At 47.4% G+C, this 72,089-nt stretch overlaps 1 protein-coding gene across 1 annotated transcript; it reads left to right on the top strand.

Moving 5' to 3' along the window:
* The first annotated feature begins 42,206 nt into the window (after positions 1-42,206).
* On the top strand, positions 42,207-46,119 carry LOC141042815 (uncharacterized). The gene is made up of 2 exons (XM_073511711.1): positions 42,207-43,781; positions 44,701-46,119. Exons 1-2 carry the CDS (start codon positions 42,207-42,209, stop codon positions 46,117-46,119), a joined length of 2,994 nt encoding a protein of 997 aa, XP_073367812.1.
* The last annotated feature ends 25,970 nt before the right edge of the window (positions 46,120-72,089 follow it).

Here is a 72,089-nt window from a genome sequence, read left to right as displayed (position 1 = left end):
AAAGATGGCATGACAAAATAATACAAAAGCGTGTGTTTAATGTAGGTGATTATGTATTGCTATACAACTCTCGTTCAAGATTTTTTGCAAAAAACTTCTCTCTAAATGGGAAGGCCCTTACGTTATCGAGGAGGTCTATCGTTCGGGTGCCATAAAAATCATCAACTTCGAAGGCACAAATCCGAAGGTGGTGAACGGTCAAAGAATCAAACATTATATCTCAGGTAATCCTATAAATGTCAAAACCAATGTTATTGAAACCGTAACCCCGGAGGAATACATAAGGGACACTTTCCAGAACGTTTCAGACTCCGAAAAGGAATAGGTATGTGGTACGGTAAGTAAACCGACTCCAAAACTGTTCTAATGGCAGTTTTTCTCTATTTTGGAATATTTAAGAAAATAGGGAAATAAGAAGTAGTCTGGGAAGGACATGAGGCGTCCACGAGGGTGGAGGGGGCGCCCTACCCCCCTGGGCGCCCCCTGCCTCGTGGGCACCTCGTGTGCTCTCCGGACTCCGTTTTCTTGCACGATACGTATTTTGGTCGGTAAAAATTCATTATATATTCTCCCGAAGGTTTTGACCACCGTATCACGCAATTGTCCTCTGTTCTTGTTTCGAGCTGTTTTCTGTCAGGGTTGTCAAGGCCAGGCATCATGTCGTCCCCCTCCTCCAACAATGGTGATAACGATGCTTGGCTAATGAAGATAGAGCTGAAGAGGGAAGAACCCATGGAGATCAACAAGGATGAAAGGATCAAGGAGGCCACGGAGGATCAAGCTCCGGCAGTAGAAGACATCCTTCAACTTGATCGCAATCTTCTTACCCCAACTGAGATCGAAGCTTTCAAGATGATTGAGTTAGCTCGTATACAAAACAAGTATCTCACACGTGAAAATATTTTGTTGAAGGAGCATATCACCGCACTCAAAGGCATTATCCGCAAGTTGGAGGACCTCTTACGCTCGATGTGCGACTATCCATCATCACCTCCATCTTCTACACCGACAAAGGAGATATAATCACATGGGTATGGGCCCTCCCCTTGGCAACTGCCAAGCTTGGGGGAGGTGCCCCGGTATTGTATCACCATCACACTCCTATCTTTACCGTTTTTCTTAGTTCGATCCTTTTTAGTATTATCTTGATCTAGTAGAATAAATTTTATGGCATGATCTAGTTTTGAGTTTTGCTTTATGATCTTTCTATGTAATCGAGTCCGTGAGCTATATATAATAAAGATTAGTGTTGAGTCAAGGGCTTGATTATCCTGCTATGATCTTGAGTGAATAAAAGAAAAGAGAAAAGAATAAAAAGAAACAAAGAGATCATATTGATCTTATGGAGAGTAATGACTTCACATAGAAAGAGTATGATGATTAAAAATTGTTGTGAGTTGACAAACATAGCTTTGGTCATCGTTGCAATTAATAGGAAGTAATAAAGAAAGAGAGGTTTCACATATAAATATACTATCTTGGACATCTTTTATGATTGGGAGCACTCATTAAGATATGACATGCTAAAGAGTTGATGTTGGACAAGGAAGACAACGTAATGGGTTATGTTTTCTTATATCTGAGATAAAGTATATTGTCATGGATCATCCAACATGTTGAGCTTGCCTTTCCCCCTCATGCTAGCCAAATTCTTTGCACCAAGTAGAGATACTACTTGTGCTTCCAAAAACCCTTAACCCAGTTTTGCCATGAGAGTCCACCATATCTACCTATGGATTGAGTAAGATCCTTCAAATAAGTTGTCATCGGTGCAAGCAATAAAAATTGCTCTCTAAATATGTTTGATTTATTGGTGTGGAGGAAATAAGCTTTATACGATCTTGTGATGTGGAAGAAATAAAAGCGACGGACTGCATAATAAAGGTCTATATCACAAGTGGCAATATAAAGTGACGTTCTTTCGCATTAGGATTTTGTGCATCCAACCCTGAAAGCGCATGGCAACCTCTGCTTCCCTCTGCGAAGGGCCTATCTTTTATGTTTATCTCTTACCTTATGCAAGAGTCATGGTGATCTTCACCTTTCCTTTTTACATTTTATCCTTTGGCAAGCACAGTATGTTGGAAAGATCCTGATATATATATCTAATTGGATGTAAGTTAGCATGAGTTATTATTGTTGACATTACCCTTGAGGTAAAAGGTAGGGAGGCGAAACTATAAGCCCCTATCTTTCTCTGTGTCCGATTAAAACTCCGTAACCACAAGTATTGCGTGAGTGTTAGCAATTATGAAAGACTAAATGATAGTTGAGTATGTGAACTTGCTGAAAAGCTCTGACATAGACTCTTTCTGATGTTATGATAAATTGCAATTGCTTCAATGACTGAGATTATAGTTTCTTGGTTCTCAATAAAGTTTCTGATCCATACTTTGCATTGTGAATAGATTATTACTTGAGAATAAGAAATCATATGACAATATCCATATATGTTGCTGTTATGAGAATAATCATGATGCCCTCATGTCCGTATTTTATTTTATCGACACCTCTACGTCTAAACATGTGGACATATTTATCGTTATCGGCTTCCGCTTGAGGACAAGCGAGGTCTAAGCTTGGGGGAGTTGATACGTCCATTTTGCATCATGTTTTTATATCGATATTTATTGCATTATGGGTTGTTATTACACATTATGTCACAATACTTATGCCTATTCTCTCTTATTTTACAAGGTTTACATAAGGAGGGAGAATGCCGGCAGCTGGAATTCTGGGCTGGAAAAGGAGCAAATATTAGAGACCTATTCTGCACAACTCCAAAAGTCCTGAAACTCCACGAAAGTTATTTTTGGAAATAATAAAAAATACTGAGAGGAAGAAATACCAAAGGGGGCCCACACCCTGGCCACGTGGGTGGGGGGCGCGCCCAGGAAAATACTGAGAGGAAGAAATACCAAAGGGGGCCCACACCCTGGCCACGTGGGTGGGGGGCGCGCCCTACCCCCTGGGCGCGCCCCCCTGCCTGGTGGGCCCCCTGTTGGCCCTCCGGTGCCCATCTTCTGCTATATGAAGTCTTTCGTCCGAAGAAAAATCATAAGCAAGCTTTCGGGATGAGACTCCGCCGCCATGAGGCGGAACCTTGGCAGAAACACTCTAGGGCTCCGGCAGAGCTGTTCTGCTAGGGACACTTCCCTCCGGGAGGGGGAAATCATCTCCATCGTCATCACCAACGCTCCTCTCATCGGGAGAGGGCAATCTCCATCAACATCTTCACTAGCACCATCTCCTCTCAAACCCTAGTTCATCTCTTGTATCCAATTCTTGTCTCTAAGTCTGGGATTGGTACCTGTAGGTTGCTAGTAGTGTTGATTACTCCTCGTAGTTGATGCTAGTTGGTTTATTTGGTGGAAGATCATATGTTCAGATCCTATATGCATATCAATACTCCTCCGATTATGAACATGAATATGCTTTGTGAGTAGTTACGTTTGTTCCTGAGGACATGGGAGAAGTCTTGCTATTAGTAGTCATGTGAATTTGGTATTCGTTCGATATTTTGATGAGATGTATGTTGTCTCTCCTCTAGTGGTGTTATGTGAACGTCGACTACATGACACTTCACCATTATATGGGCCTAGAGGAAGGCATTGGGAAGTAATAAGTAGATGATGGGTTGCTAGAGTGACAGAAGCTTAAACCCTAGTTTATGCGTTGCTTCGTAAGGGGCAGATTTGGATCCATATGTTTCATGCTATGGTTAGGTTTACCTTAATACTTCTTTTGTAGTGGTGGATGCTTGCAATAGGGGTCAATCATAAGTGGGATGTTTGTCCAAGTAAGGACAACACCCAAGCACCGGTCCACCCACATATCAAATTATCAAAGTACCGAACGCGGATCATATGAACATGATGAAAACTAGCTTGGCGATAATTCCCATGTGTCCTCGGGAGTGCTTTTCTCTATATAAGAGTTTGTCCAGGCTTGTCCTTTGCTACAAAAAGGATTGGGCCACCTTGCTGCACTTCATTTACTTTTGTTACTTGTTGCTCGTCAGAAATTATCCTATCACAAAACTATCTGTTACCTATAATTTCAGTGCTTACAAAGAATACCTTGCTGAAAACCGCTTATCATTTCCTTCTGCTCCTCGTTGGGTTCGACACTCTTACTTATCGAAAGGACTACGATAGATCCCCTATACTTGTGGGTCATCACCCTCTAATTATGAACATGAATATGATTTGTGAGTGTTACGTTTGTTCTGAGCACATGGGAGAAGTCTTGCTATAAGTAATCAAGTGAATTTGGTATTCGTTCGATATTTTGATGAGATGTATGTCTCTAGTGGTGTTATGTGAACGTCGACTACATGAAACTTCACCATTGTTTGTGCCTAGAGGAAGGCATTGGGAAGTAATAATTAGATGATGGGTTGCTAGGGGGACAGAAGCTTAAACCCTAGTTCATGTGTTGCTTCGTAAGGGGCTGATTTGGATCCATATGTTTCATGCTATGGTTAGGTTTACCTTAATACTAGTTTTGTAGTTGCGGATGCTTGCAATAGAGGTTAATCATAAATGAGATGCTTGTCCAAGGAATGGCAGTACCCATGCACCGGTCCACCCACATATCAAATTATCAAAGTAACGAACGCGAATCATATGAGCGTGATGAAAACTAGCTTGACGATAATTCCCAAGTGTCGTCGGGAGCACTTTCCTTCATATAAGAGTTTGTCCAGGCTTGTCCTTTGCTACAAAAAGGATTGGGACATCTTGCTGTACCTTATTTACTTTTATTACTTGTTACCCGTTACAAATTACCTTGTCACAAAACTATCTGTTACCGATAATTTCAGTGCTTGCAGATAATACCTTACTGAAAACCGCTTGTCATTTCCTTCTGCTCCTCGTTGGGTTTGACACTCTTACTTATCGAAAGGACTACGATAGATCCCCTATACTTGTGGGTCATCAAGACTCTTCTCTGGCGTCGTTGCCGGGGAGTGAAGCGCCTTTGGTAAGGAAAAATTTATATAGTGTGCTGAAATTTACTGTCACTTGTTACTATGGAAAGTAATCCTTTGAGGGGCTTGTTCGGGGTATGTTCACCCCAACCAGTGGAGCAAAGAGTTGCTCCTCAACCTACTGAACCTACTGAAAATGTTTACTTTGAAATTCCTTCGGGTAAGATAGAGAAACTGCTAGCTAATCCTTTTAGAGGAGATGGAACATTGCATCTCGATTTGCACCTAATATATGTGGATGAAGTTTGTGGATTATTTAACCTTGCAGGTATGCCCGAGGATGTTATCAAGAAGAAGGTCTTCCCTTTATATTTGAAGGGAAAGGCATTGACTTGGTTTAGGATATGTGATGATATGGGATCATGGAACTACAACCGATTGAAATTGGAATTTCATTAAAAGTTTTATCCTATGCATCTTGTTCATCGTGATCGTAATTATATATATAATTTTTGGCCTCGCGAAGGAGAAAGCATCGCTCAAGCTTGGGGGAGGCTTAAGTCAATGTTATATTCATGCCCCAATCATGAGCTCTCAAGAGAAATTATTATTCAAAATTTTTATGCTCGGCTTTCTCTCAATAATCGCTCCATGCTCGATACTTCTTGTACTGGCTCTTTTATGATGAAGACTATTGAATTCAAATGGGATTTATTGGAAAGAATTAAATGCAACTCTGAAGATTGGGATCTCGACGAAGGTAAGGAGTCAGGTATAACAACTAAGTTTGATTGTGTTAAATCTTTTATGGATACCGATGTTTTCCGAGAATTTAGCACTAAATATGGACTTGACTCTGAGATAGTAGCTTCTTTCTGTGAATCCTTTGCTACTCATGTTGATCTCCCTAAGGAGAAGTGGTTTAAATATCATCCTCCCATTTAAGCAAAAGTAGTTGAACCTATTAAAGTTGAAGAAAAAACTATCACTTGTAATGTTGATCCTATTGTTCCTACCGCTTATATTGAGAAACCACCTTTCCCTGTTAGAATAAAGGATCATGCTAAAGCTTCAACTGTGGTTCGTAAGAGTAAAACTAGAACACCTACACCCCCTGAGCAAATTAAAGTTGAACCTAGTATTGCTATGGTTAAAGATCTTTTGGCCGATAATATTGATGGGCATGTTATTTATTTATGTAATGAACCTCCTAGAATTGCTAGACCCGATACTAAGGGTAAACATAGACCTGTTGTTGGCATGCCTGTTATTTCTGTTAAAATAGGAGATCATTGTTATCATGGCTTATGTGACATGGGTGCTAGTTCAAGTGTAATACCTCATTCCTTATACAAAGAAATTATGCATGATTTTGCACCTGCTGAGATAGAGGAAATTGATGTTACAATTAAGCTTGCAAATAGGGACACTATTTCACCATTTGGGATTGTTAGAGATGTTGAAGTCTTGTGTGGGAAAGTTAAATATCCTGCTCATTTTCTTGTTCTTGGTTCCCCACAAGATGACTTTTGTCCCATTATATTTGGTAGACCCTTCTTGAATACTGTTACTGCTAGGATAGACTGCAAAAATGATTTTGTTACTATTGTTTTAGGGGATATGTCTCATGAGTTTAATTTTGCTAAATTTCTAGACAACCCCATGATAAAGAATTGCCTAGTAAAGATGAAATTATTGGTCTTGCTTCTATTGCCGTGCCTCCTAAAGATCCTTTAGAACAATATTTGCTCGACCATGAAAATGATATGTTTATGAATGAAAGAAGGGAAATAGATGAAGTATACTTTAAACAGGGACCTATTTTGAAACACAACTTGCCTGTTAAAATCCTAGGGGATCCTCCTCCACCCAACGGTGATCCCGTGTTTGAGCTTAAACCATTACCTGATACTCTTGAATATGCTTATCTTGATGAGAAAAAGATATATCCTGTTATTATTCGTGCTAACCTTTCAGAGCAAGAAGAAGAGAAATTATTGAAAACTCTGAAGAAGCACTGTGCTGCTATTGGATATACTCTGGATGATCTTAAGGGCATTAGTCCCCCTCTATGCCAACACAAAATAAAATTGGAGAAAGACGCTAAACCAGTTGTTGATCACCAACGACGGTTAAATCCTAAGATGAAAGAAGTGGTAAGAAAAGAAATACTAAAGCTTCTGGAGGCAGGTATAATTTATCCCGTTGTTGATAGTCAGTGGGTAAGTCATGTCCATTGTGTCCCTAAGAAGGGAGGTATTACTGTTGTTCCTAACAATAAAGATGAATTGATCCCACAAAGAATTGTTATAGGTTATAGAATGGTAATTGATTTCCGCAAACTAAATAAAGCTACTACAAAGGATCATTACCCTTTACCTTTTATTGATCAAATGCTAGAAAGATTATCCAAACATACACATTTTTGCTTTCTAGATGGTTATTCTGGTTTCTCTCAAATACCTGTGTCGAAAGAGGATCAGGAAAAGACCACTTTTACTTGCCCTTTCGGTACCTTTGCTTATAGACGTATGCCTTTTGGTTTATGCAATGCACCTTCTACCTTTCAAAGATGCATGATGGCTATATTCTCTGATTTTTGTGAAAAGATTGTTGAGGTTTTCATGGATGATTTCTCCGTATATGGAACTTCTTTTGATGATTGCTTGAGCAACCATGATCGACTTTTGCAGAGATGTGAAGAAACTAATCTTGTCTTGAATTGGGAGAAGTGCCACTTTATGGTTAATGAAGGTATTGTCTTGGGGCATAAAATTTCTGAAAGAGGTATTGAAGTTGATAAAGCTATAGTTGATGCTATTGAAAAGATGCCGTGTCCCAAGGACATTAAAGGTATAAGAAGTTTCCTTGGTCATGCCAGTTTTTATAGGAGGTTCATTAAGGACTTCCCTAAAATTTCTAGGCCTCTGACTAATCTCTTACAAAAAGATGTTCCTTTTGTCTTTGATGATGATTGTGTAGAAGCATTTAAAATACTTAAGAAAGCCTTGATTTCTACACCTATTGTTCAGCCACCTGATTGGAATTTACCCTTTGAAATTATGTGTGATGCTAGTGATTATGCTGTAGGTGTTGTTCTAGGACAAAGAGTTGATAAGAAATTAAATGTTATCCAATATGCTAGTAAAACTCTAGACAGTGCCCAGAGAAATTATGCTACTACTGAAAAAGAATTTTTAGCACTTGTATTTGCTTGTGATAAGTTCAAACCTTATATTGTTGATTCTAAAGTAACTATTCACACTAATCATGCTGCTATTAAATACCTTATGGAAAAGAAAGATGATAAACCTAGACTTATTAGATGGGTTCTCTTGCTTCAAGAATTTGATTTTCATACTATTGATAGAAAGGGAGCTGAGAACCCCGTTGCAGACAGCTTTCCTGATGAACAATTAGCTATCATAAATACTTCTCATACTGCTCCATTGTATGCTGATTACGCTAATTACATTGTTGCTAAATTATACCACCTGGTTTCACATACCAGCAAAAGAAAAAGTTTTTCTATGATTTAAGACATTAGTTCTGGGATGGCCCACACCTTTATAAAGAAGGAGTAGATGGTGTTACTAGATATTGTGTACCTGAGCATGAACAGGAACAGATCCTACGCAACTGTCGCTCTGAGGCTTATGGAGGACACCACGCTGGAGATAGAACTGCACATAAGGTATTGCAATCCGGTTTTTATTGGCCTACTCTCTTCAAAGATGCTCGTAAGTTTGTCTTGTCCTGTGATGAATGTCAAAGAATTGGTAATATTAGTAGACGTCAAGAAATGCCTATGAACTATTCACTTGTTATTGAACCATTTGATGTTTGGGGCTTTGATTATATGGGACCGTTTCCTCCCGCTAATGGGTATACACATATTTTAGTTGCTGTTGATTATGTTACTAAGTGGGTAGAGGCTATTCCAACTAGTAGTGTTGATCATAACACCTCTATTAAGATGCTTAAGGAAGTTATTTTTCCAAGGTTTGGAGTCCCTAGATACTTAATGACTGATGGTGGTTCACATTTTATTCATGGTGCTTTTCGTAAAATGCTTGCTAAGTGTGATGTTAATCATAGAATTGCATCTCCATATCACCCGCAGTCTAGTGGTCAAGTAGAACTGAGTAATAGAGAGCTCAAATTAATTTTGCAAAAGACTGTTAATAGATCTAGGAACAATTGGTCCAAGAAACTTGATGATACATTATGGGCCTATAGAACTGCATATAAAAATCCTATGGATATGTCTCCGTATAAAATGGTTTATGGAAAAGCATTTCACTTACCTCTCGAACTAGAACATAAGGCATATTGGGCCATTAAAGAGCTCAATTATGATTTCAAACTTGCCAGTGGGAAGAGGTTATTTGACATTAGCTCGCTTGATGAGTGGAGAACTCAGGCCTATGAGAATGCCAAACTGTTTAAAGAAAAACTTAAAAGATGACATGACAAAAGGATACAAAAGCGTGAGTTTAATGTAGGTGATTATGTGTTGCTATTCAACTCTCGTTTAAGATTTTTTGCAGGAAAACTTCTCTCTAAATGGGAAGGTCCTTACGTTATCGAGGAGGTCTATCGTTCCGGTGCCATAAAAATCAACAACTTCGAAGGCACAAATACGAAGGTGGTGAACGGTGAAAGAATCAAACATTACATCTCAGGTAATCCCATAAATGTTGAAACTAATGTTATTGAAACCGTAACCCCGGAGGAATACATAAGGGACACTTTCCAGAATGTTTTCAGACTCCGAAAAGGGATAGGAATGTGGTACGGTAAGTAAACCGACTCCAAAACTGTTCTAATGGCAGTTTTTCTCCATTTTGGAATATTTAAGAAAATAGGAAAATAAGAAGTAGTCCGGGAAGGACACGAGGCGTCCACGAGGGTGGAGGGCGTGCCCTACCCCCTGGGCGCGCCCCCTGCCTCGTGGGCACCTCGTGTGCTCTCCAGACTCTGTTTTCTTGCACGATACTTCTTTTGGTCGGTAAAAAATCATTATATAATCTCCCGAAGGTTTTGATCACCGTACCATGCAAATATCCTCTGTTTTTGTTTCGAGCTGTTTTTCTAACAGATCTAGATCATCATGACGTCTCCAAGCACTCCCAAGGACAAGTTCTTCCACAAGGTCATCAACCCCTACCTTGAGGGGGTGCTGCACATCCGTGATATTGAGGGACCAAGAAGGACCGGAAGCGTGGAGACAAGACTCGAAGCAATGGAGCAGTAAGTTTTCAAGTGCCAAGGGATGGTGGAATGTGGACTCGACGCCAACCACATGATGATCATGGAGTTCGCCGACAACCACAACCTGGATGCCAAGAACATTGGGGAGGCCATCTTCAAGCTTCACGAGAAAATCGAGCACCTCCAAGCCCAGATCTATGACCTGCAAAACCAAAACTGTGAGTATGAATATAGATTCAAGAGGATGAGATTGGCTGCAGATGCGAGGATCCCGGAGACTCGGTCATCTTCCTATGATGGTGAGCCTATGCCTTGGAATTTGGACGACAAGCCTACATCGTCAACAACTCCATCATCACCACCCCCGAGGAAAGAGACATAAACACATGGGTATGGGCACTCCCCTTGGCAACTGCCAAGCTTGGGGGAGGTGCCCCGGTATCGTATCACCATGACTCCTATCTATACCAATTTTCTTAGTTTGATCCTTTTAGTAATATCTTGATCTAGTAGAATAAAGTTTTAGTATGATTTAGTTTTGAGTTTTGTTTTATGATCCCTCTATGTAATCGAGTCCATGAGCTATATATCATAAAGATTAGTTTTGAGTCAAGGGCTTGATTATCTTGCTATGATCGTGAGGGAATAAAAGAAAAAGAACGGATAAAAAGAAATAAAGAGATCATATTGATCTTATGGAGAGTAATGACTTCACATATAAAGAGTATGATGAATAAAAGTTGTTGAGAGTTGACAAACATATTTTTGGTCATAGTGGAAATTAATAGGAAGTAATAAAGAAAGAGAAGTTATCACATATAAATATACTATCTTGGACACCTTTTATGATCGTGAGAACTCATTAAAATATGACATGCTAAAAAGTTGATGTTGGACAAGGAAGACAATGTAATGGATTATGTTTTCTTATATCCGAAATAAAGTATATTGTCATGGATCATCCAACATGTTGAGCTTGCCTTTCCCCCTCGTGCTAGCCAAATTCTTTGCACCAAGGAGAGATACTACTTGTGCTTCCGAATAACCTTAAACCCAGCTTTGCCATGAGAGTCCACCATACCTACGTATGGATTGAGTAAGATCCTTCAAGTAAATTGTCATTGTTGCATGAAATAAAAATTGCTCTCTAAATATGTGTGATCTATTAGTGTGGAGAAAATAAGCTTTATACGATCTTGTGATATGGAAGCAATAAAAGCGACGGACTGCATAATAAAGGTCCATATCACAAGTGGCAATATAAAGTGAAGTTCTTTCTCATTAAGATTTTATGCATACAACCATAAAAGCACATGACAACCTCTGCTTCCCTCTGCGAAGGGCCTATCTTTTATTCTTGTCTTATACCTTATATAAGAGTCATGGTGATCTTCACCTTTCCTTTTTACATTTTATCCTTTGGCAAGCACATTGTGTTGGAAAGATCCTGATATATATATCCAATTGGATGTAAGTTAGCATGAACTATTATTGTTGACATTACCCTTGAGGTAAAAGGTTGGGAGGCAACACTATAAGCCCCTATCTTTCTCTGTGTCCGATTAAAACTCCATAACCATAAGTATTGCATGAGTGTTAGCAATTGTGAAAGACTAAATGATAGTTGAGTATGTGGACTTGCTGAAAAGCTCTTATATTGACTCTTTCCTATGTTATGATAAATTGCAATTGCCTCAATGACCGAGATCATAGTTTGTTAGTTCTCAATGAAGTTTCTTATTCATACTTGACATTGTGAATAGATTATTACTTTAGCATAAGAAATCATATGACAATAATATATGTTGCTGCTATAAGGATGATCATGATGCCCTCATGACCGTATTTTATTTTATTGACACCTCCATCTCTAAACATGTGGACATATTTTTCGTTATCGGCTTCCGCTTGAGGACAAGCGAGGTCTAAGCTTGGGGGAGTTGATACGTCCATTTTGCATCATGCTTTTATATCGATATTTATTGCATTATGGGCTGTTATTACACATTATGTCACAATACTTATGCCTATTCTCTCTTATTTTACAAGGTTTACATGAAGAGGGAGAATGCCGGTAGCTGGATTTCTGGGCTGGAAAAGGAGCAAATATTAGAGACCTATTCTGCACAACTCCAAAAGTCCTGAAACTTCACGGAGGCACGTTTTGGAATATATAAAAAATACTGGCGAAAGAATTAACCAGAGGGGGCCCACACCCTAGGGCGTGCCCCCCTGTCTCGTGAGCCCCCTAGCAGGCCTCCGATGCCCATCTTCTGCTATATGAAGTCTTTCACCCTGAAAAAAATCAGAAGGAAGCTTTCGGGATGAAACACCGCCGCCACGAGGCGGAACCTTGGCGGAACCAATCTAGGGATTCGGCGGAGATGTTCTGCCGGGGAAACATCCCTCCGGGAGGGGGAAATCACCACCATCGTCATCACAATCGATCCTCTCAGCGGGAGGGGGTCAATCTCCATCAACATCTTCACCAGCACCATCCCCTCTCAAACCCTAGTTCATCTCTTGTATCCAATCTTTGTCTCAAAACCTCAGATTGGTACATGTAGGTTGCTAGTAGTGTTGATTGCTCTTTGTAGTTGATGCTAGTTGGCTTATTTGGTGGAAGATCATATGTTCAGATCCTTTATGCATATTAATACCCCTCTGATTATGAACATGAATATGATTTGTGAGTAGTTACGTTTGTTCCTGAGGACATGGGAGAAGTCTTGCTATAAGTAGTCATGTGAATTTGGTATTCGTTCGATATTTTGCTGAGATGTATGTTGTCTCTCCTCTAGTGGTGTTATGTGAACGTCGACTACATGACACTTCACCATTGTTTGGGCCTAGAGGAAGGCATTGGGAAGTAATAAGTAGATGATGGGTTGCTAGAGTGATAGAAGCTTAAACCCTAGTTTGTTTGTTGCTTCGTAGGGGCTGATTTGGATCCATATGTTTCATGCTATGGTTAGGTTTACCTTAATACTTCTTTTGTAGTTGCGGATGCTTGCAATAGGGGTTAATCATAGGTGGGATGCTTGTCCAAGGAAGGGCAGTACCCAAGCACCGGTCCACCCACATATCAAATTATCAAAGTAACGAACGCGAATCATATGAGCGTGATGAAAACTAGCTTGACGATAATTCCCATGTGTCCTCGGGAGCGCTTTCCTTCATATAAGAGTTTGTCCAGGCTTGTCCTTTGCTACAAAAAGGATTGGGCCATCTTGTTGTACCTTATTTACTTTTATTACTTGTTACCCGTTACAAATTACCTTATCACAAAACTATCTGTTATCAACAATTTCAGTGCTTCCAGAGAATACCTTACTGAAAACCGCTTGTCATTTCCTTCTGCTCCTCGTTGGGTTCGACAATCTTACTTACCGAAAGGACTACGATAGATCCCCTATACTTGTGGGTCATCAGCATATCACCCTCAGACTGATGGGAAAACAGAACGGGTCAATCAGTGTCTAGAAATGTATCTGAGGTGTGTTGTACATGATTTCCCCATCAAATAGGTAGCCTGGCTGCCTCAAGCTGAATTTTGGTATAATTCCACCTATTACTCCTCGCTAGGATGTACTCCATACAAAGCTCTCTATGGTTATACACCCAATATGGGCCAGCTCTTGGGACACACACCCTCTCTTAACCCTGATGTCAATGAGTGGTTGTCAGCACATACTCAACACACAGCAACTCTTAAGGATCACTTAGCACGTGCCCAGTGCAAATATAAGCACGTTGCTGACAAGAAGCGCTCTGACAGAGTATTTGCACAAGGGGAAATGGTATATTTGAGACTTCAGCCTTATGCTCAATCAACAGTGGTGAATCGCCCTTGTAGGAAGTTGGCGCTGAAGTACTTTGGGCCCTACAAGATACTGGACAAGATTGGCAACGCTGCATACAAACTGGAGTTGCCCAGAGGAAGTCAGGTACATCCGGTTTTCCATGTGCCGCGGCTCAAAAATCATGTGCTAGATCATACACTAGTGTTCACCACTCTGCCAGTACCAATCGATCTCTCTGTTCCTGGAGTTTTTCCTGAAGAAATACTGAACCGACGTCTGGTCAAGAAAGGAAACGCATCTCATCTTCAGATATTGGTCAAGTGGTCTAAAATTCCGGCTGCTTTAGCCACCTGGGAGGACTACGAGGTGATCAAGGAATGCTTTCCGACAGAACCAGCATGGGGACACGCTGGATCTTCAGGGGCGGGTACAGTAAGTGCCGATGAGACGACTACACAGGCGATCACATTGGTAAAGGCGCGAAGAGTTTGAAGAGGCCAAGTGGGCCATTGGGCCTGGTGTTGGGTTGTAGCTCACGGTATATAAGCGAGGGAGTAGAGCGTTGTACGGTATGAAATTTGAAATTGAGATCATTCTAGCCTCTCATTCTATCTTATCCCCTCCCCACACTATCTCTCTCGCTCTCTCCCTCAGCTCTGATTCCCCTTTGTCTCCTACCTCTACTCCGGCTCGCCGCCGACCAAACCCTGGACCCCCGTGGGGTGTGACACTCCTCGCCTCCATTTGACCCAGACGGCGGAGGAGGGGCCGGCGGGCCAGAGGGAGGTGGGAGCGGTGGCCCAGATGGACCTGGTGGACGAGGGGGCGTGATAGGTCCATTTTGCATCATGCTTTTATATCGATATTTATTGCATTATGGGCTGTTATTACACATTATGTCACAATACTTATGCCTATTCTCTCTTATTTTACAAGGTTTACATGAAGAGGGAAAATGCCGGCAGCTGGATTTCTGGGCTGGAAAAGGAGCAAATATTAGAGACCTATTCTGCATAGCTCCAAAAGTCCTGAAACTTCACGGAGGTAGTTTTTGGAATTAATAAAAAATATTGGCGAAAGAATCAACCAGAGGGGGGCCATCCACCATCCACGAGGGTGGGGGCGCGCCCCCCTACCTCGTGGGCCCCCTGGCAGGCCTCCGGTGCCCATCTTCTGCTATATGAAGTCTTTTACCCTGGAAAAAATCAGAAGGAAGCTTTCGGGACGAAGCGCCACCATCTCGAGGCGGAACCTGGCGAAACCAATCTAGGGCTCCGGCGGAGCTGTTCTGTAGGGGAAACATCCCTCCGGGAGGGGGAAATCATCACCATTGTCATCACCATTGATCCTCTCAGCGGGAGGGGGTCAATCTCCATCAACATCTTCACCAGCACCATCTCACCTCAAACCCTAGTTCATCTCTTGTATCCAATCTTTGTCTCAAAACCTAAGATTGGTACCTGTGGGTTACTAGTAGTGTTGATTACTCCTTGTAGTTGATGCTAGTTGGTTTATTCGGTGGAAGATTATATGTTCAGATCCTTTATGCATATTAATACCCCTCTGATTATGAAGATGAATATGATTTTTGAGTAGTTACGTTTGTTCCTGAGGACATGGGAGAAGTCTTGCTATAAGTAGTCATGTGAATTTGGTATTTGTTCGATATTTTGATGAGATGTATGTTGTCTTTCCTCTAGTGGTGTTATGTGAACGTCGACTACATGAAATTTCGCCATTGTTTGGGCCTATAGGAGGGAAGTAATAAGTAGATGATTGGTTGCTAGAGTGACAGAAGCTTAAACCCTAGTTTATGCGTTGCTTCGTAAGGGGCTGACTTGGATCCATATGTTTCATGTTGTGGTTAGGTTTACCTTAATACTTCTTTTGTAGTTGCGGATGCTTGCAATAGGGGTTAATCATAGGTGGAATGCTTGTCCAAGGAAGGGCAGTACCCAAGCACCGGTCCACCCACATATCAAATTATCAAAGTAACGAACGCGAATCATATGAGCGTGATGAAAACTAGATTGACGATAATTCCGAAGTGTCCTCGGGAGCGTTTTCCTTCATATAAAAGTTTGTCCAGGCTTGTCCTTTGCTACGAAAAGGATTGGGCCATCTTGCTGCACCTTTATTACTTTCATTGCTTGTTGCCCGTTACAAATTACCTTATCACAAACTATCTGTTACCGATAATTTCAGTGCTTGCAGAGAATATCTTACTGAAAACCGCTTGTCATTTCCTTCTGCTCCTCGTTGGGTTCGACACTCTTACTTATCGAAAGGACTACGATAGATCCCCTACACTTGTGGGTCATCAAGACTCTTTTCTGGCGCCATTGCCGGGGAGTGAAGCGCCTTTGGTAAGTGGAATTTGGTAAGGAAAAATTTATATAGTGTGCTAAAATTTGCTGTCACTTGTTAGTATGGAAAGTAATCCTTTGAGGGGCTTGTTCAGGGTATCTTCACCCCGACCAGTAGAGCAAAGAGTTGCTCCTCAACCTACTGAACCTACTGAAAATGTTTACTTTGAAATTCCTTCGGGTATGATAGAGAAACTGCTAGCTAATCCTTTCATAGGTGATGGAACATTACATCCCGATTTGCACCTAATCTATGTGGATGAAGTTTGTGGATTATTTAAGCTTGCAGGTATGCCTGAGGATGTTATGAATAAGAAGGTCTTCCCTTTATCTTTGAAGGGAAAGGCATTGACATGGTTTAGGCTATGTGATGATATGGGATCATGGAACTACAACCGATTGAAATTGGAATTTCATCAGAAGTTTTATCCTATGCATCTTGTTCATCGTGATCGTAATTATATATATATATATATATATATATATATATATATATATATATATAAATAATTTTTGGCCTCGCGAAGGAGAAAGCATCGCTCAAGCTTGGGGGAGGCTTAAGTCAATGTTATATTCATGCCCCAATCATGAGCTCTCAAGAGAAATTATTATTCAAAAATTTTATGCTCGGCTTTCTCTCAATAATCGCTCCATGCTCGATACTTCTTGTACTGGTTCCTTTATGAGGAAGACTATTCAATTCAAATGGGATTTATTGGAAAGATATAAACGCAACTCTGAAGATTGGGATCTCGACGAAGGTAAGGAGTCAGGTATAACACCTAAGTTTGATTGTGTTAAATCTTTTATGGATACCGATATTTTCCGTGAATTTAGCACTAAATATGGACTTGACTCTGAGATAGTAGCTTCTTTCTGTGAATCCTTTGCTACTCATGTTGATCTCCCTAAGGAGAAGTGGTTTAAATATAATCCTCGCATTGAAGTAAAAGTAATTGCAGCTATTAAAGTTGAAGAAAAGACTATCACTTATAATGTTGATCTTGTTGTCCCTACTGGTTATGTTGAGAAACCACCTTTCCCTGTTAGAATAAAGGATCATGCTAAAGCTTCAACTGTAGTTCGTAAGAGTCATACTAGAACACCTACACCCCCTGAGCAAATTAAAGTTGAACCTAGTATTGCTATGGTTAAAGATCTCTTGGCCAATAATATTGATGGGCATGTTATTTACTTCTGTGATGAAGCTGCTAGAATTGCTAGACCTGATACTAAAAATAAACATAGACCTGTTGTAGGCATGCCTGTTGTTTCTGTTAAAATAGGAGATCATTGTTATGATGTCTTGTGTGATATGGGTGCTAGTGCAAGTGCAATACCTCATTCCTTATACAAAGAAATTATGCATGATATTGCACCTGTGAGATAGAAGAAATTGATGTTACAATTAAGCTTGCCAATAGAGATACTATTTCACCAGTTGGGATTGTTAGAGATGTTGAAGTCTTGTGTGGGAAAGTTAAATATCCTGCTGATTTTCTTGTTCTTGGTTCCCCACAAGATAACTTTTGTCCAATTATATTTGGTAGACCCTTATTGAATACTGTTAATGCTAGGATAGACTGCAAAAAGGATGTTGTTACTATTGGTTTGGGGGATATGTCTCATGAGTTTAATTTTGCTAAATTTCGTAAACAACCCCATGATAAAGAATTGCCTAGTAAAGATGAAATTATTGGTCTTGCTTCTATTGCCGTGCCTCCTAATGATCCGTTAGAACAATATCTGCTCGACCATGAAAATGATATGTTTATGAATGAAAGAAGGGAAATAGCTGAAGTATTCTTTAAATAGGGACCTATTTTGAAACACAACTTGCGTGTTGAAATCCTAGGGGATCCTCCTCCACCCAAGGGTGATCCCGTGTTTGAGCTTAAACCATTACCTGATACTCTTAAATATGCTTATCTTGATGAGAAAAAGATATATCCTGTTATTATTAGTGCTAACCTTTCAGAGCATGAAGAGAATAAATTGTTGAAAACTCTGAAGAAGCACCGTGCTGCTATTGGATATACTCTTGATGATCTTAAGGGCATTAGTCCCACTCTATGTCAGCACAAAATAAAATTGGAGAAAGACGCTAAACCGGTTGTTGATCACCAACGAAGGTTAAATCCTAAGATGAAAGAAGTGGTAAGAAAAGAAATATTAAAGCTTCTGGAGGCAGGTATAATTTATCCCGTTGCTGATAGTCAGTGGGTAAGTCCTGTCGATTGTGTCCCTAAGAAGGGAGGTATTACTATTGTTCATAATGATAAAGATGAATTGATTCCACAAAGAATTGTTACAGGTTATCGAATGGTAATTGATTTCCATAAACTAAATAAAACTACTAAAAAAGATCATTACACTTTACCTTTTATTGATCAAATTCTAGAAAGATTATCCAAACATACACATTTTTGCTTTCTAGATGGTTATTCTGGTTTCTCTCAAATACCTGTGTCAAAAGAGGATCAAGAAAAGACCACCTTTACTTGTCCTTTCGGTACCTTTGCTTATAGACGTATGCCTTTTGTTTTATGTAATGCACCTGCTACCTTTCAAAGATGCATGATCGCTATATTCTCTGATTTTTGTGAAAAGATTGTTGAGGTTTGCATGGATGATTTCTCCGTATATGGAACTTCTTTTGATGATTGCTTGAGCAACCTTGATCGAGTTTTGCAGAGATGTGAAGAAACTAATATTGTCTTGAATTGGGAGAAGTGCCACTTTATGGTTAATGAAGGTATTGTCTTGGGGCATAAAATTTCTGAAAGAGGTATTCAAGTTGATAAAGCTATAGTTGATGCTATTGAAAAGATGTCGTGTCCCAAGGACATTAAAGGTATAAGAAGTTTCCTTGGTCATGCCAGTTTTTATAGGAGGTTCATTAAGGACTTCTCTAAAATTTCTAGGCCTCTGACTAATCTCTTACAAAAAGATGTTCCATTTGTCTTTGATGATGATTGTGTAGAAGCATTTGAAATACTTAAGAAAGCCTTGATTTCTGCACCTATTGTTCAGGCACCTGATTGGAATTTACCCTTTGAAATTATGTGCGATGCTAGTGATTATGCTGTAGGTGTTGTTCTAGGACAAAGAGTTGATAAGAAATTAAATGTTATCCGATATGCTAGTAAAACTCTAGACAGTGCCGAGAGAAATTACGCTACTACTGAAAAATAATTTTTAGCAGTTGTATTTGCTTGTGATAAGTTCCGACCTTATATTGTTGATTCTAATGTAACTGTTCACACTAATCGTGCTGCTATTAAATACCTTATGGAAAAGAAAGATGCTAAACCTAGACTTATTAGATGGGTTCTCTTGCTACAAGAATTTAATTTGCATATTATTGATAGAAAGGGAGCTGAGAACCCCGTTGCAGACAACTTATCTAGGTTAGAGAATGCTCTTGATGACCCACTACCTATTGATGATAGCTTCCCTGCTGAACAATTAGCTGTCATAAATGCTTCTCGTACTGCTCCATGGTATGCTGATTATGCTAATTACATTGTTGCTAAATTTATACCACCTAGTTTCACATACCAGCAAAAGAAAAAGTTTTTCTATGATTTAAGACATTACTTCTGGGATGACCCACACCTTTATAAAGAAGGAGTAGATGGTGTTATTAGACGTTGCGTACCTGAGCATGAACACAAACAGATCCTACGCAAGTGTCACTCCAAGGCTTATGGAGGACACCACGCTGGAGATAAAACTGCACATAAGGTATTGCAATCTGGTTTTTATTGGCCCACTCTCTTCAAAGATGCCCGTAAGTTTGTCTTGTATTGAGATGAATGTCAAAGAATTGGTAATATTAGTAGACGTCAAGAAATGCCTATGAACTATTCACTTGTTATTGAACCATTTGATGTTTGGGGCTTTGATTATATGGGACCATTTCCTTCCTCTAATGGGTATACACATATTTTAGTTGGTGTTGATTACGTTACTAAGTGGGTAGAACCTATTCCAACTAGTAGTGCTGATCATAACACCTCTATTAAGATGCTGAAAGAATTTTTTTTTTCGAGGTTTGAATTCCCTAGATATTTAATGATTGATGGTGGTTCACATTTTATTCATGGTGCTTTTCGTAAAATGCTTGCTAAGTATGACGTTAGTCATAGAATTGCATCTCCGTACCATCCACAATCTAGTGGTCAAGTAGAACTTAGTAATAGAGAGCTCAAATTAATTTTGCAAAAGACTGTTAATAGATCTAGAAAGAATTGGTCCAAGAAACTTGATGATGCATTATGGGTCTATAGAACTGCATATAAAAATCCTATGGGTATGTCTCCGTATAAAATGATTTACGGAAAAGCATGTCACTTACCTCTCGAACTAGAACATAAGGCATATTGGGCCATTAAAGAGCTCAATTATGAATTCAAACTTGCCGGTGAGAAGAGGCTATTTGACATTAGCTCACTTGATGAATGGAGAACTCAAGCCTATGAGAATGCCAAACTGTTTAAAGAAAAAGTTAAAAGATGGCATGACAAAAGGATACAAAAGCGTGAGTTTAATGTAGGTGATTATGTGTTTCTATTCAACTCTCACTTAAGATTTTTTGCAGGAAAACTTCTCTCTAAATGGGAAGGGCCTTACGTTATCGAGGAGGTCTATCGTTCCGGTGCCATAAAAATCAACAACTTCGAAGGCACAAATACGAAGGTGGTGAACGGTGAAAGAATCAAACATTACATCTCAGGTAATCCCATAAATGTTGAAACTAATGTTATTGAAACCGTAACCCCGGAGGAATACATAAGGGACACTTTCTACAACGTTTTCAGACTCCGAAAAGGAATAGGTATGTGGTACGGTAAGTAAACCGACTCCAAAACTGTTCTAATGGCAGTTTTTCTCTATTTTGGAATATTTAAGAAAATAGGGAAATAAGAAGTAGTCTGGGAAGGACATGAGGCGTCCACGAGGGTGGAGGGGGCGCCCTACCCCCCTGGGCGCCCCCTGCCTCGTGGGCACCTCGTGTGCTCTCCGGACTCCGTTTTCTTGCACGATACTTCTTTTGGTCGGTAAAAATTCATTATATATTCTCCCGAAGGTTTTGACCACCGTACCACGCAAATATCCTCTATTTTTGTTTCGAGTTGTTTTCTGCCAGAGTTGTCAAGGCCAGACATTATGTCGTCCCCCTCCTCCAACAATGAGGGCAACGATGCTTGGCTAATGAAGATAGAGCTAAAGAGAGAAGAACCCGGGGAGATCAACAAGGATGATGGGATCAAGAAGGCCATAGAGGATCAAGCTCCGACAGCGGAAGACGAAGACATCATCCAACCTCATTACAATCTTCTTACCCCAACGGAGGAGCATATTACCGCACTTAAGGGCATCATGCACAAATTGGAGGATCTCCTACGCTCGATGTGCGACTATCCATCATCACCACCATCTTCTTCATGAGCAAAGGAGAACTGAGTATCTGGTATGGGCACTCCCCTTGGCAACTGCCAAGCTTGGGGGAGGTGCCCCGGTATCGTATCACCATCACACTCTTATCTTTACCGTTTTTCTTAGTTAGATCCTTTTGGTAATATCTTGATCTAGTAGAATAAAGTTTTAGTATGATTTAGTCTTGAGTTTTGATTTATGATCCTTCTATGTAATCGAGTCCGTGAGCTATATATATAGTAAAGATTAGTTTTGAGTCAAGGGCTTGGTTATCTTGCTATGATCTTGAGGGAATATTAGAAAAAGAAAGAATAAAAAGAAATAAAAGAGATCATATTGATCTTATGGAGAGTAATGACTTCACATATAAAGAGTATGATGAATAAAATTTGTTGAGAGTTGACAAACATAGTTTTGGTCATCATTGCAGTTAATAGGAAGTAATAAAGAAAGAGAGGTTTTCACATATAAATATACTATCTTGGACATCTTTTATGATTGTGAGCACTCATTAAAATATGACATGCTAAAGAGTTGATGTTGGACAAGGAAGACAACGTAATGGGTTATGTTTTCTTATATCCGAAATAAAGTATATTGTCATGGATCATCCAACATGTTGAGCTTGCCTTTCTCCCTCATGCTAGCCAAATTCTTTGCACCAAGTAGAGATACTACTTGTGCTTCCAAATACCCTTAAACCCAGTTTTGCCGTGAGAGTCCACCATATCTACCTATGGATTGAGTAAGATCCTTCAAGTAAGTTGTCATCGTTGCATTCGATAAAAATTGCTCTCTAAATATGTATGATTTATTAGTGTGAAAAAATAAGCTTTATACGATCTTGTGATGTGGAAGAAATAAAAGCGACGGACTGCATAATAAAGGTCCATATCACAAGTGGAAACATAAAGTGGCGTTCTTTCGCATTAAGATTTTGTGCATCCAACCATAAAAGCACATGACAACCTTTGGTTCCCTCTGCGAAGGGCCTATCTGAAAGGATCGAGATGGACCTAGAGGGGGGGTGAATAGGTACAATTACAAATTTTAATTATTACTTAGCAATTTTAGGCAATAATGTGGAATATGAAGGTAAGCCTAACAATTGCAAGTGTGAAGCTAAAAGCTAAGCAAGATAAACAAGTGATACAAGTAAGTAAGGGAACAAGCACAATATGATATAAGTAAGTGCTAAGAGACAAGTAACCACAAGTAGAGAGTTAGGGTTAGGAATAACCACAACTCCGGGAGACGAGGATGTATGCCGATGTTCACTTCCTTGGAGGGAAGCTACGTCACCGTTAGAGGGGTGGATGTTACCACGAAGGCACACCAATGCCACGAAGGCTCACCCTATTCTCCCTTTGAGACAACACCACGAAGGCGTTTCTAAACCACTAGTGGTAGACCTTGGGGTGGTCTCCAAACCCTCACAAACTTTTCTGGGGGTAATCTAAAAGGTCGATTCTTCTCTGAAAGACTCCTACCGCCTAGGAGTCTCCAACCTCCAACAGTAACAAGAACGATGGGGAAAAGCTCAAGACTTGCTCAAATCACGAATTCCTTGGGAGCAAAGAAGGGGAAGGAGTGGATCTATCACTTGATTGGAGAACTTCTCTCAAATGTTCTCAAATCACTTGGGGATCTAGGATTTGGTGTAGAGGATTGAGAGAGAGAGAGAGTGAAGAGTGTTCTTGGCTATTGTTCTTTCATAGACTTAACACCAAGGATATGCTGGTTCGAAGGCACTGGAGGTCACCAGATGAGGATAATATTTGTGTTATATGTAATGCTTATGTCCATGAGGACATAACTCACTTGTTCTTCCAGTGCAATTTCAGCTGCAGGGTGTGGAATTATCTTCAGATTGACTGGTCCCAGGGGTCTAACACCCAGGAGTGTGTTTCCAATGCCAGAACCCGTTTTGGCCATCCTTTTTTCTATGAGGTGATGCTCGCAGCAGCATGGAATATTTGGATCTTAAGAAATGGGAGGATCTTTAGGGGCGAGCAGGCTCGTTTTGCTTCTTGGAGATGCAATTTTGTACATGATATCCTTCTTTTAGCTCACAGGCTTAATGTTAGCGTTAGAGCTCAACTCATAGCTTGGGTCAATGCCCTTTTGTGAATATAGGTAAGCTCCAACTCATAGCTTGGGTCAAGGCCCTTTTGTAATTATAGGTAAGTATTAGGTAGGACCTCTATTTTGTTTTGGCACATTCTCAGTGCTTGTACCTTGTTGAACCTTTTTACTTTTTTTAATAAATGGGCTGTGGGGTTTTACCCCACAGTAAAAATATTAAAAAAAAGAGTGTTCTTGGCAAGCTCAAAGTGAATGGTCAGTCTTCTCTCGTGGAAGGGAGAAGGCTATATATAGTGGGTGTGGAAAAAGTAACCGTTTGAGCCACTTAAGTGCACTGAAGAGGTTGGACGTCCGGACAGGACCGGACGTCCGGTCGCACAAATAGGTCCGGATGTCCGACATCTATCAGTCGTCCGGCCAGTGGGAATTCATAAGCCACGAACCAGCACACAGCAGTCGGACATCCGAGATGTGCCGGTCGTCCGGAGACCGGACGTCCGTAGAGGCTCGGAAATCCGTAAATATTGTTCTATGGAAGAAACACTGGACGTCCGAGACGTGCCGGTCGTCCGGAGACCGGACGTCTGGAGGAGCTCGGGAATCCGTAAACATTGTTCTGTAAGAGAATCACCGGACGGCCGTAGAGAGCCATACGTCCGGACAGCTGAGAGGGATCGGACGTCCGGAGACAAACTTGAGTTGGTGGGTTTGAGCAAATCTTTCACTAGATCCAACGATCCCCTCTTAATAGTGCGGGATCCCTATACTCAAGAACAAACAGTAAACAAAGCCAAGGCTATTGTCTTGTATCTCCGATCTTGAGTTATATGCATTTGTCCCTAGTCATGATCCACACACGGCCTTTGAGACATAATCCTGAGATATACTTGATAAACATGATTAGTCCCATATATGCATATTGTCATCAACATCAAAATATGATTAAGGGCATGATTGCACTTTCAATCTCCCCCTTTTTGGTAGTTGATGACAACATACATGCACTTCTCAATAATAATAACACTTTGAATATCGAAGGACTTGTTGTGGAGCTCCCCCTTACCATGTGCATAGTAAAAAAAAATAAGCATGAGAGGAGCTCCCCCTCATATTTATACCGAAGCAACCAAACCAAATAAACCATAATAAGTGCCTCACTCATATCATAGATCATAAAGCATAGTGAACATGTTCATGGCACGATACATAACATAGTTAACATAGTTCATGGTACAATACAAACTAATATCACCATATTACACAGTACTAAAAGGAAGTGCTACACTCCCCCTTGGCAGCAAGTACCCAAAAGTGGGCCAAGAGGAGCAACCAGAACAACATCATCATCATCAGAACCCTGCCTCATCATCATCATCATGAGCACCACTGCCACCAGCCTCGTCAAAGAAATCAGACCACTCAGGACCCGAGGGAAAGCCAAAGTCAGAAGGGGGCTCATCAGGAAAACGGTCATCATCACTCACATCGAACACTCCGGAGTCTCTCAGACGAGCCTTCAGAGCATTCTTGGAGGTGATAAGGCGCGTGACAACATTTTGATTTTGGGAGCAGTTAAAAGTAACAGCCTTCATCAAGGCGGAGTGGGCCTTCCCCAGAAAGCGAGCAATGCGACCGAAGGGTGCAGATCCGGAGGGAGCAGAACTGGGGATGCTAGCAGCAGTGCGGCGCGAATGAGCGGAAGAGGAAGAGTCCTTGGGAACATAGTTATCGGCCATGTGTGCGGGAATGACCCATCGCTCATGCAAATGAGTGCGGGCAATAGGAAACAGAGCCACACTCTTGATAAATGCCTGAAGAAAGGGAGCATGAGGAAAGGCCCGCTTGTGCTGAAAAGAAGCGGGGCGAATCTCATGCCATAGAAAATGAGGCACATTGATCTTCCCTTTCGGAGACGCATAGAGGCGATGCATGAGATCGATGCAGTAGCTACTGCAGGACCCCTTGTCACCCATCTTAGGATAAATGGTGCAAATGACACATTGATAGATAATGAAGAAAGGAGCACGCCAAATGGAGACTTGGTTAAAACCCTTACGTTTCTCCTCATCAGTCAGTTCGGCTATGGGTTTGATAAGATCAGCACAAACATCAGTGCCCTTGGGTCTATGTTCGGGGTCATCATTGTGAATTTTGAACCCGGTGTCCGTAAAACCAAGGGCAGCAACAAATTGAGAATAGGAAGCCGAGAGCTTCGTGTCAGAGGTCATCCAAGTAACAGTGTTATTTGGACCGAAGAAACATGTGGCATAAAATTGATGAATGGCGGCTTGGTTAAAGTCATGTCGAAATGCAAATGGGGCAGCAAGATTGGAGGACTCAATGAGCTCAATAGCCCCGGAATATTTCTCCGGATGAGTACGAATATGCTCTAAATCAATGCATAGATGCAGAGAAAGACCCTTAGGGATGATAATAGTGGTACAAATGTCAGCTTGGACATTAGTGCGAAAACGATTATCCCTAGAGTCACGAGCAACCGTAAATTGATCAACATCACGATGCAACTTACGATAGGAAGAAATGGGAACCACGTTGAACCACTTAACGTGACGGTCGTTTGGTAAAGGAGGTTCAAGTGAGATATGACGAGCATAACCGTGAGGTTGGACCGGAGGAGGTGGAGGCTGGAAGGTGGGCCGTCGAGTCCCGGGCTTGGGAGCAGTGGTGCGAACAGGGACAGGTTCTCCTCCCTCCATATGAGCCAGCTCATCTTCATAGTCAGAGCCCTCCGACGAGTCTTTGCTTGGAGAGCGGCGAGGTGGAGGAACACGCTTCTGAGGACGAGCCCGTTCTTGGGAATCGTCGGAATCACCGCGATGGGAGGGACGAGAGGACCCAGAAGGGAGGTCCTTGCGAGCAGTGTGCTTGGTCTTCACCATTCCGACCTAGAAGAGGAGGGAAGCCCAAATCAACAACCCACCACCATAGATCGACGAACCGATGGATGAGGGAAGAAGATATAGGTGCTACCTCGGAGTGAAGAACACGGAGGAAGACGACGACCGGAGAGAATCCGTCAATGGGCCGCGCCAGGGACTGGAGCAACCCTAGTGGTGCGGCGTCGTCGAGGGGCCCGGGCGACGAGCGGCCGCGTCGAAGAGCCGCGAGGCAGGGGCGGCGGCGGTGGAGAACAAAGGAGGGGAGTGAATGGATTAGGGTAAGAATGATGCGAACCGCAACCCGCGCTATATATATGAGCCCACGACAAGCCCGGACGACCGGGGTTCTACGGACGACCGAAGACTGAGCCACAAAAAGACTAACGGACGACCGGATGGACCGGACGTCTGGACTGAGTGTACCAGAAGGCTTATTACGGACGTCCGAAGCCTGGGCCAGGAGAAAAATTGTCGGAAGATGGAATAGGCTGGACGACCGGTCGGAGGGCACCAGAAGACTTTTTACGGACGGCCGGTGCCTGGGCCAGAAAAAAAAGATAGGGCAACAGAAAGGATATTACGGTCAACCGGATACCATCGGACGACCGATCGGGAGAGTCATTACGGACGTCCGGAGAATGCCGGACGAGCGGCACACAGAAATTTGCCAATGACAAGTAGAGGAGATGATGGCAATGATGATCTAACTTATGAGTAAGGGTACCAATGATGATTACAGTATGAAGTAAGAAGAATTAGCCTAATGTCGGAAAGTGAGTATTCTGGGCTAAAACAACAATAACACCACTAGATCTCACTGATCAAACCCATGTTTGAGTATATGTGACATGGCACAGCAAAAATTTGAACTTTTGGGTGCATACTCACTACTCCATCATGTTAAAGCACCATAGTTAGAATAACATGGTAGCTTTGAGAGTGTTTGTTCTTTTTATGCATTCCATAGGGTGAGAGTACTCATGAGTTTGAGTGTCTCCCCCTAAATATATGCCTACATCGAGACAAGACATTATGACAATGCATGCATGGATACTAGTTTTCACATAACGTTGTCAAGATCCAAGATACCAAGTTCACGCCTAAGTTGACAAAACCTTGCTTCATCCAAGGGTTTCATGAAAATATCTGCAAGTTGCATATCTGTGCCAACATGAGCAATGTCAATATCACCCTTCTCCACATGATCTCTCAAGAAGTGATACCAAATATCAATGTGCTTGGTGCGGGTATGATCTTTAGGGTTCTCAGCAATACTGATGGCACTTTCATTATCACATAGAAGAGGCACATGTCTATAGGTGATACCGTAATCCTTCAAAGTTTGCCTCATCCATAGTAATTGTTGCACAACTGGCGGTTGCAATGTATTCAGCTTCGGCGGTGGAGAGGGCAACACAATTTTGTTTCTTCGAGGACCAACTTACCAAGGAGCGTCCAAGAAATTGACATGAACCGGAGGTGGACTTACGATCTACTTTGTCTCCAGCCCAATCCGCATCCGTGTACCCAATGAGATCAAACTTATCATCCTTGGGGTACCATAGACCCAACTTTGGGGTGTGAACAAGGTATCTAAGAATATGCTTAACCGCCTTATGATGACTTTCCCTAGGGGAAGCTTGAAATCTAGCACACATGCATACACTAAACATGATGTCTGTCCTAGATGCACAAAGATAAAGCAATGAGCCAATCATAGAGCGGTAAATAGATGGGTCGAAAGGAGTACCATTTGTGTCTTCGGTGAGTGCAATTTTGGTTGGCATGGGTGTCTTACATGGACTAGCATCGGACATGCCAAACTTCTCTAGAATATCCTTGAGGTATTTTGCTTGGGACAAGAAGATGCCTTCTTGAAATTGTTGAATTTGGAATCCGAGGAAGAACTTCAAATCCGCATTGAGTGACATTTCAAAGTTCTTGGTCATTGAAGCAGCAAACTTCTTGCACAAATGAATGTTAGGAGAACCAAAAATGATATCATCTACATAGATTTGGCATAAGATCAAATCACCCTTGTCCCTCTTAGAAAAAAGAGTGGGGTCGATCACCCCTCTCACAAAACCATCATCGAGTAAAAACTTCTTAAGATGATCATACCAAGCACGAGGTGGTTGTTTGAGGCCATACAAAGCCTTATGAAGTTTATACACATAGTCTTTGTGATTGGGATCAACGAACCCAGGTGGTTGTGACACATATACTTCTTCTTGTAGAGGACCATTAAGGAAAGCACTCTTCACATCCATTTGATGTAATGTGAAACCATTGAAAGCAGCATAAGCAAGTAAGATGCGAATGGATTCAAGACGGGCAACGGGGGCAAAGGTCTCACCAAAGTCCAAACCTTCAACTTGTGAGTACCCTTGTGCCACTAACCTTGCCTTGTTGCGGATGATTACACCATACTCATCTTGCTTGTTCTTGAAAATCCACTTTGTTCCAATGACGTTGTGTTCCGTAGTTGGCCTCTTGACTAATGACCACACTTGGTTGCGCTCAAAGCTATTCAACTCTTCTTGCATAGCAATGAGCCAATCATTGTCCATCAACGCTTCTTGTACCTTGAGAGGCTCAACACTAGACACAAACGAGAAGTGAGCACAAAAGTTTGTCAATTGTTTACGAGTGAATCTACCTTCCGATATGCCGGTGAGGATTTTATCAAAATCAACACGACCGGCCACACGGGGCATGATGGAGGTTAAGGTTTCACGAGGTTCAACTTCATGTCCATCATCCACATCCTCTACATATGGATCATTAATGTGTGGTGGAAAATCTTCTTCTTCATCTTGCATTTGTTGAGGTTCATTGTCAATAATTTCACTTTCTTGTTCTTGCCCTTGAGGATGATCTTGTTCTTGATGATTATCATGAAGAGGAACTTGATCATCATCTTTTACTTGGACTACGGGCATTGGTTGAGTAATAGGAGCTTGTGGTGGTACGGGTGTTGAAGTAGTTTGGTGACGTGTGAAGCTTCCATCTTCTTCTTCATCATCATGGGGTTCTTGTTCCATTGGAAGAAGTGCACCAACACCCATGGTCAAGATATCTTGAGAAGAATCTTCTTCACCTACATCACTTAGATCAACTTGCTCCCCATGGGAGCCATTAAATTCATCAAACACCATGTCACAAGTTTCTACAACACATCCATTGGATTTGTTGTAGACTCTATAGGCGTGAGAGTTTGATCCATAGCCAACAAATATGCCCTCAATGGTTTTGGACTGAAATTTTCCTAACCGTTCTCTTTTGTTGAGGATGAAACATTTGCACCCAAATACACGAAAGTACTTGACATTTGGCTTGTTCCCGGTTAGGAGCTCATATGGAGTCTTTTACAATATAGTGCGGAGGAAGAGCCGGTCTGATGCATGTCATGCGGTGTTGACGGCCTCAGCCCAAAAACTATGTGGTGACTTGTATTCATCCAACATGGACCTTGCCATCTCCACAAGTGTGCGGTTCTTCCTTTCTGCTACACCATTTTGTTGGGGAGTGTATGGAGCTGAATATTGATGCTCAATCCCTTCATCACTAAGAAACTCTTCCAAGGTATAGTTCTTGAACTCAGATCCATTATCACTTCTTATTGCCAAAATTTCTTTGTCAAACTTGCGTTGTGCTTGCTTGGCAAAATCAATAAAGGTGATCTTCATCTCGTCCTTGGATTTTAGGAAGAAGACCCATGTATATCTTGAGTAATCATCCATAATGACAAGCCCATACTTTTTCCCACCAAGGCTATCCCATGAAGGGGGCCCAAAGAGATCTACATGAAGGAGCTCCAAAGGCCTTGAAGTAGACACAATATTCTTGGGTGGGTGCTTTGATTGATGTTGCTTCCTGGCTATGCATGCACTACGCACACGATCTTTCTCAAAAGAGACATTGGTTAATCCAAGGATGTGATTTCCCTTTAAGAGATCTTGAATATTTCTCATGCCGACATGGGCTAGCCGGCGATGCCATAGCCACCCCTTATCGACCTTGGCCATTAGACAAGTTGCATGGAATGTGCTCTCTTTCGAGAAATCAACCGTGTAAAGGTTGCCATCCAACTCTCCAACAAAGGCCACTTCGAGAGTATCTCTCTTAAAGACTTTCACATCCATTAGTACAAAGAGTATATCATAACCAACAGAAGCCAATTGGGGAACAGAAAGCAAATGGTATTTGAGGGATTGGACAAGCATGACATTTGCAAGAGACATGTCATTTGTGATAGCCACCTTGCCCAACCCGAGTACCTATCCTTTTGATCCTCCACCAAACATAGTGCTCATAAATGGTTGAATAGCTTCCATGAAATCGTAGAGCAACTTGCTATCTCCGGTCATATGATTGGTACATCCACTGTCAATCACCCATTTTACTCCACCGGAGCAGGCAACCTAGACACAATTATGGCTTGGTTAGAGGCACCCATTTTGCAATGGGACCTCTCAGGTTAGTCACAAGGGTCTTAGGGACCCAAATGGCATAAAACCAAAATGCATTTCGAGGACCAACAAACTAAGCAAAAACTTCTCCATCCTTAGTCTTACGAAGTATATAGGATGGAGGCATGAACTCTTTTGGTTTGTTGAGAGTAGGCATGCCCCTTGTGGCCTTCCCACCTTACCTTTCTCCTTGTGCCCTTCTCATACAAAAGTTTCTTTTAGAGGGGTGGTGCACTTTCGAGAGGACGTCTTCTTCTTGCTTGTGCTTGGGTAAAACCCAAGTCCCTCTTTGGCAAACACCTCATTGTGTTGGATCAACACCTCATTAAGGTTCTTTTGCCCTTGAGCACATGTCATGAGTCCTTTCTCGATTTGAGCCTTGAGAAAGCGATTCTCCTCAAGAATAGATGCTAGATCACTACTAGAGTTAGTAGTACAAGCATCAACATTGATAATAGGAGAAGAGTAAGCCTTGGCTAGAGTTTCAAGATAAGTGAGCTTGAGTGTCTCAAGGCTCTTTGTAAGAAGGGTGAGCTCTTCTTCCTTAGTCTTGAGGGACACGGATAGGAGCTCACAATCCTTAGAGAGAGAAGCATTAGACTCCATAAGCTTACTTTTATCCTTCATCAACTCTTCGCAAGAGTCAATAGCCTTTTTCAAGGAGGCAAGATCTTTAGTATGAACATCAATGTTTGAACCAATTTTTAAGCATAGTTCATCATTTCGTGCTTCCTCATATTGGACTTTCCGCGCAAGGATTTCATATTTTTTCTTTTCCTCGGTGACGAGGGTTTCGAGTTCCTTAATGGAGATAAGCACACCATCTCCATAAGCATACGAAACATGGTGAGCTTCTTTCCTTTAAGGGAGCACATGAACTTATTTAGTTTAGCAAGCATAGGGTCATCTATATCATCATCCTCATAACTATCCTCCGCATCTAGATACTCATCACTAGGAGTAGGAGGAGTGAAAAGAGGAGGGTTTGATCGTGGGGTTACCTTGACCTTGTCAGGAGAGTGTTGGTCCTCTCCATCTTCTACCACGGCCTTTGCCATGAGACACTTGTGAGCGTTGCCCTTGTAGTCCTTCATGTAGTTGTAGGTGACAACATCACCACTCTTGTTGACTAGCCTCAATGTGTTTTGAGAATCTTGAGCAACTCCGGCAACACCACTAACATCATCCGGATCGGATTCTTCTTGAGCAACCATTGCTTTCCCATCTCTCTTCTTGAGCTTGGAGTTCAAAGGATTTGGCAACTTCTTCTTGGGAAAGGTCTTGGGAAACCTTGGTTTATATTCTCTCTTCTCATAAGGGCACTCGTTGGAGAAGTGGCTGGTTTCTTCACAGTTGTAGCATTTTCTTACTTTCTTCTTTTGAATTCTTCCCTTGAATTTTCCCGCACTAAACTTCTTGACAAAGATAGCCATGTCTTCATATGAAGGGCCCTCATCGGATTCAACCTCATCACCATCATCATCATCTTCTTCTTCTTCTTCACTTTGCTCATCTTCACATACATGCTTGGCCTTCAATGCAAGATTGATCTTTGACAATGGAGTACCATGCATGGCAAGATGTTTTGTAGCATTTGCCTTTGACTCTTCAAATAGTTGGAAAGTGGATATGATGTCATCTGTAGTAATTTCCTTGAAGGCATGGTGTTGTCTTATGTCCCATACCATTTGATGGTGATATGGGGCAAGAGCATGCAGCAACTTGTCCACAAGGAATCGCTTAGTCATGTTGAACCCATCTTGTGTCTTATCACACTCACACGACTCAATATCAACGGTGAGAGTCATGAGACGCTCAAGGATTTGATTGGGAGTTTTACCTTTTTTCATACAAAAGTTTTGCAATTTCCCCTTGGCAATTTCATATTGAGCACTCCGGAGGGTGGAGGTACCGGTCTTGGATCTTATAATACTTTCCCATAGTTCCTTGGCACTTGTGATGTGTATGAAAGGTCTCCTTTGCTTTTCAACCATACCTCTCCTTATACACATGATTGCAGTGTCATTGAGATTCTTGTCATAAATTTCTCTTGGTGTAGGATTCTTTGGATCAACCACATGGTAACCATACTCCAAGATCTCTAGCATCTCATCGTTTCCATATCGAAGATGATCCTGCATAGCAACTCTCCACAAGGCAAAATCGGAAGTGGCATCAAGTAAAGGAGGTTTGCCTTGAGGGTTATATTTCGGTTTCTCAACTTGGGGTCTTGCATAAAGCCAAGGAACACTAGAGTGTTCATTGCTAGGAGGTTGTTGACCAAGTGACGGAGTAGGCACAGTTGGCCTCGAAGCCGCACCACCCGAAAGTGGTGCAAGCACCGTGGACAACGTGGCTATCCTCATTTGGACCAAGGCCTCAAGAGAAGCATCATGCTCCTCCTTTTGCTTAGCAAGGGCCCGTTCCAGATCCTCAGAAGTAAATGTCTTGACTTCAGAACAAGCCTCGCCTTTATCCTTCGAATCTACAACAAGGGGAGTCCCATCGGGGTTCATCTCGCTCTAGGGCAGTTAAGCCACAAGAATAGAGCACTAGGCTCTGATACCAATTGAAAGGATCGAGATGGACCTAGAGGGGGGTGAATAGGTACAATTACAAATTTTAATTATTACTTAGCAATTTTAGGCAATAATGCGGAATATGAAGGTAAGCCTAACAATTGCAAGTGTGAAGCTAAAAGCTAAGCAAGATAAACAAGTGATACAAGTAAGTAAGGGAACAAGCACAATATGATATAAGTAAGTGCTAAGAGACAAGTAACCACAAGTAGAGAGTTAGGGTTAGGAATAACCACAACTCCGGGAGACGAGGATGTATGCCGATGTTCACTTCCTTGGAGGGAAGCTACGTCACTGTTAGAGAGGTGGATGTTACCACAAAGGCACACCAATGCCACGAAGGATCACCCTATTCTCCCTTTGAGACAACACCACGAAGGCGTTTCTCAACCACTAGTGGTAGACCTTGGGGTGGTCTCCAAACCCTCACAAACTTTTCCGGGGGTAATCACAAAGGTCGACTCCTCTCTGAAAGACTCCTACCGCCTAGGAGTCTCCAACCTCCAAGAGTAATAAGAACGATGGGGAAAAGCTCAAGACTTGCTCAAATCACGAATTCCTTGGGAGCAAAGAAGGGGAAGGAGTGGATCTATCACTTGATTGGAGAACTTCTCTCAAATGTTCCCAAATCACTTGGGGATCTAGGATTTGGTGTAGAGGATTGAGAGAGAGAGAGAGAGAGTGAAGAGTGTTCTTGGCAAGCTCAAAGTGAATGGTCAGTCTTCTCTCGTGGAAGGGAGAAGGCTATATATAGTGGGTGTGAAAAAAGTAACCGTTTGAGCCACTTAAGTGCACTGAAGAGGTCGGACATCCGGACAGGACCGGACGTCCGGTGGCACAAATAGGTCCGGACATCCGACAGCTATCGGTCGTCCGGCCGCTGGGAATTCATAAGCCACGAACCAGCACACAGCAGTCGGACGTCCGAGACGTGCCGGTCGTCCGGAGACCGGACGTCCGGAGAGGCTCGGAAATCCGTAAATATTGTTCTGTGGAAGAAACACCGGACGTCCGAGACGTGCGGGTCATCCGGAGACCGGACGTCCGGAGGAGCTCGGAAATCCATAAACATTGTTCTGTAAGAGAATCACCGGACGGCCGTAGAGAGCCGGACGTCCGGACAGCTGAGAGGGATCGGACGTCCGTTGAGTACCGGACGTCCAGAGACAAACTGGAGTTGGTGGGTTTGAGCAAATCTTTCACTAGATCCAACGATCCCCTCTTAATAGTGCGGGATCCCTATACTCAAGAACAAATAGTAAACAAAGCCAAGGCTAACGTCTTGTATCTCCAATCTTGAGTTATATGCATTTGTCCCTAGTCATGATCCACACACAGCCTTTGAGACGTAATCCTGAGATATACTTGATAAACATGATTAGTCCCATATATGCATATTGTCATCAACATCAAAATATGATTAAGGGCATGATTGCACTTTCACTATCTTTTATTCTTGTCTCATACCTTATACAAGAGTCATGGTGATCTTCACCTTTCCTTTTTACATTTTATCCTTTGGCAAGCACATTGTGTTGGAAAGATCTTGATATATATATCCAATTGGATGTAAGTTAGCATGAACTATTATTGTTGACATTATCCTTGAGGTAAAAGGTTGGGAGGCAACACTATAAGCCCCTATCTTTCTCTGTGTCCGATTAAAACTCCATAACCATTGGTATTGCGTGAGTGTCAGCAATTGTGAAAGACTAAATGATAGTTGAGTATGTGCACTTGCTGAAAAGCTCTTATATTGACTCTTTCTGATGTTATGATAAATTGCAATTGCTTCAATGACTGAGATTATAGTATGTTAGTTCTCAATGGTGTTTCTGATTCATACTTTACATTGTGAATAGATTATTATTTGAGCACAAGAAATCATATGACAATATTTATATATATTTCTGTTATAAGAATGATCATGATGCCCTCATGTCCGTATTTTATTCTATAGACACCTCTATCTCTAAACATGTGGACAAATTTTTCGTTATCGGCTTTCGCTTGAGGACAAGCGAGGTCTAAGCTTGGGGGAGTTGATACGTCCATTTTGCATCATGCTTTTATATCGATATTTATTGCATTATCGGCTGTTATTACACATTATGTCACAATACTTATGCCTATTCTCTCTTATTTTACAAGGTTTACATGAAGAGGGAGAATGCCGGCAGCTGGAATTCTGGGCTGGAAAAGGAGCAAATATTATAGACCTATTCTGAACAGCTCCAGAAGTCCTAAAACTTCACAGAGGCAGTTTTTTGAATTAATAAAAAATATTGTTGAAAGAATCAACCAGAGGGGGGCCACCCACCATCCACGAGGGTGGGGGCGCGCCCTACCCCTTGGACGCGCCCCCTGCCTCATGGGCCCCCTGGCAGGCCTTCGGTGCCCATCTTCTGCTATATGAAGTCTTTTACCCTGAAAAAATCATAAGGAAGCCTTCGGGACGAAGCGCCGCCGTCTCGAGGCAGAACCTGGCGAAACCAATCTAGGGCTCCAGCGGAGCTGTTCTGCCGGGGAAACATCCCTCCGGGAGGGGGAAATCATCACCATCGATCCTGTCAGCGGGAGGGGGTCAATCTCCATCAACATCTTCAACAGCGCCATCTCATCTCAAACCCTAGTTCATCTCTTGTATCCAATCTTTGTCTCAAAACCTCATATTGGTACCTGTGGGTTACTAGTAGTGTTGATTACTCCTTGTAGTTGATGCTAGTTGGTTTATTCGGTGGAAGATCATATGTTCAGATCCTTTATGCATATTAATACCCCTCTAATTATGAACATAAATATGATTTGTGAGTAGTTACGTTTGTTCTTGAGGACATGAGAGAAGTCTTGCTATAAGTAGTCATGTGAATTTGGTATTCGTTCGATATTTTGATGAGATGTATGTTGTCTTTCCTCTAGTGGTGTTATGTGAACGTCGACTACATGACACTTCACCATTGTTTGGGCCTAGAGGAAGGCATTGGGAAGTAATAAGTAGATGATGGGTTGCTAGAGTGACAGAAGCTTAAACCCTAGTTTATGCGTTGCTTCGTAAGGGGCTGATTTGGATCCATATGTTTCATGCTATGGTTAGGTTTACCTTAATACTTCTTTTGTAGTTGCGGATGCTTGCAATAGGGGTTAATCATAAGTGGGATGCTTGTCCAAGGAAGGGCAGTACCCAAGCACCGGTCCACCCACATATCAAATTATCAAAGTAACGAACGCGAATCATATGAGTGTGATGAAAACTAGCTTGACGATAATTCCCATGTGTCCTCGGGAGCGTTTTCCTTCATATAAGAGTTTGTCCAGGCTTGTCCTTTGCTACAAAAAGGATTGGGCCATCTTGCTGCACCTTATTTACTTTCATTACTTGTTGCCTGTTACAAATTACCTTATCACAAAACTATCTGTTACCGATAATTTCAGTGCTTGTAGAGAATATCTTACTGAAAACCGCTTGTCATTTCCTTCTGCTCCTCGTTGGGTTCGACACTCTTACTTATCAAAAGGACTACGGTAGATCCACTACACTTGTGGGTCATCAGGGCGGTGACCCAGAGGGAGGCGACTGGGTTGGGGTTGGTGGCCCTGACGGCGGCGGAGGAGGTGGAGGTGGAGGCGTCAGCGGCGAGCCTGATGGAGGAGGAGGCGGAGGTGAAGGAGGAGGAGTCGGCGGCGAGCCTGACGGAGGCGGCGGCGAAGGGGTCGACAATGCGGATGGGGGGAAGCTGTTGGTTGGCGGAGCAGACGGAGCCCTTGGTGGCGGATCAGACAAAGACGGGCAGCATGCTGCAGGAGAAGGAGGGGGTGGCGTTGACGGCGATGACAAAGAGCTTTGCATCGGCGAAGGTGGTGGTGTAGGGGGCTGGCCAAGGCAGGTCCGCCGCGAACGCGGTCCTCCATTCTCGTCCTCCAGCGCAGAGCGTACCTTCGGCATCCATGGGGCATATAGTCGATGGCTGTAGTGGCCGAGGTAGACCGTCCCTGAGTAGTTAAATCCTTTGCAAGACTCCGCGCCTGCCTGCACAGCCCCGGCAAGCAGGAGGGAGATGAAGGCAAACGCCGCCATGGCGGTCGCCATGGTTTCCGGCGGCTGGATATTCCGTGGGGAGAGGGTTTCTCCCTCAACGGTGTAGGGAGGGAATGGAACAGCTGTCCTATGTATCTGGTGGAACGCTCTTCGATAGTCCGATTATTTTCTTCTCCCATTTTTCCAAGAAAGAAATCTTTTAATTCGCGACACTCTCTAATTTTGGAGCTGACCCATGCAATTGAGATATTCATTTTTTTTTTGGTTTTTGGTTTTCCAGTTCAACAATTTCAAAAGGAGTTCTCTAATTCAATCAAGATGTTTAATTTTAAATTTGGTTCATGATTGCTTTTATCTTTAGTTTAAAACTCCCTTATCTTGGAGTCGTCTCGTTCAAATGAGGTTTCATGTTTAAAATTGTATTGCCTATTTTGACTTGTATTTTAGGACCCTGGTAAGTGCCACACGTGTGACACCAAGCAATTCCGCTCTGACGTTGATGGCAAGTTTAGTTACAAGAGGATGGCAACTTTAATTGTGAAGCATGACAACTTTCTGTTTGGATGGCAGGTTTTAATTTTTTGGGGAATTTTTTCGGATGACAACCTTAGTGTAAAAAATGTCAGAACGGTGTTATGTGCCACACATGTGTTAAATATATAAAATTCGAATACCTCAATATATTGATGCTCCAACAGATATTGTTTCTGAAAAAGAAGTTGTTCAAGAGGTCAATCCAATCCAGAGGCCTAGTATGTCTGTTACTAGTGTTGACACTACAACATAGATGCGACACATTGCTATTGATAAAGATGCATGTCAAGATGCCATTCCAACGAATAGACCTAGCGCGTTTGTTACTGTTATGTCAGATGACAAAATTCCAATGGAAGATGACTTGGTTGTTTCCGATTCCACTTCTATTGTTGACATTGAGAATTCCTATGTTCCTAGTGGAATACATTATAGTGAAAAGATGAACAATGTGGGTACTGCTTGTACATTGGTAGCTAGTACGATGACTAGTAATGAGAAGCCAAACACAGGTGATCAAGATCAGAAAGAGTCTTGATGAAATGTCCAAGGATTCTGCATGCATTCAGACCAAGAATAATGACACTCTACAAGAGTAATGGAATCAGCTAAGGAAGATGACTTAAGAAAGGCTTTCACTGATGTTATTACCACAAGCAACATGGGAAGTACGAATTGTGTTGATGCAGTTCAACATGTCGTTTCTCTATGAGAGGCTACATTTTCGGTTGGAGAACCTATTGTACAATAGGTCGTTAGTACCATGTCGTTCAAAGAAACAATTGCGAAACAGTCGAGAATCAATGATACAACTCCAATTCCCAAGGAAACAGATGTATCTAATGATATAGATATTTCTGACAATGTCCCTCCACAAAGTGCGCCGTCTGGTGAGTTGAATGCAAACCCTTCTCCTTTAGTAGTCAAATTTTTTGTACTACCTACCGCGGAATCTAATTTGAATGCCATAGAAATATCGCAGTCAGAACAAGAAAAAGTAGATCAATACAAATCTCCTCAAGAAGATTATCTCTAGTAAAGGATTCTTGTTGGATACACTTGCCCCACCTCATGGAGTTAGTACTCATGTTATTATTGGTATTGTTCAGAATGAGAAACATACAGAAATGATTAATGCAATCAGCAAGGAGATACCAAAAGAAACTAGAGGTAAGTATTCCACTCAAGATGTGGAGGAGATTTAATTGAAAATGAAAGACAAGCAGCGGTTGTTGCAGCATTGCAATCTCAACATTAAAAAATAACATTTTAATATGTTTTTGACCATGGCGATTTGATCATCATAACATTTTGCAATTTTAAGAACACAACAAATTTTACTTTGTTGCATGGCAAATTTTACTTATTTCGCCATGGCAATTCTACCTTAATTTGGTATGTGAAATTGTACTTTTTTTGCCATGCCAAGTTTTTCCTTATTTTCCATGACAAACATTACCTTCATTACCATGGCAATTTTTCTTTCACATGCATGGCAAAATTTACGTTAGCATTCATGGCAATTTTAATTCAAACACTCATGGCAATTTATACTTCTTCTTGCCATGGAAAATTCACTTTACGGTTTATGCGAGTTTTCACTTTAAGTTGCCATGGCAAAGTCTACTTTACATCCATGGCAAGTTTCACTCCTTTTTGCCATTGAACGGTGCATGTCTTTCTTTTCTGCTTAGGTGCCACATTTTTTGGTTGCCATGGAAAAAATTTCTATATTGACACGACAATTTTACCTATAATGCCCTGGCAAATTCTTTACCTTTTTTCCATGACAAATTTTACTATTAAATTTGCCATGGAAATTTTGAACATTTTTGCCATGCAAAAATTACCTACATTCCCATGGCAAAACCAGGTGTCGTCGGACGAGGATGGTGACCCCAGCACAATCTCGACCACCCATGGCGATGATTTGCACCAGGTCCCAACGATGGCTTCCTTCATTGCAGCTAGCAATTGGCTCAACCCCTTCCCATCTTTTTTCTTCAGTTTCATTCTCTTCATTTTTGCACATACACGTAACTGAGATTCATATATAAATCTCTCCGACTCTTTAACTCACTTGCAAAATTATGGAATAGTTCCCATCGAAAATGTTGTAGTAGGTGCCATGGCAGAATTGGTATGTACAGTTGCCATTCAACATAATTTTGCTATGCGTACTTGCCATGGCAAAATCCTGAGTAGTTGCCATGGTAGAATTGCTACGACTTTTTGATATACGATGGCATTTTTGTTTTAGCAAAAGTTGCTATGCTAGCTTTTGTCCTACTACATTTTTTTGCCATGGCAAATTGCTATGTCAATTCACTATGTTTGTCTATTTTTGCCATGTATTAGAGATATGCAAATTTGAATATATGTTTTTTTGCAATTGAACAGTGCATGTCTTCTTTCCTGCTTAGGTGCCACATTTTTTTGTTGCCATGGCAAATTGCTATGTCAATCCACTATGTTTGTCTTTTTTGCCATGTGTTAGAGATATGCAAATTTAAATATGTGTGTTCTTTTTTGCCATTGAACAGTGCATGGCTCCTTTTTTGCTTAGGTGCCACATTTTTTGGTTGCCATGGCAAAAATAATCTTTTTATTGGGACGTGTTTTTCTGCAGTCAGGGATGATCTTCACGAGGGTCCGGGGCGTTCGTGCTAGGCCTTCTTTCCCACCAAACGGAATCGTTCGATCCCCACCCCCATCAAGCGCGAACAATTTGTTCGGTCTAGGAGGTCCCCAGACCGTGCAGATATTGACGTCCTAGATTTAATAGTTATCTTTTCTTAAAAAAAAGATATAATAGTTATCTCTAAAAATTTGGTCAAAGTTTGACTTTTCAAAAAATTACATTATGGAACAGACTAAGTATAATACTAGCGAAATACTTCCTCCGTTTCAAAATAGATGACTCAACTTTGTACTATATTAGTACAAAGTTAATCAACTTTGTACTATTTTGAAACAGAGGAGTAGATATCAGGTTATACACGAAATGTTCGCACGAATCTTGAGATCTGAGCGGAGGACTGAAGATTTGCGGGTACCAGCGCAATTTTTCACTTTGCACGAGGATCATATTTATCCGCCCAACGATCGTGCGCGAGTCCGTTCCTGAAAAGAAAGTGCACTTCTATCCGTACACGTACAGGAAGCTTAAGGTTTGGGATATTAAACTCAAAGCCCGTTTTCTAATCGCCCCGTGACTAGTTAGGGCATAACAGTTGAGTATATATGATCTGTGTATATTGTGTATTGGGCCTGCCTCCTAGTTTCTGTATAGTTGGGTCTGCCTCCTAGTTTCTGTATAGTTGAGGTCCGTAACCCACCTTTATATATACGTGCCTATACATGACTAGCAATACATCGGGCAATCCCATAATCATACATGGTATCAGTTTTAAGTTTTCAACCCTAGTCTTCAGCTGCTGCCGCCGCCCGCGCGTCTACCGCGTCGGCCGCCGCTCGTTCCCTGCGCGCTACCCACCTCGCGCACGCGCCTCACCCGCGTCGCCAACCCCGCACGCTACAGCCGCCGCTAGCCCCGCGCGCCAGCTTCGCGTACGCAACCGTCCGCAGCTCGCGCCTCTCCAGCTCGCGCGCACGCGACCACCCGCCGCTCGCGCCTCTCCAGCTCCAGCCCCGCGCGCCAGCTCCGCTCGCTCGCGTGCCAGCTCCGCTTGCCCATGCAGCCAACTCGCCGGCTTCTGCTAGCCGCCGCCACTCATCTTTCCAGCCACCGCCGCCCGCGCTTCCCGCGCTCGCTGCCGCCGCTCCCTGTCACCATCAAACCCTAGCCGCCCCGACCCGAGCTGCCTCACCCCGTTGTCATCATGTCATCCGTCACCTCGTCCGCCACCACCAACTCCAACCCATTCGCCGACGCCAACCCTCCCGACGTCAACGCCATCCGCAACCTCAACATCTTCGAGCGGGTGCCGGTTCGTCTCTCGCAGGCGGACTCCTCCTATTACACGTGGAAGACTTATTTTTCCCTCGTGCTCCGGAAGTATCACCTCATCGATCACGTGGACGGCACCGTCGACTCCAGCCTCGTCCCCGAGTTTCATGACTGGTCCACCATCGACACCACGATCATCCGCTGGTTTTTTCTCACCATCACGCCCGACCTCTTCCACACGGTCGTGACGGACGGTGATGATGCCTGCGCCGTGTGGACCAAGCTGAACGGGCTCTTCACCGACAACCAGCTCCAGCGTCGTGTTTTTCTGCAGCAAGAGTTCTTTGGGTGTCATCAGGACAACACCTCCCTCGACGACTATTGTCGCCGCCTGAAGACTCTCGCTGACGAGCTTCGCGATATTGACGCGAAGATCGATGATGACCTCCTCCTCAGCACACTCACCGCCGGGCTCAACGAGGACTTCGGCAACGCCGCGGGGAATCTCAGCCTCATCCCCAACCCGTCCTTCGCCAAGTTCGTTGCGTACATCCGCTTGGAGGAGCGACGGATGAAGCAGGTAAAGGCGCGGGCTATTCACACCGCGCTCACCGCCGGCACCGCCCGTGGCGGGTCTTCGGCGCCTCCCGCCGCCCCAGCCGCGCCCCCGGCGCAGCACTACCCGGCGCCTCCCCCGGCTCCCCAGCAGCCGGGGCTGCTTCCGCTGCCCTATGGCCCGCCCGCCCCTCCCGCCGAACGGCGCCGTGGGGGCCGGCGTGGTGGGGGCCGTCGTGGCGGTCAGCAGCAGCAGCCGCAGGGCACTGGTACGCCCCGTCAGCAGCAGCAGCAGCCACAGCAGTTCCAGGCGCCTCCTCCGTGGGCCTCCGGCTACAACCCGTGGACCGGCGTTGTCCATGCCTACACCATGCCGGTTCCACGGGCCCCTGCATCGACCCTTCCCGTGCCACGCCCGCCGGCGCACCAGGCGTACTACGCGGCTCCGCAGCCATACGGAGGATACCCACCGCCGCAGCTGAGCGGCGCCTACGGTCTCCCTGCGGCCCCGTCGCCGCCCATGCTGGCCCTGCCACCGGCACCCTGGGATCCGGCGCTCCTCGCCGCGCTGCACACTGCGCCTACGCCGAACACCTACACTGGAGGCGGTGATTGGTACATGGACACCGGTGCAACGGCTCACATGTTTGCTCATCCTGGTAACCTTGGCTCCTTCACTCCTGTCTCCACCGATCGCCGCATCATTGTCGGCGACGGTTCCACACTTCCCATCACACATGTCGGGCACGCTTCTTTTCCTTCTAATTCTACACCTTTATCTTTGTCTAACATACTTGTGTCTCCTAACCTTATTAAGAACCTTGTTTCTGTTAAATGTTTCACTCGTGAAAATCCTGTTACTGTTGAATTTGACGGCATTGGTTTTTGTGTCAAGGACGCTCGAACCAGGATGGTGCTCCACCGATGTGACAGCCCCGACGAGCTCTATCCGGTGCATCCATCTTCCTCCACCACCACCGCACCGGTCGCTCTCTCTGTTGGCGTCGATCTCTGGCATGCTTGCTTGGGTCATCCCAACCCCGTCACACTTCGTCATATTCTTAGGAGTTTCAGTTTCAGTTGTAATAAGATGGAGGATCACACTTGTCATGCCTGTCGAGTCGGCAAACATGTTCGTCCGCCGTTTAATAATTCCACCACCATTGCTTTTTTTCCTTTTCAGTTGATTCATAGCGATGTGTGGACCTCTCCAGTTCCTAGTAATTCGGGTTATTTATATTATCTGGTCATTCTTGATGATTATTCTCATTATGTGTGGACTTTTCCTTTGCGCAGAAAGTCGGATGCACTCTCCTCTTGACGGCTTTTTACTCCTAAGTCCGCACGCAGTTTGGGTGTCCCATCCTTGCGTTTCAGACGGACAATGGAAAAGAGTTCGACAATCTCGCTTTCCGCACCTTTTTGTCGCATCATGGCACAGTTTTCCGCCTCACATGCCCATACACTTCACAGCAGAACGGTCGAGCCGAACGCGTCCTTCGCACTCTGAATGACTGCTTCGCACGCTCCTGTTTCATGCCAAAGTGCCGCCTCGTTTCTGGCCGGACGCACTCGCCACTGCATCACTTCTTCTTAACCTTAGACCCTGCCGCCCACGGTGGAACTACGCACCTCACCATCTTCTCTTTGGTACGCCCCCGTCTTACGACGACTTGCGTATCTTTGGGTGCCTTTGCTATCCCAGCACTGCCGACACTGCTTCTCAAAAGCTCGCACCACGATCCGTCGCTTGCATCTTCCTCGGCTACCCCTCTAACTCCAAGGGATATCGGTGCTATGATCCCGTCTCCCACCGTGTGTTCACTTCCCGGCACGTTTACTTTGATGAGCATGTGTTTCCGTTTCAGCAGGTACCCCCGGCTGTTCCTCTCGCCACCGGTGACGCGGGCTCCTCGACGCCTCTCCCAGGGCGCTCGCGCGCCTCTCTTGGCCCGCCCCTGGCTTTGAGGTGCGCCCCCCCACATGCGGCGCCTCCTACAGCCACGGCACTGGCACCCTCGGCGCCCCCGGCTCCCCCGGTGCCCCAGGCGCCCCAGGCGCCCTCGGCGCCCCCGGCGCCCCCCGCGCCTGTGGCCGGTCCGGTCACCCGTGCCCGTACGGGCATTTTACGCCCGAGCTCGCGCTACGCCTCAGATGACTACGTCCATGCGGTGTCCACCTCTAAGCCGTCGCCTTTGCCGTCCTCCCTTCGAGCCGCTCTTCGTGACCTGCTCTGGATGGCTCCGATGCAAGAGGAGTTTGACGCCTTGCTGCGTAACCGGACGTGGCAGCTTGTTCCCCGTCCCCGGCACACCAATGTGATTACCGGGAAGTGGGTTTTTAAACACAAGCTCCGTCCTGATGGTACCCTTGATCGCTATAAAGCGCGTTGGGTCGTTCGTGGCTTCGGACAGCGTGCTGGCATCGACTTCACCGACACCTTCGCTCCGGTCGTCAAGCCCGGTACGATACGCACGGTTCTCCACCTTGCGGTCTCCCGTGCTTGGCCGGTGCATCAGATGGACGTCTCCAACGCCTTCCTTCATGGTCACCTTGAGGAGCAGGTCTTCTGCGAGCAGCCCACCGGGTTTGTTGACCCGATGCTTCCCGACCACGTGTGCCTGCTTTCGCGGTCCTTGTACGGACTCAAGCAGGCTCTGCGCGCTTGGTACCAGCGCATCGCGGCGTTTCTTCACCAGCTTGGGTTCCGCTCTACCCGCTCGGACGCCTCGCTCTTCGTCTATCATCAAGACTCTGACACGGCCTACTTGCTGCTCTATGTCGACGACATCATCCTGACGGCATGTATGGCTGGTCTCCTCAGTCAGCTCACGGCTCGCCTTCGCGCTGAGTTCGCCATCAAGGACTTGGGTCCTTTACACTACTTCCTCGGTGTCGAGGTGGTGCATCGTCCGGATGGCTTCTTCCTTCACCAGCGGAAGTACGCTCACGAGCTCCTGGAGCGCGCCGGCATGCTTAACGGCAAGCCCGCCGCTACGCCTGTTGATACGAAGGCCAAGCTTTCTGCCACGGATGGTTCGCCTGCTTCGGATGCTGCTTTCTATCGGTCTATCGTTGGTGCTCTTCAGTACCTCACTCTGACTCGACCGGAGATCCAGTATGCCGTGCAGCAGGTGTGTCTTCATATGCATACTCCTCGAGACATGCACTGGGCTGCCGTCAAGCGGATTCTCCGCTATATCTGTGGTACTATGGATCTTGGCGTCACGCTTCACGCCTCCGCCGACACTGCCCTCACCGCCTACTCCGATGCAGACTGGGCAGCCTGACACTCGTCGTTCTACTTCAGGGTATTGTGTCTACCTTGGACCCTCTCTTATCTCTTGGTCGTCCAAGCGGCAGCCTACGGTCTCTCGTTCTAGTGCTGAGGCTGAGTATCGTGTGGTGGCCAACGCCGTCGCCGAGTGTTCGTGGCTTCGCCAGCTGCTTCAGGAGCTCTCTTGTCCTGTTGACCATGTCACGGTGGTCTACTGCGACAACGTCTCGGTGGTCTACCTTTCCGCTAACCCGGTGCATCATCGACGGACAAAGCATATTGAGTTGGATATTCATTTTGTTCGGGAATAGGTGGCCCTTGGGCATATACGTGTTTTACACGTCCCTACTTCCCAACAATTTGCCGATATCATGACCAAGGGCTTGCCTACGGCGTCGTTTGAGGAGTTCGGGTCCAGTCTTTGCGTCAGCTGCGGTGCCGCTTCGACTGCGGGGGTGTTGAGTATATATGATCTGTATAAATTGTGTATTGGGTCAGCCTCCTAGTTCCTGTATAGTTGAGGTCCGTGACCCATCTTTATACTCATATATATGTGCCTATGCATGACTAGCAATACATCCTGCAATCCCATAATCATACGATAACGGCGGGCGTCGCAGGCCATGTTCGAGTCCATCGCCGCCGCTTGCGTATCCTTGCGTGCACCAAGAATCGAATTTGGCCGCCTTATGCCGGCCGGACCGAGGGCATGGCACGCAATGTTCTTCGCTATACTGCTCTCCCTGGCCGCCTTCTTCTCTGTGGTGTCGTGCAAGATTGAGGAACCGACCAAGGTGATCCAGATGGAGATGCGTAAGTAGAACTTGCTACTGGACTTTTAATTCTTGTCGTCACTACCTATCTATTCCCTCCGTCTCGTATTAGTTGTCGATGGTTTAGTAGGACTATTAGATTTGTATTATGTGATTCTAATAATGCAGAGATCGATGCAAGCCACGGTAAGGAACGAAGTGATGAATCGGTAGGCATGATCTCGAGGAGTCTTAGATCGACCATGGAGACGACAATGAGTCAGGAAATCAAGACCCCGGGCGATGAAGAGAAGGCGATCGAGCGTGGTGTCCAACAGCCGGAAGGGGGTGATCATCACCTAAGCGGTATCATAGTATGTACGCATGGCCCTTGTTTCTCCTTTCTCAGAGTAATTCCAACGGGCTGACCTAAACGGACGACGCTTTTGTTCATTTTTGTTCGTTTGGGTCGGTCGTCCGCCCGACGTCCGTCCTTTTTTAGATTTTGGGTCGGCAGTGTGCCCAACGCGCCGACCCATTTTATGACCGCGTGTGCATAGATCATACCAGCGGCCATGTCGTCGTCCTGGTTTTGGCGCTCCAGCGCGCGGGGAAAAATTGGCCTAGCGTGCACGGGTTTTGGCGCTTCAGCGCGCGGGAAAGGTTCGCGCTAGTTTTGGCGCGCCGCGGCCGGCGCTCGTTATTAAGAAGGCGCTCCCTCCACACTCTGTCCGCCGCCCACTCGTCTCGCCCCCTCTCAGTATCATCGCCGTCTCTGCGCCACCATGTCGATGCGCCGCTTGGGCGCTTCGGATTTTCGCGGAGTCCACGAGCGCTGCTCCGGCGCTTTCTCCTCCGATATCTGGTTTGGCGAGAAACGCCTCATTCTCGGCAACTTCGACACCGCAGAGGAGGCGGCCCGTGCGCACGATGCGGCGGCGTGGCGCCTCCTGAGGCCTCGTCGGGAGATGATTTTTCCGACGTGTCGAGCCAGCGGGCCCAGGATCTCGCGCCTCTCCCGCGGCTTTTCACCAACAAGGATCATCGTGATCACCGGAGGCGGCAGCTTCGCCTCGCCATCGCCGAGATGGACGTGGAAGCCATGGTGGTGTGGTGCGAACGCTTCCTGCAGGACATCGTCGACAAGCGCCAGTTCTACAAGCAAAGGAGGACGGAGAGGGAGGTGAGGAGGACGGAGCGAGCCGCCTATCAAGAGGACAAGCGTGCGCGGAAGCGGGCCGCTCAATTGAAAATGAAGCTAGGAAAAGCGTCCTCCTGGGACTTCCAGGACGAGCGGTATGCTGACACCTACATTCAGACGTCGGAGGAGGACATTACCGAGTCGGAGTCGGAAAACGACGAGTAGTTGATCTTTTCTTTTAACAGTCTATGCTATGAACTATCTATGTATCCATATTATCCGGCCACCCCCGGCGAGTAGTTCGTCTTTTCTTTTAACAGTTGATCCTTGGTACTATCTACGTTGAACTGGCCGGCGGCCGACGAAGGAGGCGGGCGAGGGTGCGCTGTTGGATGGGGAGAGGGCAATGTGCCACCGACCAGCGGGCCCGGGAAGGGGAGAGGCCGCGCGCGTCCGTCTCGTGTCCACGCCGACGCAAATCCGGCTCAAAAATGGGCCGGAAATGGGTCGCCGCGAACAAAAAGCGGACGCGCGTCCGTTTGGGTCGGCGCATTCGGCCGCCTTTTGTGTCCGCGTCGACCCAAACGGACGGCGGCAGACGAAATGGGTCGCCCCATTTGAATTGCTCTGACCGCACATGTGAATTCAACCTAATGTGGGCATCCTAATCGAACTCTAATGTACCAATAGTAATTAAACTGGAAACCCTGGTTGAATTCGGATATTAAAAAGTTCTACGAAAATACTAGATATTCGGATATTCATCTGTTTAATTTAGACATGTTTAGCTTATCATGATACTATTAACGAAGTTGTGAATCATGAGTGGCTTTATACTTGTATTATATCATACGGGGAATTTCCATCATATGGATCCTTGCCTCGTCTTTTTTTTTTAGAACGAAGACGCACGGACGCGTCCGGCTTTAAATTAATAAAGCCACAACGGCAGCGTGAAACAAGTCATAACACAACCCCACAGGCCTATCCGGCCAGCGCCAAAGGATCATCGGAAGTTCCATGCGCAGCTCAACCAAACCAAAGACATTACAGGGCATAGCCCGTACAGAGCACGCAGGCTCGTCAAGCAACAAAAGGGACCATGGACATCACCATAGTCAAGGCTCCCTAGCCATCACATAGACTTGCAGCAAACGTTGTTGAGCGGTGTTGGTCAACTCAGTATCCCTGCGCCTCCCCAACGGACTCCACTGCTGCAATAGAAGGTTACATTTGAAGAGGATGTTAGCCGGATGCGAAGGGAAGCAACCCTCAATAGTAAATTTGTTTCTAGTAAGCCATATAGACCAGAGAAGTGCCCCGACACATCTCCACATCACCCGTTTAGCACTCCTGTGTATCGTATCTAAAAGGTGAGTAAGCTCTGCGGCCGATCTGGGATCCCACTGAACACCAGCCGCCGCCCGGACCGCGCTCCAAGCAAATCTAGCAAGGGGACATCTGAAGAACGCATGGCTGGCGTCCTCAGGCTCCCCACACAACGCGCAGGGGCCAGTGGCCGGCCCATTGCGTTTGGCCACATTTAAGGAAGTCGGCAACTTATCGCGAAACAATTGCCACATGAAGAGTTTGATCTTCAAGGGCAACCGCTTTCCATAGCCCCGCGAGCGCCTGCTGTGCCGTCCCTCGACACAGCCTACGGTACAGAGAGTTAACCAAGAACTTGCCCGAACTGGTAAGCGCCCAGCTGACCGTATCTGGTTCGTCCTGAAGGGTGATCGGGTTAATAAGGTGCATCAGGGCCAAGAGGTTGGACTGCTCTAACCCGTTTAGTTCTCGTTTGAAATAGATCACGGGAGGACTAGCCGCGAGCGCAGCCGCCACCGTGATGGATGGATCGACGGCCAGCTCGTACAAATCCCGGAATTCCGTCCATAAAGGTTGGGCTCCCAGCCACCTATCCGTCCAGAAACGGGTCGAGCGTCCGTTCCCAATCGAAAAATTCTCCCCCATGGCGAACGCAGGTTTGACCGACTGCAAATCGTTCCAGAAGGGGGAGCCCCGTGCCCGCCCCTCGAAAAAGTTCCCTCCTGGGAAGTACTTTGCCTTGAGGAGATCAACCCAGAGGCCTGAAGCACCTTGAGTGATTTTCCAAATCCACTTACACATCAAGGCGATGTTTAAGAGTCTGGAATTGGTGATCCCGAGGCCCCCCAAGGCCTTGGGCCGACACACCGAGGCCCATTTAACCATATGATATTTACGGTTTGGGCCGGTTCCTTCCCAAAAGAACTTGGCTCGGGGCGTGTCGAACTTCGCATGCACCCCTTCTGCGAGAAGAAACAAACCCATGGCGAACATTGCAAGGAAGACAGACTTGAATTCGTAAGAATGAGTCTAGCCGCCTTGGAGAGGAATTTCCCTCGCCAGGGGCACACCCTCCCGCGCACCTTGCCGCACAGCGGATCCCAATCCTCTATCGTGGGTCGTTTGGTATCAATCGGGAGCCCGAGGTACGTAAAGGGAAATTTGCCAACTTTGCAATTAAACCAATCCGCTATACGTCTACCCTCGTCCGGCTCCACCCCCATCGCCATCAGCTCACACTTGTGAAAATTGATTTTGAGACCGGACATGAGCTCGAAGCTAATGAGAATCGCCTTGACCGAGGCTATACTCTGGAGGTCCGGGCGAAACATCAAAAGTGTATCATCTGCGTATTGCAGATGGGTCACTCCCCCTGGAATGAGATGGCCTACCAGCCCTTGGATATGGCCAGCCGCCGCTGCTTTTGATAGCATAGCGGACAGCGCGTCAACAACAAAGTTGAACAGAAGCGGCGACATCGGGTCACCCTGTCTAAGGCCGCGTTTGTTCCTGAAGAAATGCCCTATTTCTCCGTTCACCGACACTGCAGTTTGGCCACCCGAGACCAATTGCAAGACGCGATGAACCCACACCGCGGAGAAACCACGACCCAGGAGCACTTGGCGCAGGAAATCCCAATTAACCCGGTCATATGCCTTCTCGAAGTCCAGCTTCAACAGAACGGCTGGTTCCTTTGTGCGTTTAAGCTCGTGGACGATTTCTTGGAGAGCGAGCGGACCCTCCAGGATATTACGCCCACGGATAAACGCAGATTGGCTACGCTGGATCGAGCGGTGGGCAATCGGACCTAATCGTGTAGCGCACGCTTTGGCGCAGATCTTAAAAGGCACATTAATCAACGCAATCGGGCGATACTGTCTGATGTTGTCAGCCCCCTGAACCTTCGGAATTAGTGAGAGCACTCCAAAGTTAAGGCGGGAAATATCTACCTGGCCCCGCATGAAACCGTTACATATCTCGAAGATCGGCTCTCTAAGGGTGGGCCAAAATCGCTTAAACATAGCAACCGGCCATCCGTCCGGCCCCGGTGCTGTGTCCGCTTTCATCCCCATGAGAGCGGCGTCGATTTCTTCGGGGAGAAACGCGAGCCCCAACTCGTCGTTCTCCGTTTCTAGCACGCGTTGGGATCCCTCCCACACGTCCTCACGGAGGCCCGCTCCCTGGGCCTCACTAGTTCCCATCAGGTTGATGTAGAACTCATAAATGTGTCGCGAAATGTCTTCTTGGCGCAGCAGGAGCCCCTGCTCCGATTGCAGCCTGAGTATAGCGCATTTACGGCGCCGACCGTTGGCGTATGCTTGGAAATACTTGGTGTTGGCGTCACCCTTAAGTGTCCATTTGAGCCCACTACGCCGCCGCCAGTATTCCTCCTCGGCGCGAAGTATGGCCTCGACCTGCCCCTCAAGAGCGTATCGATGAGCCCACTCCTGCTCCGAGAAGACACGAGCATCAGCTTGCGCATCGATCCTGGCAATCTCTGCCGTGATCAGCGTTCTGTGCTCCTTGTCCATCCTCCCTAGGTTGGCGCCCCACCCCTTGAGGCTCGCTCTCAGCCGCCCCCCGAAAGCATTCCAAAATTCCATCGGGCCACGTTGGGGTCCGACCTGCTGCACGCACGCGAGCCATTTCTCCTTGAAGAGCGACTCGAAGCCTGGTACTTCAAACCAGGCCGTTTCAAAGAAAAGCCGCGGGCTGCGACGCAGCCTATCCTCCCCCGAGGAGTAGACTAGCGGAACGTGGTCTGATCCAATCCGTGTCTCCGCGACCAACGCACACAAAGGATAGCCCATTTCCCACTCCGGCGACATGAAGACCCTGTCAAGCACCGAACGAACCGGGGCAAGCTGCTTATTAGTCCAAGTAAAGCGTGCTCCCGTTCTGGCCACTTCCCTAAGTGCCATGGCAGCAATTGCCGCGTTGAACATGGCCACCCTCGGCCAGTTAATGATGCCATTATTCTTGTCCGCTCCGGACCTAATAAGGTTAAAATCCCCTCCCACGAGGACCGGGAGTGCCGCGGCCGTCACCGAAGTGACTTTTTGTTGGAGTTCTCCCAAGAACTCCGCCGATCTGGAATGATCGGCTGGTCCATAGACCTGAATAACTACTAACTCGCGAAGCGTAGCACGAATGCGGAAATGAGCAGCTAAGAAGAAAGAGCCCCTATCCCAGTTGATAATGTCATACACATCGCGGCTTAGACCCATCAACATGCCCCCCGAGCGTCCTACCGCGGGAGTAAAGTGCCACTCAAAACGTTCTAATGGGTATAGCGAAAGCAGCTCATGAAAGTGGAAATCCATCTTAATCGTTTCTTGCAAACCTACGATGTCCACGTCCTCTTTGCGCATGTACTCTTTGAGGAGGGTGCGCCGACCCAAGTGGCCAAAGCCACGTATATTCCAAAACAGCGCTCGCATCTAAATGACACGGTTGCGGAGCCGTACACCCCTTGAGGTGACCGCTTTCGCCACGCGCCTCACCTTGCCCCTGCAAGGCGAGGGAGAAGGGGCAACCCCTGTTGCCTGTCCCTCCTCCTCGGGCACAGAAAGAACCGCGACGACCCCTCCCTCGGGGCCCTCCGTCCTCTGTTCGGCACGCGCTGCAGCAGCAGCCGCGAGCGCGGCCTGCGCCAACTCCTTAGCGCGCACCAGAGTTATCAGCTCTCGATGACCACCCACACACGCGGGATCGACACCACTAGCATCTAACACCTCCATCAAATGCTCATCCGAAAAAGAATCAAGCACCGTAAAACGGGGGGGGGGGGGGTGGATTACCTGAAATTTCCATATTCTTCTGGGCCTGGAGGAGTTGCGCCCGCTGCAAGGAAGGCATGTTTCCCTTGGCGCCCTTGGAGCGCGAGCTCGTGCGCACCGGCACCGCCGCCACCGTCTTGGTACGCTTGGCCTTGGAGCTCCGCGCCATCAAGGAGGCCTCCTGCAGCAGCGGATCAACGGCCGGAGGAGCCGTCGGGGCCGCCAACGCCATGACCGACTGCCTTGGGGTGGGGGGCGCACCAAGAGGATCCATCGCGCGTATCGCCTCCGCGCTGACCTTGCGCACAGCCGTCTTCTTCATCATCTTCACTGAGCCACTTAGGGAGTTGCCGCGTCCGCCCGAAGCCGGCGACCCGCCTGGAATCATGCGCGAAGGGCTGGGAGGGAGGGCGATCGGCGAGCGCACACCGCCCACTCCTGCTGGTCCCAACGGGGCCGCAACCCTGGGTGGAGAGGACACCGACCCCAGGTTGGACCCGTACTGGTTGGGCACCGAAAGCACCATCTCAGCCGTGCCCATTCCAGCACCAGCGCGAGGCACCTCCACCCCCTCCGCTGGCGCCGCCGCTCCCGCCGTAGAGATCCCCAGTTTGTCCCAAGCAGCCGTATCAATTGAATCGTCCTCCTCCATACTCGCCTCTGGCTCCGCATCCTTGTCCTTGTCCTTGGTCCTGTCTTTGTCTTCGTCACTCGGGTCCCCTCCGCTGGGTGGATAGGGCGGGGGGAGAGCAGGGGCCTCTGGGCGCGGGGGAGCAAGCTCCGGCTCGAGCTTAACAGTGTACCCAGCCCCGTTGAACCAGATCTGCACAGATCCCCGCAGCTTGGCCGGCGCCCGGCACGCGAAGAGCATGCGCACCGGACCCGCACGGATCAGGGACAGCTCGTCCACCACCAGCGGGCGCCCGATCATCGTCGTCGCCGCCATCAGCCTCTCCACCCGACGCTGCTTCGGCGGAATACCCCAGAGCTTCATCCACACCTTCGGCATCGACAACGCCTTGGGCTCTGCGAGAGCAGCGTCCCGGATATCGGCCGTGATGTTGTGGATGGAGAGGAAGAGCTTTCCACTGCGCGTCGCCATCCCCAGCATGGCCGGATCGGGAAAAAGCCACCGAGAAGGAGTCCGCGTCAAAAGGGGTGACCATCCAATCCCACTCGCCCTCGAAAAGATGCGTGAGCTCCTTCTCCAGAATCTCCTTGGACAGAATCCCCGGCTCTGCCGAGACCAGCGCCGCGTTGGCCCCCAGCGAGCCCTCCGACGCCGCGTCCGACTCCTCGGGGTATTGCAGGCAGAAGAAGCCCCCGCCCGCGAACGCGTGGCCCATGGATTGGAGCATCAAGGGCTTGCCGCGCGAGGGGCAGTAGGCCGAGGCATGCCCCTCTTGGCTGCAGATGACGCAGAGTTGCTTGAAAGCGCACTCGTTTTGGAAGTGCCCCGTGCGCCCACAGCGAAAGCACTCCGGCCCCTCCTCCACTTCGACCGGAATCGGTTCCGCCGCCGTGCCCTTGGAAGAAGAAGGCTTCGACTGCTGCCTCATCGCTCGATGATTGTGTTAAAAGCACCTATTATGTCATGAATTACTTCTAACAAATACATATTTATGGACCATAATATTATACTGACCTTACCTCAGGAATGTCATCCGAGCGAACTATCCTTCCCTACGAAAGGTCATCCGAGCGAACATTGCGATATGATAGTGTTCCCTCAAAAAATCACTCTCAGTGAATGCTCGTGTCATACTAAAACAAATGTATTTATCATGCTAAAGATTTATCATATTGTAAAGAAAATTTTGTCATGCTCAGAGAAAGATTCCGCAGCAGAGTGGTTGACGTGCATTTTTTTAGGAATTTTTCATGATGCAACATGGAGAATTGCCCGCGTAAAAAGGAAAAACTTTCAACTTGCTCAGGATTTGTCATACTCTCAGAATAAAATTGTCATGCTATATCAAAAGGAAATGTTAAAATTTACCATGCTCTAAAACATAATTTGTCATCCTGCATACGTTCGCTCAGATTATCATCATGTGTGAACCGTTTAGTTAGAGAGGTTCATGGTAGCGAATAGTGATGTCGCATGCCTTGATTTGAGATTTGTACACGGGAATTAAACGTGTCACAGCGGGTTGGCTCAAAAAACTCCTCTAAACTGACATCAGATCGTGAGCATTTTCAATATTTATTTATTTATTTCCTTTTATAGGACAAGGAGGACATCCGGAGAAGCGACCAAGCTGAACCCCATGATATGCAAGCAAGACCTAGGTGGAAAACATTGGAATTCCCAAGTGACAACGTGCTGCTGCTCCAGTGCTCCGGTGATGAGCTCACAGTGCGTATCCGGCCGCGTTTGGACGGCTTCGAGGAGTACTATGTGCGCATCGCCAGTGGCGACCTGTCAGACGTTTGTGCTAGACGTCCCGAGAGGCCATTGATGTATGATGCAGGCGCGCACTACCACGCATTGTTCTGGTCGCTCCCCGAGGAGGAAGGCCTGGTGCCGGTGCCGCCGCCGGAGGTGGCCCAGACCACATTTGTTAGAAGGGAGAGAGGGATTGGTGGAATAGTTGTTGTATTGCTTGAGCCTCGTGGGCATATATATATAGGAGTAGACGGTCAACTTGGAGTACAAAACAAGCCGGAACATATCCCAGTCTATCTCATATTTCCTAACTAAACATAATACTCAACATCCCCCCGCAGTCACGACGGTAGCAACGCAGACGGTGAGACTGGAGTAGAATCCGAAGACAAGCCGACGGACACCCCCCACAGTCGGAACGGTCGATGCATCGTGGAAGTCGTGGCTGGAGTAGAAACCGACGAGGTTGCTCAAGCAAGGCGGTAGTCCTTTGTGCCGTTTGTCATGGTAGCCGACGGACACCCCTCCACAGTCGGAACGGTCAATGCATCGTGAAAGTCGTGGGTGGAGTAGAAACCGGCGAGGTTGCTCAAGCAAGGCGGTAGCCCTTTGTGCCGTTTGTCGTGGTAGCCGAGAGCGTAGGTGGTGGAGCCGTGGTCGAGGTAGCCGTGTGAAGAATGCCGGGGTCGATGTCGAGTCGGGGTAGCCGGTGTCGAGGAAGTCGCCGTGGAGCCGCGGGCGCAAGAGGGCGCCGAGTTAGCATGGGCGCAGTGGTGTCGAAGTAGGGGTGCGCCGTGAAGAAAATGTTGTTGACGACGTGTCGCGGCGGGTTTGCCAAGCCCGGGGACACGTCGTGGACGAAGGCACGCACCGGTGTTGCCAGCACCGGCCATGCGTAGACGGTCGAAGACGAAGTTGATGAAGTGCCGACCAGGCTTGCCAGGCCCGGGGACACGTCGTGGATGAAGGCACGCATCGGTGTTGCCAGCGCCGGGCATGCGTAGACAAGGGACCTGCACGAGTTGTACGCCATGTCGGAGAAGTCGGAGGGGCCAGCAGAGAAGAACTCGACGACGATTACGGCGTCCATCGGCGCGGGGCCGATGTCACCAACGGTGGTCGGAGTAGACGAAGTGGTCGGGGTAGATGACGGCGACGCTGGCGACGGGCTGGTGCTTGGACGAAGACGAAGGGGGTGGACGGGCGGCGGCGGCGGCTACGAAGGTAGCGGCGGCGGCGGCGGCGGTGCTCGAAGTAGGCGAAGAACCCTGACAGCGTGACGAAGACCGGCGCGGACGGTGGCGTTCCCGCGCCAAGGAAGACGGCGCGACGCATACCATGGGAGGTCGACGCGCGGTGACGGCGAAGCGGACCGCGGGCCGCGGTGCTACGACCCGAAGGGGCGACGCAGCTGCGGCAGGCGGTTCGGGGCGACGGCGGGAAGACCTCGGGGCAGCAGCGGGGACCACGGGCCGCGACGCTGCGGCCCGAAGGGGCGACGCAACGACGGTTCGCGAGTCGATGCAGCCGCGGGGATGGCCTCGGGGCGGCAGCGGGGACCGAGTATCGCGACACTACGACCCAAAGGGGCGACGCAGCGGCAACGCACAAGTCGATGCAGCCGCGAGGAGAACCACGGGGCGGCGGCGCTTCGGCAGCCCGATGCTCGATCAGTGGAGAGGCGCGCTGAACTCGGGGACGATCTTCATGGGACCTGCGGAGGCGCGCGTAACCAACGGGTCGGGTCGGTCGCGCGGCGTAGATGAGGCGGATCGCGGCGGTGAGCGGGTGATCAAGCCGATCGCGCGCGAGGTCGGGGACGCCGCTCGATGGAGGCGGGGAGGCGGCGGAGTCCGAGACGAGGCCAGCGACGACGGACGGCGTGGGACGTCGTGCGGACGAGCTTTGTCAGCACCAGCACCGGGCTGCCAAAGCAGCGCCAGCGCCCGAGCAGCGAGGCCGGAGCGACAAACTGAGCAGCGGCGCCCAAGTTGAGGTAGCCGACGAGCCTGATGTAGCCGTCCCAACGCAGCCGAGGACGAGGCCGGCGAGGTAGACCGCCGGGCCGCCGTGCAACCGCGGCGAAGGCGGGTGACGTGGATCGATGGGCGGGCCGGTGATGAGGACATGTACCTAGGGTAGGGTCACAGGTCTGACCTAAATACCTTTCCCAAGGACATCACTCTAAAGCCAGAAGCATTCGAGGGGTACCATCACCCACTCGACCAGAAACATTTCCACTCGGAGGAATCAAGATCACTCGACCATAACAAGAAACACTCGACGGACAGAAGACCTAAAGTCACACTACACAGCAACGGTCGAGCATTAACTCCTAGACTTAATAGCCATTTATAACACTTTATTACGGACATTACCAGTAACGCCCCCCTCTTGATGTACCTTAAATCCCTTGTAACGTGGGCTGGCCGGGGTGCTGGCGCACTCTATATAAGCCACCCCCCACCACATGCACAAGGGTTCGCACCCCCTGTAACACACACGCATATAATCCAGTCGACCGCCTCCGGGCTCCGAGACATAGGGTTGTTACTTCCTCCGAGAAGGGCCTGAACTTGTAAAACTCGTGCGTACAGCTTCTCCATAGCTAGGATCTTGCCTCTACATCCCTACCCCCATTCTACTGTCAGACTTAGAACCACGACAGTTGGCGCCCACCGTGGGGAAGGTGTCTTCGCGACTTGTTGGAGAAGTTGCAATTTTTTCGATCTCCATCAGCATGGTTTCAGGCGGAGGATTGGCCGAGGGCCGCGAGATCCGTCTCGGCGCGCTCGTGTTCGTCGCCGACGACTCCGCTTGGCTCCAAGAAGCTCCACTCGACGTCGAGGCGCTCCCCGTCCACGGGGCAACACACTTTCGCGCGTGCATCCGCGGCGTCCTCCTGCGGCAGCCGTCGACCCAGTATCGGTCAGCTCCGGTGGCGTCTTCACTCCCCGCTGCCCGCCGGCACAAGCGTTCCGGTCGGTCGAGGCTCCAGCGGTGGGTGAGGCACGCGGTGGCTCGCCAGTCGGCCACCCCCCAAGTCGCGGCAATCGAGCCCGACGAAACTCTCTATGGCCTGTTCGACTGGCTCCGTTGAGACCGCATCCGAGTGCGACAGCAGTGACCCCGCGGCGGAAGTCCTGATGGTCAACGGACCGTGCAGTCCTCCTGGCTTCCCCCGCGACGACGGTGGTGATGGCGGAGGCGATCTGTCGCGTGTCCACGAGGAGTACCGCCCCGAGCCCCTCTCTTTGCAGCAGAGGGAAGAGCTTCGCCGCCGTAACATGGACGCACTTCACACTCCTATCGTTGGAGAAACCCCCGAGGCACGGGCCTTGGAGGAGGTGCACCTGGCCAACTTGGCTAAGCGCACTCGACTGGAGAATCTCCAGCACGCACTCGACGAGCGTGCTCGGCAGCGAGTTCCTGAATCCAGTCGACGACAACTTTTTCCGCCTCCAACCCAGGTATATCGAACTCCGATCCAGAATCTCACAGCTGCTGCCCGAATAGCGGAGTCGATTCAGCCTTCCCAGCCGAAGACTGGTAAGGGATTGATGCAGATCCGGGCTTTGCTCCGGGCGGCGGGGGAGCAGAACACAGCAGTGTCACAGTATCGGAATAGGATTCATAGTAGATCTGTAATGGCAGACATGGTTCAGTCGGCTCACAGCCCAAGATCACCTCCAAGGCGTGAGGGTCGTGGAGATCGACAGGATCAGTACAGAAACCGTGAGCAGTATGATCGTCGTCGAGTACCCACGCCTCCCCCAAGGAGTGGGTCATACGCGCCTCGGCAACACGATGACAGGCGCCCTCACAGTGGTGGGCGAAGGATTCTAGTCGACCCCCGGGAGCCGGGCTTTGACGCGAGATCCACTCTCGTTCAAGGTCCGGTTGACAGGAACAGAGCACACAGAGATGGTCACGATAGAGATTACCCGACCGGCAGTAGGGTGCATGTTTCAGGTCCCGAGTGTTTCAGCAGAGCCATCAGAGCAGCAGTGATTCCTCCCAACTTCAGGTTGGCAACTGGAGTCAGCAAGTTCACTGATGAGTCCAAGCCTGACACTTGGCTTGAGGACTACCAAGTGGCTGTGCAGATTGGTGGTGGCCATGATGAAGTGGCCATGAAGCACCTTCCTCTGATGTTAAAGGGCTCGGCCAGAGCGTGGTTGAATCAGTTAGCACCTGGCAGTATTTATAGCTGGGAAGAGCTTGCCCGAGTATTTGTCAGAACATTTGAAGGTACATGCAAACGGCCAGCAGGGCTAACAGAGCTACAGTCTTGTGTGCAGAAGTCGAATGAAACTTTGAGAGATTATATCCAGAGATGGTTCACGTTGCACCACACGGTGAAGAATGTGTCTGATCACCAAGCAGTTTGTGCCTTCAAGGAAGGCGTCAAGTATCGAGAATTGAATCTGAAGTTCGGTCGGACCGGAGATATGTCTCTGAGTCGAATGATGGAAATTGCCACCAAGTATGCTAATGGTGAAGAGGAGGATCGGCTCCAGAGTGGCAAGCACAAAAAATTCGCCCACGAAACCGGGGGAGGGAACTCCAGTCGGAAGCAGAAGCGTAAAGCCGATCTAGCTACTCTCGGAGAAGCCTTAGCCGTGACTCAAGGAAAGTTCAAGGGGAAGCCCAAAGGGACATGGAACCCCAAGAAAGTAAAAGATCAAGATGGAAATGATGTGTTGGATTTACCATACCACATTCACACCAAAAAAGATGAGGAGGGTAATCTCATTTATCCAAAACATACCACTCGACAATGTCGGCTCCTAATCCATCAGTTCCGAGAGAAACAGCCCAAAGAAAAGGAGAAAGAATCGGACAAAGTTGAGGATAAGGAAGAGGACGATGATGGTTACCCCCACGTCAATTCCACTCTGATGGTTTTTGCTGATGTTGAGAGCAAGAGTCGACTGAAAGTCATCAACAGAGAAGTGAACATGGTCGCTCCGGCGACGCCCAGTTATTTGAAGTGGTCCCAGACTGCCATTACATTCGACCAGTCTGATCACCCGACACACATAGCCACCCCTGGGAGGCAAGCGTTGGTGGTCGACCCAGTCGTCGAAGGCACTCGGTTGACTAAGGTTCTGATGGATGGTGGCAGTGGCCTGAATATACTGTATGCGAAGACCTTGAAAGGAATGGGCATTCCGATGTCCAGACTTAGTGAAAGCAATATGAGTTTCCATGGGGTTATTCCTGGCAAGAAGGCCGAGTCACTCGGCCAGATCGCCCTCGATGTGGTTTTTGGTGATTCCAAGAATTACCGCAAAGAAAAGTTGACGTTTGAAGTCGTCGATTTCCAGAGTGCTTATCATGCTATTCTGGGCAGGCCGGCTTATGCACGTTTCATGGCTCGACCATGTTACGTTTACCTCAAATTGAAGATGCCTGGTCCTAAAGGAGTGATCACTATCACTAGCAATTGGAAGAAGGCAGAAGAGTGCTTCCAGAAGGGCTCAAAGATCGCCGATGCGCAAATGGCAGTAGTGGAATTGCAGGAGTATCAAAAAAATGCAGATCCGAATGATTTGTTGCGAGCTAAGAAGCCTGCCACGGATTCAGCATTTCAGTTGTCTGGTGAAACGAAGCCGATTCATATTCACCCGACCGATCCCAATGCTGCTCCGACTCACATTTCGACAACACTCGACTCCAAATAGGAAGAAGCGCTCATCCAGTTCCTCCGTGAGAACTAGGACATCTTTGCATGGAAACCTTCTGACATGCCGGGTGTTCCCAGGGGGCTGGCTGAGCACCGTTTGCGAGTCGACCCAAAAGTGAAACCAGTCAAAGAACATCTTCGACGGTCCGCCGTACAGAAGAGAAAAGCAATCGGTGATGAAGTGGCTCGGCTCCTAGCAGCTGAGTTTATCCGAGAGATTTACCACTCCGAGTGGCTAGCCAATGTTGTCATGGTCCCCAAGAAGGACGACTCACTTCGCATGTGCATCGACTTCAAGCATATCAATCGGGCCTGCCCGAAATATTACTTTCCTCTCCCCCGCATCGATCAAATAGTCGACTCGACTGCAGGGTGTGAGCGCTTGTCCTTTTTGAACGCTTATTCCGGGTATCATCAGATCCGACTGTATGGACCCGATGAGATAAAAACAGCTTTCATCACTCCATTTGGGTGCTTCTGTTATGTCACCATGCCATTCGGCCTAAAGAATGCCGGAGCCACATTCATGAGGATGATTCAGAAGTGTTTACTCACTCAAATCAGTCGGAATGTGGAAGCATACATGGATGACATTGTGGTCAAGTCATGTAAAGGTTCTGACCTGTTGGCTGACCTTGCTGAAACTTTTGCCAACCTCAGAAGGTATGATATCAAGCTTAATCCATCAAAGTGCACATTCGGAGTTCCGGGCGGAAAATTACTCGGCTTCCTCGTTTTCGAACGGGGGATCGGCGCTAACCCAGAGAAAGTTGGGGCCATTCTCCGAATGAAACGCCCTGTGCGTGTGCACGATGTCCAGAAGCTTACAGGTTGTTTGGCCGCCTTAAGTCGATTCATTTCTCGCCTCGGTGAAAAGGCATTGCCTCTTTACCGACTGATGAAGAAGTCTGATAAGTTCGAGTGGACTCCTGAAGCTGATGCAGCATTTGCAGAGCTCAAAGCCCTGCTTTCCACCCAGCCGGTGCTTGCTGCCCCAATCAGCAAAGAGCCTTTACTGCTTTATATTGCAGCCACTAGACAAGTCGTCAGTACGGTACTTACGGTCGAGCGGGAAGAAGAAGGAAAAGCCTGTAAAGTTCAGCGCCCAGTATACTATGTTTCTGAAGTTTTGACTCCATCAAAGCAAAGATATCCACATTATCAGAAGCTTGTTTATGGGATTTATATGACCACGAAGAAGGTTGCACATTATTTCTCTGACCACTCCATTACAGTCGTCAGCGACGCTCCATTATCAGAGATTCTGAACAACAGAGATGCAATCGGTCGAGTGGCAAAGTGGGCGATTGAACTCCTTCCCTTGGATATTAAGTTTGAGGCAAAGAAAGCTATCAAGTCCCAAGCAATAGCAGATTTCCTCGCCGAGTTGATCGAACAACAACTGCCGACTCAAGTCCACTCGGAACACTGGACCATGTTCTTCGATGGTTCCAAGATGCTGAATGGTTCCGGTGCTGGGGTGGTACTGGTATCCCCCCGAGGAGACAAGCTCAGATATGTTCTCCAGATTCACTTTGATTCCTCCAATAACGAAGCGGAATATGAAGCACTCTTATATGGGTTACGTATGGCCATCTCGCTCGTCGTCTGTCACCTCATGGTCTACGGTGACTCGGATTTGGTAGTCAATCAAGTGATGAAGGAGTGGGATGTCAGAAGCCCAGCTATGACTGGGTACTGCAATGCGGTGAGGAAGTTGGAAAAGAAGTTTGAGGGGTTAGAGCTCCATCATATACCCCGACTGAAAAATCAAGCAGCCGATGATTTGGCAAAGATAGGCTCCAAGAGGGAAGCCATTCCCAGCAACGTGTTTTTGGAACACATTCATACACCTTCAGTTCAAGAAGATCCTTTCACTGAGTAGCCCCCGCAGCCTAAGAGTGCCACAGATCCGACTGAAGTCGAAGTCCCAGCCGTGGTCGACTTGATCATGGAGGTTTTGGTCATCACTCCCGACTGGACAGTGCCATACATTGCGTATATCCTTAGGAAGGAACTCCCAGAGGATGAAGAAGAGGCTCGACAGATCGTCCGTCGATCCAAAGCCTTTACTGTGATAAGAGGACAACTGTTCAGGGAAAGCGTAACCGGAGTCAGCCAGAAATGCATAACACCAGAAGAAGGTCGAGTGATCCTCAACGACATCCACTCGGGGACCTGTGGTCACCATGCGTCCTCTCAGACCATTGTGGCCAAAGCATACCGAGCTGGATTTTATTGGCCACGAGCAAATGAAATGGCGAAAGATATAGTCGACAAATGTGAAGGCTGCCAGTTTTACTCCAATATGTCCCACAAGCCTGTGTCAGCCCTGAAGACTATTCCACTCGTCTGGCCCTTTGCTGTTTGGGGATTGGATATGGTTGGACCCCTGAGGACTGGTAGGAGTGGCTTCACTCATGTGCTTGTAGCAGTCGACAAGTTTACCAAATGGATTGAAGCCAAGCCTATCAAGAATCTTGAAGCCAGTATTGCCGTCAGCTTCATCAGAGAATTGACATTCAGATATGGAGTTCCGCACAGCATCATCACTGACAACGGGTCGAACTTCGATTCTGATGAGTTTGGAGCCTTCTGTGCTTCCCAAGGCACACGAGTCGACTATGCTTCAGTCGCCCACCCCCAGTCGAATGGACAAGCAGAAAGAGCAAATGGCTTGATTCTCAAAGGACTGAAACCCCGACTGATGCGTGATCTCAAGCACGCAGCAGGCGCCTGGGTCGATGAACTTCCATCGGTTCTTTGGGGATTGAGGACAACTCCCAATCGGTCGACTGGCCGAACTCCATTCTTCTTGGTTTATGGAGCTGAAGTTGTTCTACCGAGTGACTTGCTTCACAATGCACCCCGAGTCGAGCTCTTCTCTGAAGGTGAAGTAGAACAGGCCCGGCAGGACGCAGTCGATCTCCTAGAGGAGGAAAGAGAGATGGCCTTAATCCGGTCGACCATTTATCAGCAAGACTTGCGTCGATTCCACGCCAGAAACGTGAGGGGCCGAGCCTTTCAAGAGGGAGACTTGGTTCTTCGAGTGGATCAGCAGAAACCACACAAGCTCGCCCCTGCTTGGGAAGGTCCCTTCATTGTCACCAGAGTTCTCCACAATGGAGCATACCATCTTTACAATGTCGAGCATCAGAAAGACGAGCCACGGGCTTGGAACGCGGAGCTGCTCCGCCCCTTTTATACTTAAGTACTCATTCGGATGAGATGTAATAAGAAATACCTTTGTAGTTTGTTTATCAAAGACAAGAGCTTTACAGTCTTCCTAAATGGTTGTTGTTGCTTTTGTTTGCGTCTGAAATCCCCTAGTGGTGACTTTGCCGCGAATCCGTTTCGCCTAAAGTTTGAAAAATCCTACCGAGTGATGAGCAAGCCTCTCACTCGGGGGCTTTGCCGCGAATCCGTTTCGCCTAAGTTTGAAAAATCCTACCAAGTGATGAGCAAGCCTCTCACTCGGGGGCTTAGCCACGAATCCGTTTCGCCTAAGTTTGAAAAATCCTACCGAGTGGTGAGCAACCCTCCCACTCGGGGGCTTAGCTGCAGTCTAGTACTCGCCTAAATTTGTAAAATCCTACCGAGTGGTGAGCAACCCTCCCACTCGGGGGCTTAGCTGCAGTCCAGTGCTCGCCTAAGTTTGAAAAATCCTACCGAGTGGTGAGCAACCCTGCCACTCGGGGGCTTAGCTGCAGTCCAGTGCTCGCCTAAGTTTGAAAAATCCTACCGAGTGGTGAGCAACCCTCCCACTCGGGGGCTTAGCTGCAGTCCAGTGCTCGCCTAAGTTTGAAAAATCCTACCGAGTGGTGAGCAACCCTCCCACTCGGGGGCTTAGCTGCAGTCCAGTACTCGCCTAAGTTTGAAAAATCCTACCGAGTGGTGAGCAACCCTCCCACTCGGGGGCTTAGCTGCAGTCCAGTGCTCGCCTAAGTTTGAAAAATCCTACCGAGTGGTGAGCAACCCTCCCACTCGGGGGCTTAGCTGCAGTCAAGTACTCGCCTAAGTTTGTAAAATCCTACTGAGTGGTGAGCAACCCTCCCACTCGGGGGCTTAGCTGCAGTCCAATACTCGCCTAAGGTTGAAAAACCCTACCGAGTGGTGAGCAACCCTCCCACTCGGGGGCTTAGCTGCAGTCTAGTACTCGCTTAAGTTTGAAAAATCCTACCGAGTGGTGAGCAACCCTCCCACTCGGGGGCTTAGCTGCAGTCCAGTGCTCGCCTAAGTTTGAAAAATCCTATCGAGTGGTGAGCAACCCTCCCACTCGGGGGCTTAGCTGCAGTCTAGTACTCGTCTAAGTTCGAAGTCCATCCCCATCCGCAAGGACGACGAGGTGCAGGTCGACTGCAACTTTCTCCTTCGGAGCTGCGCCACAAGTACAACGTGCGCTCCACCCTTATCCGCAAGGACGACGAGGTGCGGGTCGACTGGAGCATCAACCTCAGAGCTGCATCTCAAGCACAAAGATTATTCCGTGTGAAGAACAAATTCCACTCGAAGACAAATACAAGCATATTCAGAGATAAATCAAGTTCAGATAAATCCTAAAGTTCAAGACCACGGATCAAAGTACTCGGGCATTCAGCCCGAAGGAGTTTAACGGTTACAGAATCACTCGGCATTCCGAGGCAAATTTAAGGCAGAGCATAAAAGTTTGTTCACTCCGCAGGAGGAGGGCTGGCAGGCTCGACGAATTCGTCCAGGTCGATCCCGTCAGCAATCCGAGTGGCGGCAGTAATGAAAGTCTCCATGAAGAACTGGAAGTCGTGCCTCTCGGTGTTAGCAACTTTAATCGCCGACAGCTTCTCTTCCCGAGCTTCTTGACAGTGGACGTGAACCAGAGATAGAGCCACATCAGCGCCGCACCGTGCAGAAGACTTCTTCCATTCTTGAATTCGACTGGGAGCTTCATTGAGCCGAGCCATCATAGACTCGAGGTCATTCTGAAGTGTTGCCATGGGCCAGAGAGTTGTGTCAATCCGCGACATCGCGACTTTCAGTCGGGCGAGATAATCGGCAACACCAGTGATGCGGGATTCCAGTTGGAGCACGTTCATGGCAGCTTCATCCTTCACTGGAGAGTTGATGGGGTCCAAGCTTGGTTCAATTCGCCCGATCTCTTCCTCGAAGTCCCGGCAAAACTCTGCATACACAATTCAAGGGTAAGCCAATGATCATATGTCGAGTCAACAAGAACAAACTAGTCGGATCAAAGGAAACACCTTCAAGCATGACGAACAACTTCTTAGCAAGGCTTCCCAGATAATTCTCCAGATTGTTCCTCCTGCGGGCAATACCTTCCATCTTCTCGTTCATATTTTCCTTGTCCTTCTTCAGGCGAGTCGCTTCCTTATTGGCTTCGTCAAGGGCAGTTTTCAGCCTAGAGTTTTCTTCCTCCAATTTGCCGACTGAAGCCAACTTCTGTTCAGCGAGCGCAGTTTTCTCATCAGCTTTTTTCTGCGCGGCCGCCAGATCTTGATCCTTTTTTGCCAGAGCTTGGTTCAGTTTCTCTGAAAGAAATAATGTTGGATTCAGAAAAAGCAGAATGAAATCCGGTTCAGGGAAAACTCAGTCGACAGGTCTTCCTTACCAGCGGCGTCATCCTTGGCCTTCTGCAGTTCTATCTTGGCCAGCTCCAGATCGAGGTTGAGCTGAATCTGCTGCTTCTCCAGGTCAGCAAAACGAGCTCCAAGATCACAAGATTTCTGCAACCAAAGAACAGGTCAGTCGACTGGTGAAAAGATTGGTTATTTCGGAGAGGTAAAAGGGTAAAGCCAACAAATTCTAAGACTACTGCCGAATCAAACATCCAACAGTAGTCTCGGGGACTACACCCAGTGGGTGCACTTAGCGTGCCCCCACTGGTTTAGTTTACACTCGACAAGGCCTGTCCAACACGAGTGCAAAAAAACAGAGTCTTCAGACCATAGTCGACTGCCAGCAGTCGACCACGGTCTCGAGGACTACACCTAGTGGGTGCACTCAGCGTGCCCCCACTGGTTCAAAGTTCCACTCGACATGGCCCGACCTGACCGAGTGAAGAAATTCAAATTCTGATGCTCAGACCATAGTCGACTACCCGCAGTCAATTATGGTCTCGGGGACTACACCCAGTGGGTGCACTCAGCGTGCCCCACTGGTCAAAACATTCAATCGACAACAACATTATCAGCTCAAAGTGCGAATCTGTTCAGTGACAAATCAAAACACCCAGTGGGTGTACAGATGCAAGGCGCAGACAGATGCAAAGATTCTTGGAAAGAAAGTTTTCAGGTACCATATCCTAACAGAACAAGCCAGAAGAGTCAGTCGACGATCTACTAACCTGGACGTTGCTCTGGAGAGCGGAGCTAGCATCATAAGCAGCTTGGCTGGCTTCCCGCACCATCTTCATCTTCTCCATCATAATGCCCGCCTGGCGTATAGCCTCTTTTGCAGCACCCACTTGGTCCTCTAGGACGTGATGTGTAGCAAAAAGTGAAGGTGGATCGGTGGGAGTCTGTGCAGCTGACGAGGAAGGCCGAGCACTCGACAGCGGTATGGCGAAGGAGACGGAAGTCCGATTGGCATCGCCGACGTCCTGAATTACCGGTTCCGCCACCGGTGTCGATTGAAGCGTCTTGCCAGCGGATGTTTTCCTGTTTCTTCTCCCCAAGGGCCTCTGTGGCTTGTCCTCGTCGTCATCGGGGAGGTCAATGCCATTGAGGGCTGTAAAAAGATCAGTCGCCAAAGTTTCATCACCCGATTGGATATATCGCAATTCAATCGAAAAATCGAAGACAAAATCACGAGGATTGTACCCGGATTGGAGGTCACCGCATCTTCCATTTCCTCATCCTCGTTCTTATAAGCAGAGGTCCCAGAGGTAGCGGCACTGCCAGTTTCAAGATTCATTCGGTCAAACCAAGGGAAAAATAAACAGCACATAACATCGAGTAAAAGCGAAAGAAGAACACTCACGCAGAAGCAACAGGAACGTCAATTTTGATTCTCGGCAGCGCCTTCCAAGTCTTCTGCACTACAACCTTGGATTGCTTTGGAGCTTTTTCAGTTGGTGCCGGAGAGGACGTCCGAGGACGCTTTGACGACTGCCCGGTCTGAACGGTCGCCTTGTCACGGGCGCTCGCCGGGTCGTGAGTAAGTTTGGATCGCCTTTCCCTGCGGGGAGGAGAGCGACGAATACATTTCAGTAAGGGCCTAGAAGAAAACAAGCAAGACAAAGTCAGTCGGTGAAGCATAAACAGTCGCATGTTAAATCAAGATGACACTCGGTAATTCAGAATCGGACCTTGTCTGGTTCGTAGGATTGGTCAAGTGGAGGGATTCTCCTGGCTCCTCTGGGGTTATCCTTGTTGCCAGTGATACTCCTCAACCACTTCTCCACCGTATCCTCGTCGACTTCTTATGGGTGCACCCGAGTGGAATCTTCAATGCCCGAATACATCCACATCGGATGGTCGCGGGCTTGAAGTGGCTGAATGCGTCGTCTGAGGAAGACTTCCAGCAGATCCATTCCAGTTACACCCTCACGGATGAGATAGACCACTCGCTCAACCAGCACTTTCACCTCCGCTTTCTCCCCTGAAGTCACTTTCAAAGCGGAGGGCTTCTCTGCGCGAGCCATAGAAAAAGGAGGAAGTCCAGTCGACTGACCTGGAGTCGGCTGGTCTTTGCAGTAAAACCAGGTCGACTGCCACCCTCGTACTGACTCAGGAAGAATTATGGCTGGGAAAGAGCTCTTACCCCTCATCTGAATCCCAAGACCCCCACACATCTGGATCACTTGAGTCCTCTCGTCACTCGGGTTGGCCTTTTTGACCGACTGGGAGCGACACGTGAAAATGTGCTTGAAGAGACCCCAGTGTGGTCGACAACCCAAAAAGTTTTCGCACAGAGACACGAAAGCAGCAAGATATATGATGGTGTTGGGGGAAAAGTGATGAAGTTGTGCCCCAAAGAAATTCAAGAAAGCCCGGAAAAAAGGATGCGGAGGCAGAGAAAATCCACGGTCGACGTGAGTAGCGAGGAGAACGCACTCACCCTCCCGCGGTCGAGGTTCGGTCTCATCCTCCGGGAGCCGCGCCGATCCATGAGGAATCAGCCCCTCCTCCGCCAGATCGTCGAGGTCATCCTGACTGATCGTCGACCGGACCAGTCGCCCTGGATCCAGCCACGCGGCAAACCGGACCGCGACGAGGATTCGCCCCGGCTGGACTTTTTCCCCTTCGCCTTCGCCGTCGCCTCAGAGCCACCGTCTATTCTTTCCCCATCGCCGTGGACGGAGCTCGAGCGGAGCGGCGGCGCTGGAGGAGGAGCAGGCGCAGTGGGGAAACTGGGAAGAGAGAAGAAGAATGAGGACGCACTGTTCAAAAACCCCGGTCCGACGCCTTATATGGGGTTGCTTCCGAGTGACTGACCTGTAGGCCCGGGCAATCTTATCAAATCCCGCAACAGTCGCGCGCGTGATACGTGGCAAAAAAGGCGGCGTGGGAATCGAGGCGGCCTTGCCTTATCCAGCCCGATTACTGCGGCCTCCTCCGCCCCGCGCGCTTCCCGAAATTTGAATCCCGCGAGATCCGCGGGTAGCAGAACAACTTGTCAGAAGGAAGATCTCCACCACATTAGCACTCGGACCTCTTCCAGCAAAAGTTCACTCGACAAAACCAGGAATGGATCAAGGCGACTGAAAAAGAAGTTGGTGTCACCACCTCGGTTCGTTGATCCAAAACAAGACACATCCGAAGCGCGAAAAATGAGTCGGAAGTATTTTCAACTCCTTCTCCACTCAAACCCTGATCCATTCGGGGGCTAATGATGAGGACATGTACCTAGGGTAGGGTCACAGGCCTGACCTAAATACCTCCCCCAAGGACATCACTCTAAAGCCAGAAGCATTCGAGGGGTACCATCACCCACTCGACCAGAAACATTTCCACTCAGAGGAATCAAGATCACTCGACCGTAACAAGAAACACTCGACGGACAGAAGACCTAAAGTCACTCTACACAGCAACGGTCGAGCATTAACTCCTAGACTTAATAGCCATTTATAACACTTTATTACGGACGTTACCAATAACGCCCCTCTCTTGATGTACCTTAAATCCCTTGTAACGTGGGCTGGCCGGGGTGCTGGCGCACTCTATATAAGCCACCCCCCTCCACATGCATAAGGGTTCGCACCCCTTGTAACACACACGCATATAATCCAGTCGACCGCCTCCGGGCTCCGAGACGTAGGGCTGTTACTTCCTTCGAGAAGGGCCTGAACTCGTAAAACTCGTGCGTACAGCTTCTCCATAGCTAGGATCTTGCCTCTACATCCCTACCCCCATTCTACTGTCAGACTTAGAACCACGACAGCCGGCGCGCGAGCGACGGCTATGGTTGGCCGTCGCATGGCGCGAGGCCGCCAGGTCGGGGCGATGCAGGTGTCCCGGTCGGAGCAGGGCGGTGACGGCCGGCGACGGGCGACGGGCGAACCGACGCGCGGACGACAGCTGGCCCTGACGGGCCGCCTCGGCGTGCGTGACCGCTGGATCGGAGGAGAGGCCGGCTGGTCGCGCCGGGGTCAGAGTAGAGGCGCTCGGGATCGACGACGGCGGTGGGCGACGCAAACCGATCAAGAATAGATCGGAAAACCAAAAAGAATCCGCGCGATCAAGATGACCGGCGGGAGAGAGAAAAATCCCGGAGCAAGGCTCGGGGAAAAGACTCTCTAGGGCAGCCGGTCAACACGACCGGCGGACGAACCCTAGGTACGGGCGGCGCGGCCCCCTGCGGCGGTCATGGAGGCCGACCGCCCCGGGGGCGGCGTGCGGGTGCGGAAGCAGCGGCAGCTAGGGTTTAGGATCGACTTGCGATAGATACCATGTTAGAAGGAAGAGAGGGATTGGTGGAACAGTTGTTGTATTGCTTGAGCCTCGTGGACATATATATAGGAGTACATGGTCAACTTGAAGTACAAGACAAGCCGGAACATATCCTAATCTATCTCATATTTCCTAACTAAACATAATACTCAACAACACTCATAGAAGAGGAGACGCGGAGAGCTTCACATTCTCCACCGATACTGTGGTGGTCTACCGGCCGACGACCGAGCAGAAAAGGAAGATTCACATCCTGGCGCGCGAGGCGGTGGAGTTTCGACCTGCCGTTGGGGAGGCCGTTCGTGCTCTCAGTCCGGACTCTATCATCTTTTGGACGAAAACGCCCTATACAACATACTCCCTCTGTAAACTAATATAAAAGCGTTTAGATTACTAAAGTCGGAGGAAGTACATAACTTTTGTTGCCAGTCAATGATATCTGGAGCTTCCCCGCGAACAAAAAAAAGAGATATCTGAAGCAAACTATACACTGATCGTGCCCGTCGTATACTTAATCGTGCGGTGGCCGATATCCGCAAGTTGCGCCCATGTCGCCATCAGAAATTACGTTCCTGTTAGACTTTGCATTGGATTAGACTTGTAGCTTCTGCATATACCTTATTTGTACATTGTACACTATATCAGCTAAAACTCTAAGCTCCGTCGACGAGAGCTCTCCTGGTGAATCATGGGGTGTGGAGAGTGCGTGGGCCGGCGGTGACAGCAGGTTAGACATTTTGGGCGAGCAGTTGGGTTCCTTGCGTGTCCATTTTCCTTTCGTACGCTGTCCTCAGTGTGGTGTGGAGGATAGCTGATGGCAAGGATTAATTAGATTAGTTGTGCGTTGCGTGCCTTGGTGAGCCGTTGAGACTGCTCTGTTGTGGGAGAGTTCGACTGTAGCGGCATGTCCCGGCGGCGGGTGAAATTAAAAGTACTCTCTCTCTCTCTCTCGAACACGACGGTGTTGCCTATCCTCGATGCTATCTGCGAGGAAGGCCACCACAGTGAGATTGGGCGGCT

This window comes from Aegilops tauschii, chromosome 3, assembly GCF_002575655.3.
Source record: "Aegilops tauschii subsp. strangulata cultivar AL8/78 chromosome 3, Aet v6.0, whole genome shotgun sequence".
Taxonomy (NCBI): domain Eukaryota; kingdom Viridiplantae; phylum Streptophyta; class Magnoliopsida; order Poales; family Poaceae; genus Aegilops; species Aegilops tauschii.
The sequence above is the reverse complement of the archived record's forward strand: the minus strand, read 5'-3'. Positions and strand labels throughout refer to the sequence as shown.

Bases quoted from the DNA above. Each gene is read 5' to 3' on its own strand.
- LOC141042815 (XM_073511711.1), top strand. From the start codon at position 42,207: ATGTCATCCGTCACCTCGTCCGCCACCACCAACTCCAACCCATTCGCC. The intron at 43,782-44,700 runs GTGCATCCATCT...CCGTTTCAGCAG, and splicing joins GCCCCGACGAGCTCTATCCG to GTACCCCCGGCTGTTCCTCT.